Source organism: Ambystoma mexicanum, chromosome 1p, assembly GCF_040938575.1.
Source record: "Ambystoma mexicanum isolate Mex_15411 chromosome 1p, UKY_AmexF1_1, whole genome shotgun sequence".
Lineage (NCBI taxonomy): Eukaryota > Metazoa > Chordata > Amphibia > Caudata > Ambystomatidae > Ambystoma > Ambystoma mexicanum.
The window spans coordinates 166,344,785-166,416,873 of NC_090921.1; positions in this window are offsets into that span (position 1 = coordinate 166,344,785).

The window sequence follows — 72,089 nt, forward strand, 5'->3', positions numbered from 1 at the left end:
GTCAATTATTTCTTTGTGGTTGGCCTCGAGACTGCTTCTTGGTCTGGAAAAGTTAAGACATCTGTGGATGGCGCAAGTCCATGCGTAGGTGTGAAAGTTTCGTCCCTTCTCGCTAGTCTGGTCACGTGATTCCGACACCGTGAAATCGTCTTATTCTTCATAGAATTTGTGTATTTGATTTAATTCTGCCAGCCATCTGCCATCTGTGGCTTATCTTGACCCTTCTGAACAGGATACTCTGTTCTTCTTTTCATAAATTGTATCCACTGCTGGTCTATTTCAGCCGATACAACCTTGGTTTCTTGGCACGATTTGCCTTCGTCTGAGTTTCTCTCTGTCTTTAATTCTCGATTTGTTCGCTGCAAGGCTCTCCTCTTGAGACCGTTAGTAACCTTTGGTTGATTCTGCTCTTGTGCATAATAGAAGTATACTTATATAAAGTGCTCCTTTTGAGGTAGATATGTATAGGTGGCGCTTACCGCAATCTATCTTACTACTAAGCATAAGCAAGCCTCACAAATTCTTGCTTCTTGCGGTTCCTTGCATATGTACACCTTTAAACTAACAAAACATCTTCATCGCGCATGTGGCATAATTTCTGAAATATTTACATCGATTATTTCACCTTAGGCTCAGGATGTCATTTATCCATGGTGTTTTGTCTCTTTTCATCATTCTCAGGTCGTTATATCTTCTATATGTGAGTCAGTCCAGGTTCTTGTGACGTCACCATTCGTCTTTCTTCAGTATCTTTTTAGCTTCTTCAGGGATTGTATTCTGATCTTCATTCTGTCTCATTTGTCAATATGGTTTCCTCAATGGGTACCTTACTGTCCAGGTTTTCTTAGGTGTCAGTACTTTAACAGGTGCTGTTCTTCTGATAGGTACTGGACAGAGCCCAACTGCGGCTCTCTGCTGGTTTATTTGCTCGTCATACGTCACATATTTCAGCGTGAACATTCCTGGTACTTCAAAATGGGTGGTTGGAGTGTGAATCGAGCTTGGCACCTCCTCTACACTCCCCCCTCTGGGCGATTCATCGACCACTTTCACTTCTTCCTTGGTATCCACCTTTACTTCATCCTTTGGATCCATGTTTACTTCATCCTCTGGATCCACACATAGAGGTTTGAAGAACTATATCTTTGGGGTCCATATCTTTATGACTCCCTTCAAGCTTCCTGCTGTTCTCACTTGCTCATCTTTGTTCCAAGTCATTAGTTGACATTGTCCACTTGGACTACAATAGATCCATTTTCCCACATAATTCCTATGTCTCCTTGGATATCGAAACTTTGTTCCTTCTGGTGCATAAATGCAGGATTTTACAAAGTCTCTTATTTCTTCATCAGTAAGGTCCTTGGGTTTCCATCCTGGTTCGACATCAATCATGATCTTCATCCCTATGGCCTTTTTCGCAGTTTAACACAGAATCCAAGCAATATCATCACTAGCAGGGCTCCTAGGAATTTGAATGCATCTGCCATCCATTGTGGAACCCATGAAAATAGTGATCCAAACCAACTGTCGTCGTCCACTTCGTTAGTTTCATCAATCCTTTGATATACCCAAAATACCCTGCTCCATCATGGCAGAAATTGTCTTGAAAATCCCTCCATCTGCTTCCCTAGACATGGGATACTGTCGTGCTTTTGGCAAAATTGCTCCTAGTTTCAATTTAATCCTCACTTCTCCGACTCCTTTCAACAAGCCTACGTCATAAGGGCTTTTAGTCCACACTGAGACAGGCACCTTTGCCATGTCGTCATCAAAATGTTCACAACGGTTTTGTGCCAGCATCGTTCTCTGGAGCACCCCTCTTTTGATCATTTTCACTCAATAAGCGATATTAGCCTCAACTGTTGTTTCATCTATAACTGTTTGCTCTTCAAACAGATTGTCATCCGTGACATACATCAATCTGTATCCTTCCTCAATGGCTATCAATGCGCACCATTGTCTTCCTTCGTCATCACAACCGTTGATTAAAGCCACTTTTCCTCGTACTATAGCTGTGTTTATTGCCAAGGAAACACTTGTCCCTTTTCCTCATGCATAGGTATTCTTGGCCTGAATAGAAACTCATCGGGGGTCCTTATGGTTTTGTCTGCAAGGCCTGGTAGCCCTGCCATTAGTATACGCACTCCATATGCGAATATTTCTGGTTCCAATGGAACAGCTGTCATAGCCGTTTGTCCTGCATATGCTCTAATCATTTCGCATACGTTCAAATAATGCATTCCTGGAGTTGAACATACTATGCCCCTCTCCGTGAACGAGATTGTCATGTTTAACTTCGTCATTAGGTCTCGTCCCAATATATTTACTGGGGTCTGTCGTGAATACAGTAGTGGCACGTTCATGTCACATTCTCCTATAGAAACTGGAAGTTCGTTTGTAAAAGGAACACGACTTGTTGCTTCTGTGAAGCCCTGAGTATTTATGGCATCGCCAGACAAGGAAAACATGCCTTCACATATACACAAGCGTGTTGCACTTGTGTCAACTAAGAAGGAATTTTCTTTATCCCCTATAACGACACCTACCCTTGGTTCCTCGTGAGGGTTTGGTGTCACTAATAGGATAGAACACATCAGGTTTCCCAGTGAGCTGTCTTAATCCATATATAACTTTGTCCCATGCTGAGTGAATGGACTTTCTCCATCACCAGTGTTATTTCTCATTCCAGAATTCAGTACCTGTCCTGCACTTGTTATCTGTGACAGTTGCATCGGCAACTGTTGGGACTTTCCTTGCGGAACAATTGTCATATTTTGAGGTTGAAAGCTTTGCTGTATTCCTAGCACTTGCTGCTGCTGCACCGTGTGATTTTGTGCAACTCCACTTCCACCCTGCTGCAAAAATATAGGTGGATTCACCATCCCTACTCTTGTTCCTTGGTCGTTTTGCACCATGCCTTGACTTCTGCATGTGTGTGCTAGATTCCCTTTCATCCCACACGTCCAACATATTGGCAGTGGTCTGATTATTTGCCCATTTGACACATCCTGATTGCCGTTTTGCATGTTTTGAAAACCTCCCTGATTACTCTGCCATCCTCTTCCTCTAAAGGCTCTCCCCCTTGGGTAGAACCCGTTATTGCCTTGATCACCCTGCCCTTGATTATTGGCCTGCTGCATGTTTGATCCGTCTGTGCTAGTTATCATTGCCACTTCAATGGCATATTTTGACAAATTTTTCTGCACTAATTTTGCCTCTTCAGATTTTCGTGCAGCCTCTTTTTTGCGATTTTTCTCTTGCAACAGCCTGCAATAGTGTGCTATGGTCAACTGTATTTCAGACCACGGTTTGGCCTCAATTCCTACCAATTTCTTGAACTGCTTCTGTACCTGATCTGGCAGCCCTTGGCATAATATATGGTAAAACACGGGTATGGACTTCCCCCAAGATTCGTGAGTTTCCAGCACCCACGCGTAATGTAATGGTAATTCTGAATGTAAAGCAAAGGATCCTCTGACTCGTGTCATTATAGCTCCCATGTCAGAAGTATCCGGGTATAGCAATCGTAATGCTTTCCATACCGCGGCTCTGCAATTGTTAAATGGTGCTCCATCATGCGTAGTATTAACTGTAGTCACGCCAGGGTAACCTGTACGTGTCCACACATTGTCAGATCTATCACCAAGTATGGCGATTAAAAGACCCTTAATATCCCCTATAGCTAACGTGTTCCTTTCTAACTCATGTATCCATTTTCCAGCTCCCGATATTAACATTGGAAGCTTATTTTTCAGATTTTCTCGATCCATGTGTGGCCAAGGTATATACTGTGGCCTCGTTCCTCCTTTTTCGAGCAACGGGAATTGTAACACATGGCACTCCTTTTCTTCTCTCATCATTTTCCTATCCACTGCAGGTGTAATATTCCCTCATCGCCGTCTATCTGGCAATGTCCTTAATCTGCTCACATAGGGTGGTGGAGACACCCCCCTCTGACTGTAAGCTACTCCTCCGTGTCGGTCTGATTGTGTGGCTGACTCTGATGCCTTAGGTGCCGACCCACGAGAATCTGACCATCTTATTCCCTTTCCTCCAGAGAAGCGTTTTTCGCGTCTTCTCTCCGCTTCTTTTTCCTCATAGTCCTCTCTTTCCGCGTCTGATATCGTCTGTGCAACTCCCCTCATCTTCCTCTTTTCTATTTAGCGTCAACCTATCTAGGGACAGCTCTCTATCTCTGCTACTTCGGGAGACGCCCTCAGTGCCGTACAACTGAGTGCTCTCCAGACGTTCGTCATCTCTTTTCCCTTGGGGTACTTGTTCTAGCCCCATGTCATCATATATTCTATCGATCGTCTCTCTGATGCTTCTGGTGTCGAAGTCATCTTCCATATTTGCCCTAGACGGGCCTGGTACTGAATCGTACTCAGGAAATAACTCTTCTATGTCTTTCCAGTCTACTACTGGATCAGGTTTTTTAACCTCTCCAGATATTCAAGATCCTGTGCTCTCTGTCTTTGCTTACGTTCTATGTCATCATCAAGCTCTCTGCGCTTCCTCGCTTCCTCTCTGACTCTTATCTTTTTCCTGTTTCTTTGCATCTCTACGTTCATTTGCCCTTCGTATTTCCTCATCCCTTCGTCTCTTTATTCTCTTTTCCCATATTTTTTGTTCTTCTTCTATTCTCCTTTGTTCTTGCCTGTCCTGATCCTTAGCTTTTCTCTGCTTATGATCACGTTTCCTTTCTTGCTCTTCGCGATACAACTGCTCTCGTCTCTGTCTATCTTTTTTCCTTTTCTTTCTCTTTCTTTTTTGAATCGTCTGGCTCTCCCTTTTGCCTCATGTCCTCAATGCCTTTACCATCGAGTTTCAAAAGAAACTGACCTCCCATCCATCCGTTCTGTGTGAATGCCATCTCATCAGTTCTGTCCTCATCTCCTTGCTATCTCTTTCCCTCTCTATCCGTATCTAGAGATGCAATTGCTTGTGCCTGGTCTCCTTTTTGTTTCTCGCATCTCTCCTTGTCCCTCGGGACTTTGGAGGTGATACCTCTGTCTCTATCCTTCTATGGGCTTTTATCACTACTTTGCATAGGTGACTCATATGCCGGGTTGCTATATCCCGTGGCTGCTTTAAGTTCCCTCAGCAGGTATAATCCTTCGTCTTTACTGGCTTTGCTTTTTGTTTCAGATGGGGCGGGTGGCACAGAATGCGTTTCACCCCCCTCTGTGCATATGTTAAGTATCCAATCTACCAGTGGCTCCTCCTCCTTTTCCTCTTGGTACATCTTCCAAAGTTCTAAACTAGCTAGGCGTTTATCTAACTTTTTGCCAGTATACGTGTCATGCAAATATGTCGTCATGTGTTGCAGGATCGTTTTAGATTGCGATCCGCCCTGGGGCCATGGCATAAACCTGGGGTGCACAACATACGGCCCGCGGGCCAAATACGGCTCTCCGTCCCGCGAGATGCGGCCCGCCAAGAGTGTTTACTTTTGTAATGAGATACGGCCCACTTGAAGCAGTTGGCCGCATTTCATTACATAAGTAAACTGTTTGACAGGGACTGTCTGCACCTCTACTAAAGCGGCTATTAACTTAATCTTTATCTCCATTACAATGTATTCCCCCCTCCTTTGTTTAAAATGAAAAGCAGTCTGAGTGACCACTGCCGGGGGGGTGCATACATGATAATGGAGATAAAGATACGGTTAATAGTCACAAATTATCAAAAGACGGCGAGCCATCAGTTTCACTTGTATTAATTGTGCACATGATTCTTTTGAAATAAAGCACATGGGCCATTTCTGTTCTGTCATACAGGTGGCCACATTTTCAGCAATTCATTACACTATGCGTGGCCAGATAAAAAAGGACTCGAGTGTAAATAATTTTTGTAAGGCTAAATTGACACGGCTGCCATTTAGCTCGCTTCTCAAACACCATTGCAGTGCGTGCAGAGTATGTTTAGATAACAGCAATAACAGGGTTTTTGAGGCCCTGTCGCAATCCCGAGGTTACCAATTACAAAAAGCTTACAGTACTGTATCAAGAGAGAACTGCGACAGCCCAGGGAGGGCCGCATATCAGGTTCAAAGTTGCAATGCCCAATAGGCCCACACACCAGGCCAGCGTAAACTGGTTTCGGGGCCTATGTAGGCCACTTAACATATGCATTCCAGTTCGCTGATGGTGGTTTCAAAGAATATTGCTGGCTTAAACTTCAACATGTGTTGAAACTACACAATTTTTAACCTGTTTTTTTTTTTAAACGGCCTCACATGGGATCAAAACAAATTGTGGTTTCTGATTGTGTGCCAACCTTGTGTATGACTGCCTGGGCTTGAGAGTCAGCAATCAGCCACGTGCTTACAAAGAAGGATTCATTGCTACTCAGCAGGGAGCTGAAACACTGAATGCCCGCTGAGTAGCAATGAGTCCTTCTTTGTAAGGAAGTGGCTGGCATGGAGAAACCATTGTTGAATGGCAACGAGGTGGCACTTCTGTTTTTTCAGTCCAGGAGGGTGTACATGAACTGCTGCAGATCTGCCACATGTTGACGTACTCTCGCAGGAGAAAATGGGGAAAAATAAGGGGACTGATAGGGGGTGCAGGTGACACCCCTGCCATTCAAGCAGAATGCTCCCTGATCCCCTCGGCATAGCAATGTGTGTGTGAGAGGAGAGAGAAAGAGTAATCTTGTGAGAGTGGACAGAGTGAGGGCGTACGCGAGAGACAAAAAATTATGGAAAAGAGATGGGAAGAGTTAAGGGGAAGTGACAGAGAGGGAAGATTGAGATGAAGAAAGATGGACATAAGAGTGAGCGGGTGGTAGAGAGAAGAAAAAGGAGAGATAGAATGAGACAGGAATAGTAACATGGGGAGAGAGAAAGGGAGGCAGAGTGGAGCAAAAGAAAGTCAAAAAGAGAGAACTAGTAACATAGTAAGAGAGAAGGAGAGAGAAAGAAAGTGTGTCAGAAATAGTAACATTGGTAGAGAGGAAGAGGGGAGAGAAAGAAAGACAAAAAGAGAGAGTGCGACAGAAATAGTAACAAGGAGAAAGACAGAGAGAGGAAGAAATAGAAAGACAGACAAAGTAAAATATGGGCGAGAGAAAGACAGAAAGGGTCTGTATGGGTATGTATGCATGGTGCTTGCTTGGTAGTCTGTATGGTGGGGGGTCCGGGTCTGTATGGGTATGTATGCATGGTGTATGCTTCTTCGTCTGTATGCTGGGGTAGGGGTCGAGGGGGTTCGGGTGTCTATGGATATGTATGCATGGATGGTGTATGCTTGGTAGTCTGTATGGTGGGGGTTCGGGTCTGTATGGGTATGTATGCATGGGGCATGCTTGGTAGTCTGTATGCTGAGATGGGGGTGTGAGTGTTCGGGTCTGTATGGGTATGTATTCAAGGTGCATGCTTGGTAGTCTGTATAGTGGGGGGTTCGGGTCTGTATGGGTATTTATGCATGGTGCATATTTGGTAGTCTGTATGGTGGGGGTTTGGGTCTGTATGGGTATGTATGTATGGTGTATGCTTCTAAGTCTGTATGCTGGTGTGGGGGGTTCGGGTGTGTATGGATATGCATGCATGCATGGTGCATGCTTGGTAGTATGTATGGTGGGGGTTCAGATCTGTATAGGCATGTATTTTATTTATTTGTTTATTTTATTTATTTATTTAAATTAATAAAGCGCACAGCGGCCCTTAGGCATCGTGAAGCTGTTACAATATATTCTCTTAGGTACATATTACATACAAATCTGACTGATCTTCGGTACAAATTACATACAATCTGACTAATCAGATGGCTTTACAAGAAGTTGACAACAAATAATGTAGTATAAATGTTCCATGGTTACTGAGGAACACCTTCAGGTACAATCTAGTTGAAGAGCTTAGTTTTCAGCATCTTTCTGAACACATTGAATGAGGTTTCCTATCTGAGTTTGAGTGGTAGTGTGTTCCAGGAGTTTGGTGCTAACACTTCGAAACTAGCACCGCCAGCTTTGGCTCTTTTGAAGGCAGGGACTGAGAGTTGGTGTGAGTATTGGGCAATTATTGGTCTGTGGGATGGCGCCTGATGAATTTGTTCTGCGAGATAGGAGGGAGCAGACTGAGATAGACATCTGTGTGTGATGGTGAGGGCCTTGAACAGTATGGACTCTTTGACTGGGAGCCAGTGGGCGTCTCGTCTGGCGTGAGAGATATGCTCTCTCCTAGAGATACTTATAGCTGCTCTGAGAGCATTGTTTTGCGTGATTTGCAATTTGTTTAGGTTTTTAGATAAGGTACCTAGAAGTAGGACATTACAATAGTCCAACTTTGCACCAATGGCGGCTCTAGCAATGTTGACGCAGTTTTTGGTCGATAGGCGAGGTTTTACTGCCTTGATGATTTTTGTTGTGTGTGCTGCTGCTGATGAAATTGCACTGACTTGCCTTTTTATTGACAGTGTGGATGGTCTATGCATGGTGTATGTTTGTTAGTCTGTGTGCTGGGGTGGGGGGGGGTTCAGGCTGTAGGGGGGAAGAGGGCGAGATTGTGTGTTCAGAATCCAGAGGGGAAGGGGTCTAGGTGTGTGCCACCCAGTGGACTACAAAATCCTACCATGCTGGAGAGGTACCAGGAGGCAGCATAGACGGTGATCGTGGACTCAAACCCACATTCCTGGCCTCCTGATTAGTCAGTGCCTCTCTCCCCTTGGTACCAATACATCACTTACCCACGGCAGCAATTATGTAATCTGGTGCAAAACCTAGTGATGGAATGTTTTAACAATCATGTTTCTCAATAAAACTAACAACTCTATAAATGGCCCACACATCCTACCTGAGAAACCATTGAGGGGTTATCTCAGACGAAACAGCAGACAGAGGAGCCCTGATGGTTGCTCCCAGCTCCATGCCATGCAGCTATGGGAAAATGCCTCTTGAGATAGAGGCACACTCATTTCCTTTTCATTTCTTTCTCCACACTGTACCATCAGTGCAAAACCTATTGAATGCCTCGTGTCTATTTGACACTGCATGGCCCTTCTTTCCTTAATGTTCTGCTCAATGAAAAACCGTATTTGGTTGGGGTGTGGGGGTCATGGGGCATAGTGTTTGGTTGTGGGGTGGGGGCCATGGGGCATATTGTTTGGTTGGGGACTGGGGGCTATGGGGCATAGTGCTTGGTTGGGTCCATGGGGCATAGTGTTTGGTTGGGGGTGGGGGCCATGGGGCATAGTGTTTGGGTGAGGGCCATGGGTCATGGTGTTTGGTTGGGAGTCAGGGGCATGGGGCATAGTGTTTGGTTGAGGGGTGGGGGCAATGGGGCTCAGTGATTAGTTGGGGGCCATGAGGCATAGTGTTTGGTTGAGAGGTGGGTGCCATGGGGGATATTGTTTGGTTGGGGACTGGGGGCCAAGGGGCATAGTGTTTGTGTGGGGGTGGGGGCCATGGAGCATAGTGTTTGGTTGGGGGGTGGGGCCCATGGGGCATAGTGTCTGGGTGGGGAGTGGGGGCCTTGGGGCATAGTGTTTGGTTGAGAGGTGGGGGCCATGGGGCATAGTGTTTGGTTGGGGGTGGAGCCCATGGGGCATAGTGTCACACTCCAAGAGTGAACCCAATAATAAAGTTAAAACAGGCACAATTAGGAGATGTAGATCTTTTGCTTTTTGTGGAAACCTGACTCAACGAAGGTCAAACTCCTCTTTGCCAACCCAAACAGCAAAGTATAGCAGTCCAAAACAACGGAATGTCCAATCAAGGGTCAATGAAATATATATACATTAATTAAACAGACAATATGCAATAACTAAATAGAAATAAATGATAACAATGGAAAATGTGTAGTATAAAATGTAAGTTTCAAATACAAATAAACAGTTACACCTCAAAAACGTATTCTTTTAATGAAAAGGGGGGGTTGAAAAAGCCCCCTGCCACACCATGCCCCGCCCACCGCCCCACCCACATTTACTTTTCGGCCCACTATAGGCATCATGTAAGGTACTTTCTGCCCTCTGTCAAAATCAGTTGTGCACCCCTGGCATAAACATTTTGTGGGCGGTTCCTTCTGCACTGTACTTCTTCAGCTTAGGTGCCTGTTTTGGCAACTGTTTGCACACGTGTACTAACGGTGTAACGTCTTCTATGCATAAATCTGTTTATCTTTTCCTCATATAATACTTTATGTTTTATGTTTCTCAAACAAATCAACAATGTGAGCGAGCACCAGTCGCAAGCTCCAATCCTGTTTTTTCACAAATGTCTTTTTACTTTTTCAAACAACAATCATCAATTCATATCATGCAACATCCTGGCTATACAATCGCACAATTTTCATGCTAATTCCCCCAAAAATGTTCTTACCTCGTGATGTCAGAAAAAACAAAAAAAACACAAGACAGACGTGACAGACTAGACAGACTCTGGCCAGCTACATGAATCTCATGCCCCTATCACTATTCCGACATGGAATGTAAGCCCCTCCCTTTCAAAATGTCTTTTTAATCGTTTTGGTCTCCTATAGCGTCCTATTTTTTCAGGACTTTGAATGCAGGCTTCTTCTAGTGCTATATGAAAGCGTAGGTTTCTGGGCGTATCCTCTAGCTCAGGTATCTTCCCGGTATCTTTCTTTAGCTCGGGTACCCTCCCGTTATCCTCTATCTAGCTCGGTTATCCTCCCGGTATCCTCTCTCTATTGCTCAGCCACCCTCAAGTCAATATTTCTTTCCCCTTATATATACATTATACTCTTACTCTGACGTTATTTTTGTCCCACCTCCCTCCGTTATCTTCCCTTACTTGTTCTAAGGCATGCAACTTTTTGCCAAAGTATTTAATCTTTTTCACTCACCGTTCGCATTTTTTTCCTCTCTGGATGCTCGGGATCACCGCCTTCGTTACCGCCTCTCCTTGCTGTTTGCTCGATCAGCTGCTCGTAGAAGTGGGAAGGGGTTTGTGGGGGAAAGCACAGGTTCCTTCAGACCTCAACCTGCAGGGTTTTCTCTTAGACTATCCACTATCTACGGGAAGCCTCTCTGTCTACTTAGCCGGATGGCAAAGGACTTGTGATATTGCCGAGGACCTAGAGTTATTTATGTCAATGGCCAATGGGTGTCTTATCTAATCGATAACCATCTATCTCTGCTACCAAGTGTGCAGTAGGATCCCAACCAGCCCATAGAGCTCGGGGTTTCCCAACAGCACTTTAAGATGAGCAGCAGCACCCTTGAGATGGATGGGGATGCAGATTAATACTCTCGAATCAAATCAAAACTGACAACTCGATAGTTTGGCAAAGGGAGTCCGTTTAATGACAAGTACAAAAAATGGGGAGTTCATGAATATCAGCAATTGCTCGATCTTCCTTCTCGCTTCAACTCCAATTAATTTCAGAAAAACATAGTATTTATAGACAAAAATTCATCATCGCTGACATGTAACTCTCAAAAACTTTGGCATGCAGCTCTATTGGTTCTAGGAAGGTAACTTTAATATAGGTACTATATCTGTATATGGTAACACAGTAGGGATTGGATAAACACTGTCAGGTGGGGCATATAAGCCCTTCCTTCAAAATGGCTACTGTAAACGTCACTAAAAGTACGACGCCTCACTGGTTCTACTTACTATAGGACCCTAGATTACTTGGTCCACTATGATTGGGTTGGCATCAACCCCACTCATACTTTTCTACTTGCTTAGCAGCGTGCAGAATAGCCAGCCAGGTGTGCGGAGTTTGTCTGCACCCTCAGCTTCCATCCAATTATTGCTACAATCAATCATCACCTCAGTGGTCATGTGTCAATTATTTCTTTGTGGTTGGCCTTGAGACTTCTTCTTGGTCTGGAAAAGTTAAGACATCTGTGCATGGCAGAAGTCCATGCGTACATGTGAAAGTTTCATCCCTTCTCACTCATCTGGTCACGTGATTCCGATACTGTGAAATCGTCTTATTCTTCATACTATTTGTGTATTTGATTTAATTCTGCCAGCCATCTGCCATCAGTGGCTTATCTTGACTTTTCTGAACAGGATACTCTGTTCTTCTTTTCATAAATTGTATCCACTGTTGGTCTATTTCAGCCGATATGACCATGGCTTCTTGGCACGATTTGCCTTTGTCTGAGTTTCTCTCTGTCTTTAATTCTCGATTTGTTCGCTGAAAAACTCTCCTCTTGAGACCTTTAGTAACCTTTTGTTGATTCTGCTCTTGTGCATAATGGAAGTATACTTATATAAAGTGCTCCTTTTGAGGTAGATATGTATAGGTGGCGCTTACCGCAATCTATCTTACTACTAAGCATAAGCAAGCCTCTCGAATTCTTGTTTCTTGCGGTTTGTTGCATATGTACACATTTAAACTAACTGAATATCTATATCGCGCATGTGGCATCATTTCTAAAATCCTGACATCGATTATTTCACTTTAGGCTCAGGATGTCATTTATCCATGGTGTTTCGTCTCTTTTCATGATTCTCAGGTCGTTATATCTTCTGTATGCGAGTCAATCTAGGTTCTTGTGACGTCACCATTCATCTTCCTTCAGTATCTGTTTACCTTTTTCGGGGATTGTATTCTGACAATCTTCATTCTGTCTCATTTGTCGATATGGTTTTCTCAATGGGTATCTTACTGTCCAGGTTTTCTTAGGTGTCGGTACTTCAACAGGTGCTGTTCTTCTGATAGGTACTGGACGGAGCCCAACTGTGGCTTTCTGCTGGTTTATTTGCTCGTCATACGTCACATATTTCGGAGTGAACATTTCTGGTACTTCAAAATGGGCGGTTGGAGTGTGAATCGAGCTTGGCACCTCCTGTACATTGGCGAAGTCCACGCTGGTGAAAGCCGCCCCATTATCGGACTTGATTACTTGTGGGACGCCATATGCTGTGAGTGTACGCTGCAAAACCAGAATAACAGCTGCTGCTGCTGTGGCTGACGCAATCTGCACTTCTGGGTATCTTGTGTATTCATCATTCACAACTAGGGCATAGGTTTTGTCACATAGAGGCCCAAAGAAATTGACTGCCAGCTCTTCCCATACAGCACCTGGGCGTTGGGACATCAGTAGTGGGTTCGGTCACAGTCGTGGTGCTATCACGCAGCAGATGGCGCTTTGTTTTTAACGTGTCCTCACTTGCTTGTGCAGCCTGGGAAACCACATCTTCTGCCGCAGCAACTTTTTGTGGATATGACCGCTCAGTAGCCTTCGTGTGCCAGGTCAATAACCTGCTGACGCAGTGATCTGGGCAGCACAATTTTGCACCCTTTGTTAGGCAGAATCATATGCAGTGCCCTTTGGGAACACCACACACAATTAAGACTACAAGTGAGAGTACACATTCACCTTTGGTACAAGACTGTACTACACAGTGAAGTAGTTTCTGAGTAAAAGAATATACATTTATTTACACATCAGTTGTAAAACAATTCACTAAAGTAAAGCAGTAGAACAATCACTCTCTTAATATACTACACCCCCCCAATATATTCTGGACAAGTTAAGCTCAAAATTAAGTGTGAGCAAAATGGCACTCCAGCAATTTAAAAGGGAGGGAAAGACAAGGTTAGACAAAAGTTGAGCAGCACCAACAAGTAAGTAAGCAGGGCAATCTAGAAAAGGCAATTAGGGTGAGGAAATCAAATCAAGAGGCCTGGACCAAAGTCAATGGACCAAAGTCTTTGCAGAGGATCACACAGTTCAGAATAGTTCGCGGTTAAGTCTTTGCCCAGAGTTCAGAACGAAATTGGTTGGACGAAAAGTTACTTTAAAGAATAGAGAAGAACAAGCCCTCGGATTGGCAAAAGATTTCAAACACTTTCACCGCGGTCGGACGGAACGAACAACCGGGCTTGAACAGTACCTTAAATGGAGAAGAAGGCTATAGCTGAGGCAGACGTTCCTGGCAGTTCCTGCAGGCTTACGGTTCCTGAAGCGACTGTCGGACTGACACGAAGTAGGAAGACTGGATGTGTCATGATGCCTACCTTCAAGGAGCCAGGTCCGACCCAGCAACCCCAGAGGCAAGCATCATTTCCCCCAGGGAAGTGCCAGCGGGCCCAAGCTGGGGCCCTTTGGATGCAGTCCTGGCGCCTTAGGCGCCAGGCTCATGTTGGACCTCTGTCCTGATGCCTTAGGCGCCAGGCTCATAAAGCTAGACATGTGTTCAAGTGTTTTAATGTGCACTTACCTGATGCAGACAATGCTGCCACATCCAGGCCCTCTTGAGGCCTGAATGGAACTACTTTACCTGTGGGACTACTTTCCACCCGGGTGTGGTCGGGGAAGGATACATACCTGATGGGAGGAAGGATACACACTTGGAACTTCTTCCAAAGCTATTTAAACCACACCCGATCAGCAAATCACGCTTCGCGTTGTTCTGCTCCTCGCAGCTGGACGCTCACCGTGTCAGCTCCTGCATCTGGACTTCAGCCACGCCTGTCAGCATCCTGGGTCACCTGCAAAGGGAGACAAGAGACCTTACCAGCTAAATCTGCACCACGGAGACATCACACCGACGATCCTGAAAAGGAAGACATCATTTTTAAAAGCATTTCGTTACGATCGCTGCAGCGCTGCATTTCACTCACCTTTCCTGGGTGCCTCCATCTTCAGCAGCGATCATCCGGATACACAGCCACTTCCCAGAGCCTAGAGAAAAAGGCAAGAATAAGAGGTGAGAGAAGGAAGGGAATAAGACTTACCTGTTGGCTCATTCCCATTTCATTTCGGGTCTTGCCGCTTCCAGGCATTTTCCGGACCCCGGCCCCTATGGGGAAAAAAGACAAAGATATTGAATGAGCGTATGCAAAGACAGTTCCCGAGCGCTCATCCAGAACTAACCTGCCATTTACTGGAACAGGAACTGCACGTTTCACTTCGGGTCGGCGCCATATCTCCGGCATTCCGAACCCCGGCCCCTAAGGGGAAAAAAGACATAAGCATTAGCGCTTGCTGCAAAAAGACAATGAACATTATTATTAAGCTTGGACTTTTGAACTTGCAACAGAACTTTTACAGAGCCTTACCTGAATAGTCAAGCTTACCTGAACTCCCATCAATCCTCAAACCAGTGAAGTAACTGGGTTTCAACGCGCCCCTGCATCAGAAGCAGGATGGAGAGCTCATCCTTCCTGACCCTAAGGTGAGACTTCACAGGGAATCGTGGAAGGGTATCATGGAGGGTTGGAAGAGAGTGGGAGGCTTGAGCATAACTCAGTCAGTAGGTAATACTCCCTTTTCACGCACAGGGGAATATTCCTGCGAGCCGGAGAAACCAGAGTAGAGGGCCCTTCCTGTCCATCTTCAGAGTCCTGCGCTTCACCATTGAAGAAGCATCAGCACTCGAAGCCAGACCTGCGCCTCCGTGGGAATCAGGTGAGCGTTACAGGATGGTCCTGCACTGCCCAGGGAAGAAACCAGCAGCAGAGCAAAGCAACAAATAAAAGGTGTACTCCTTAAAACCCAAGCAGGGTCTGGTCCTCCTGGCTATCCGATTCACTGTAGCTGTGCACAGCAAATTCGACCAGAGGAGCGAGGCCTGGCTTGCAGTTTGGCAAACTGGTTGGTCCCACCAGCTCAAGAGGAGAAGATTCCTTGCAGATCTTCCCTGTCGTCAAAGTCTGGAGGTTCGGACCTGCAGCAGGGCTTCACCGGGAGGTTCAGTCGTGGTAGAGGTCCTCTTCTGTCAGCTTCTCTTCGGTTCTCTCAAACCAGTGGCGACTCTGCCTTCTCAGCCCCAGAGACCTGCTTTTTATGCAGTTCTCCCCATACACCCAGCCTGGCCGTCAATCACACAGCAGGGTGGCTGTCCAGGCGGGACAGTCACCACAGCCAATCATACAGAGTGTGACATGGGTCTCCAAGGAGACCCTGTGCAGGGAGTCTCAAACCCCTCCCTCACATCCTGTCCACCTTAGTCATTCAGGCACCTAAGGAGGGCTTCTGTGCAGAAGCCTGCCAAAAGATGGTGAACAAAGGAACCAAACCTGGTTTGGCACGCAGAGTAAAACACGAGAAAGACATTTACAAAAAGAAATGGCGAATAAACCCAGCTGGAACCAAATAAAAGTAAATGGGGTCCAGCGGATTTAAGTTTGAGGCTACTAACCTAGCCTAAAACAGTACCAAGGCTATTTAAATAGACTGCGGCAAGAAAAAATAGGGTAGATACCACTGTCATCAGCCAAATCTTAAACAAAGGGGAACGAAATAATGTTCCATGAGAAACAGACAAAAAGGGATGATGACCCTAATGTTGGGAAGGGAATGAACCTATCCCCTCCCCCTAGGCGCTTTAGTGTAAGGCAAATCCCATGAAAAACACCTGTGATATGCCAGAGGCGAGGGGGGTGTGCTAAGAGACCCTGCTGTTAAGTGAACTGTAACTGTGTAGACTTAGTGCACGCATATAAATAGGCGCCATTTTATTAGGTATGGTAGAAACATTGGGCCTGCATGGCAGCGCAGTAGACACAGGCCACAAACCTGATGAGGAAACCTGAATAGGCCCAACCGCTGACAAGAGAGATACCCGCAATGTTAATTTCCACAGAAACCCTCCATTGTTCTACAACTGTTGCCAAAATGTGTTATCCCAAGAAGGAATGTGCCCCACAAGACCATGACACAGTACCAGGCGCCACGGCATGCACGATAACAGCAGCCAGGCCAGCGCAAGGCCCGACCCACACACAGCCAACTATCAGTTATAGCCCCCACGACTGCCCCAGTCCCAATACCCCCGAATTCCAAGATAGCAGATGACCCCAGACCAGCAACCATAAACCCACTGGCCATAAAGATCTAAAGAACATGGCCATTCCACCTTATTTCATAACAACAAAGTTTGTAATGCGAGGTACAGGGAGGAATAAATTATAGCCCACAGCGAGGGTGGAAGCCTTGGGCGTGGATGGTGCGATACAGAATGAGTGAGGCATGTGTGAGCTAGCCTGACATCAAGACTCCCCCATGCCAGTCCCTGAGCCTCTAAGGTGCACGGCATAATGATAGAGTAGCATTGTCTCATATTGCAACTAATTGCCAACTCGACCTTAGTTCCCTGGAGATGAAGAGCCCAGCAGACTCCATTTGATGGAAGACGGAGGGACGGGGCTGGGGCCAGTGGCCTGGCATCTCTGATGGAGCAGACTGACCATGTATAAGGTCTCTCCAACCGGCCACGCAGGTTTCTACTGTATATGATTATGTCACTGATGATGATTTGTTTCCTTATAACATTCTGCTTGTACCATTTGTCAGCAGAACGTTCTTGAGCAGCAGAGGTCTTTGCTGGCATTCCTATATTTTGTGTGATTAAAACTTGTTATCCTTTCATGAATCTCTTGGCCTTTTTTCCCTAGCGGGTTGTATTTTTTCTGACGTGCGCGTTTGTAGGCGTGCCGTCACGCCTCCTGATCTCAACCCTTTACTGCCTGAGGATCACCTGGGAGGAGACAGGGCCCAGGATGGTGAGGAGATTCTGTGGGATGAGACACAGTATTTTTCCTCTGATAGGAAGATTCTTACTACTGTGCCTAAAGCTGTTATGGCTTATTGTCATTTGAATGTCTCTCAACCTAATATCAGACCAAAGGATGTACACCCCAAGCTTATATCAGAACAGACTATACCAAAGGAAAGATCCTTTTTGGTATCCCAGACCAAACACCTTTCTCTAACCCAAGGGTACAATGTAAAGAATTATGGAAATGTTGTCTTCACTAAAACATCTTCCCCTATAATAGCTAATTCTCATACCCCCTCTGTTAAAAACATTAAGGGAATACAATCTACCCTTACAAATAATGTAGAAGTTGAAAAACCTAACTTTTGTAGAAGAAACTACAAGTCCCAGAATCCTAGAAGTACTGAGACGAGGAAGAGGTATGCAGAGGTAGTAGTCAGGCAATTAAGTCTAGTAGCCATTGCAGTAGTCAGGCAATTGGGCTTAATGGCCCACGCCCAAAGCTTGTTGTTGAAGATGGGAGGCATAAAAGGCCCCGCCAGGAAAGGAGGAATAGAAGGAGCTGTAACAGGAGCTGGAAGGCTGGCTCTAGCAGTACCAGTAGAGGAGAAGCACGAGGCTGGCAAATCACAAGAAAGTGGAAGAACAGAAGGGACGCCGGAACGTGGAGACAGCAGATTTCACCTGCAAGTTCTGGGAGTGTCTTGTTCACCCAAAATCTTAAATGCAGAGGCTGCGCAAAGGAAGACTGGTGGAGGTGAAGTGTTCCCCATGTGAGCCTAATTGCTGTGATTACAGAGCCATGGAAGTGCCGGAGACTAAGGCCAGAAGCAAGTTGCAAGCTGAGGGTCTCGGGAGAATAAGGAACTCCCAAATTAAATGGCCGGACTGGAGATACGTATGTTGGAGAAGGGTGTGGATCTCCAGTGAGCCAGAAGCAGCAGAAGTAGTAGAGGAAGTCGGGAGAGCAGTGCAACCTACAAAACCAGTGGTACTGAAGCCAGTGAGTGAAGCACCACATTCATTTATACTGCAGAAGACTTGCAGTAACTGTAACCAGCTCCTAAATGACTTACGTATTATTCTATACAATTGAAAGATGTTTGCTGAATACCAAAGTCTGATGAACAATGGAATTGTAGCGCTCGCATATCCTGAGAAAGATCTAATACTACGTGAGAAGCCAAAGCCATTAAATACCATTGTTGACGTGCTTAAATACTGTTACTGTATAACACAGTGGTTACATGTCCCTAATTAAAAGAGGGAACGCTGATCTACACCATTACTGTATGCCTAACCTTAACAATAACTGAATTATAAGTTACAAGAGTGAAAAACCACATGAAAAGGATGTTGAGTGTGCCTAATTTCAATTCCCAAAGGAAGTCAGAACATCGTCCATGCTATTACATGGTCTTTATTCACTTTAAAACCCTGAAATTCACTTGAAAGAAAGGTCATGTGTGCCTAATTGTGTTTTCACTTAGAAGACGGAGCCTTATCCTGGATCTCAAAGTGACATTCTTTTCATCTCTAAGAAGTAAAGAATCAAAAGTCTTAAAGAGAAGAACAACCCTAACCCAAGCCAAGATGCATCCCCTTTTTATAGTGAAACCAGTCTTGCTGAGAGTTAAAGAGCCATCCAACTACCCTGTGAAGGTGTTAACACTCAAGTGGCCTAAAATACAAGTGTGCCATTGTTAACTGAAGCTGAGACAGTGGCACCAAGGCTTTCGGGTAATTACTGTGCTGAACTGGCGGAAAGGTGGAAGTAAAGCTGGGGAAGGGGCGCAAATTGCTTGTGAATAATATTCTGAAGTTGGAGAGAGTCTTATGGCAGAAGCAGGTTGTTCTTGTGGTAGTCAGACAAACGGAAGAGGGAAAGGGGCTGCCCCTTTTTGAGAAAGTCATCAAAAGGAAGAGTGCCTTGCCTTCATGAAGAGGTTAAAGTGTCTTGTCAAAACCTACCTAACAATAGAGTACTGAGAACTGGTAGTAGTACTTGAACTGTGGTGGTATATTAAGTTGTCAGCAGATGTCACATTGAAGTGGTTTGAAGCAGTAACGTACTGTGGGACAAAGGTGACTGTTCTCATAGTAACAACAGTAGAAGTGTGGTTGTTGATAAGAGAAGCAGCAGCCCAGAGGAAGCATTGTGACAAAAAAGCCAAATGTAGAGTTGTAAACTATGCATTCTTAAGAACTGTATATTATTGACTTTTGGGAATATTACACTGTCTTTTGAACTATGGCTGTTTATCTTGAATAAGAGACAGTTCATCATCATAACCAGGATTACCACTGGTGCTATTTCTCTTCTGGAAATTGGAAGGGGGTCTTTTCGTCCAGGAACAAAGAGTTGTTACCAGTGGATTTTTGTTCGATTAACTTTTGTTTTGAATTTGAACTTTCAAGAGGTGGTTCAGAACCTTTCTTTTCTTTTGCTGAACATTTGGCATTTACTTTGAAGCCTGGGGAAGGGATCTTACTGAGGACACGACAAGGCCATTCAGATATTGTATTAATAATGTTTATTATATTGTGTTGATCTATCATTTATTTTGTGTATGTGTTGTTTAGTGTGAGGGCCAGTTTTCCCATGCTAGAGAACGTCCCCTTAGCCTTTAGACTAGGTAGGGAATTCCTCTGTAGAGTAGGGCAACCAAGGTGTTTTCTTTATATAATTTCTTAAATAAAATGCCATATTTTGAGAAATCTGCAAGCAGTTGTTCGCCTACCATTACTGACCCCTCACAATGCCTTGATTTCCTTATTGATCACTGTGAGGTGGTCAAAGAGGCAACAGAGCCAAAGGAGAACCCTATTCTAGTAATGAGACCCAGCCAACAAAAGGTTAACCCAGCAAATCAAAATAAAACTACATGTCCCAGAAACCACCACAAGAAACGAAAACCAAGGAGGGGGCAGAGACAGAATTAATAAGGGAAAATGGCATAGGTACAACCCAATCATGCTGCATAGAGATAGGTATACCTGAGACTGGCACTGGTACAATACAGTCAGTCTGCATAGAGATAGGTACCTCCGGAGATGTACAGGGTGGGACGGTCAAACAGTGCATGAAACTGGGTGGAAGGAGGAAAGAAAATGCCTTGCAGGTGTGGGGAATGGGAAGGAAAACTGTGTGGAGGCGGAATGGAAGAGCAGAGCAGAAAAGGGGTTAAATGCGGCAACAGAGAGCTCACCAGGTGTTTCTGATTACAGCTGCAAGCCGGGCTAGAGACCAGAGAGGAATGGGACGAATCCTCAGGTGATTTGCACTGGGCATACTAGAAGGCTCACTGAGAGGCACCGAAGATATCCCTATCAGAGACGGACTCGCTGAGAAGAAGCGCCGGCCGTCAGCCATTAATCAAGGACTGTGCATTCCGTGTGGATTTTCCCTTTTTAATTCTTAACCCAGTGGAAAGAGGGTCGGACAGACTGAAAGATAATGTCCGTGGAGAAAACAATTAAGTTGACTTATTTTCCATTTAACGAGGCAAGAAGCCAAGTGGAGCTTCCTTTGAACTCTGGACTTATTTAACCCTTTCACGGAAACCAAGTCTTGTAAAAACTAATGCTGTTAGATGTGCACACTGAGGGCTGTTGGTAAGGTTAACACCGCAATAAATCTTGAATTGTTAACCCGGCATCTGACTACAGCCTACTATTTTACAATCACATTCACCTTTGTCACGGGCAAAGATGACCCCATGGGCTGCATTCACTTTGAAGCCTAGGAACTCCATTGATTAGGACGGAACAACCTCCGATTTCTCCCAGTTGATCAGGAACAACAATTCCTGTAGTAATGTGGTTGTACGTATTACCTGCTCCTGCAACACCTGCTTGTCTTAACAGATCAACCACACGTCATCCAGGTAAACTATGAGCCGAATACCTTGCCCCCTGAGCTTGCAGATCACTGGTTTCAAAGGCTAGGTGAAACACCATGGTGCTGAAGCCAGGTCAAAGATGAGGCAAGTAAACTCCCACCTCTGACCTTTTCTTAGGTACTGCTGGAAGAAGCGATAATCCTGAGCGATGGGCACAGTGAGGTAAATGTCTTTCATGTCTATTCGGGCTAGCCAATCTCCTTTCTGGAGAATGTCCGGCAGGAGGTGGATCCCTTCCATCTTCAAGTGATGGTATACCAGAAAAGCAAAAGCGCCCTGAGATGTATCACTGGCCACAGCTTGATCTCCCTTTTTTACCATGAACCTGTTGCTCACAAAGCTCTTTGGTTTGGCTGCTGCCGGCGCAATGGCCTACTTGCACCATAACTGTGCAAACCTGATAAAAATCTAAGCAGAAACCTTGAACTGTCTCCAGTACCCATACATCTCTGGTGATCTCTTGCCATTTCTCTACACACTGTGCCAGCCTTCCCCCGACTGGAGGGGCTCCTGCGCTTACTAGCTCGCTACACATGACTGGCAACCCTCTCACCTGTATTGGCGGGTCTAGCCTCTGCCTTTACCATGAGATGGAAAGAAGGGGTAAGCTTCCGATCGTCGTGCTCCTGCCAGTTGCTTCTGTTAGTGGCAGGCGTGTAGGAGGTGTAGTAGCTGGATGAGTGGCCCATGCATTTGCCAGCCTGACCAAAAACCTTACTGCCAAACACAAGTGAGGCATGAGCTTTACCCAATGCTGCATATGTGCTGGCAAATTTGCTTGTGTCCTTGAATTTGCCTTTGGCAACTGCACCTGCTTCTGAGGAGGCTAGCTCACCCAGCTTTGAATCAATCTTGACTAAGATTGATCTTCTACGCTCAGTGGCTAGGGCTCAGTTTGCATTGTTTATTTAGCAAGCATATTGCTCGTTGTGCCCAACCTGCTAAAATGGTCTATTCCCTTCTTCACATCTTTCCCGTAGCACCCCATGAAGGTGAGCATGCGCTCATCAATGTCCGAAGTGTCTGCTACCTTATCAGGCAGATGTGGCGTGGGACACTCTGCTCTGAGCTTATTCCTGGCCTCCTTGTCTAAGGGTGTGCACAGGCATCTTTTCAAATAGGCAGCTGTTTTGGCCAAAGGCTCCCATTCGGCTGACTCTGGGTGTACTAGGCTGACTGGGTCGAATTCATCCCCTTGATCCTCTTCCATAGACATTATCCTTCTCTTTGTCACTTTCTGCACTTTCTCCCATTCAGAAAATGATTCTTCCCTCTCTGCACTTTGCTCAGAGGAATCTGAACAGCTGTCTGCGTGCTCGTCTGAGCTGGAGGTCTCATCACGACGAACTCAGCCCATAGAGCCCCATGACCTCACACTCAGTATTGCTGAGCTTTCTGCGTGATGAGCCCAGATAGGTCTGGGCCCTACAGATTCTTGAACATTTTAAAAGTCTTATTTGGGGCATTCCAGTCGAATTGAGAACTGACTATAAGCCATTAATTCATTTGTTGAATTCTAAAAACTCGCATTTAACATCACCAAGAATAAGGAGATGGACCTTAGACATTGTGGAATATAATATGCATGTCAAATATATACCTGGGAAGTCCAATTCCATAGCAGACTGTTTTTCCAGACTTCCGTGGGATGACGAGAGTGGAAAAAATGGAGAGAATGAAACAACACTAGAACAAGACTCTGAATGCACAGTAGCACACGTGCATTCAAGTTTCTAGAAGGAAGAATGGATCCGGGCGACCAAGGATGATGTTGAACAAGAACAGTTAAGTACAGCTATCAGAAGTAACTGGAAAGAAGTTGATACGAGTATCAAGTCATGGGAGAAACTAAAGGATGAGATCTCCAGTGATGATATGTGCATTTATAAAGGTGACTGAATAATTCTGCCCACGTCTTTGAGAGAAAGAATGATGCTTATTGCCCATGAAGGTCATGTGGGACGATGTTCGACTAAGAGAAGAGTAAGAGAAGCGTACTGGTGGGCGAACATGTGGAATCAAATGGAGAATCTAGTCAAGGATTGCACTGCTTGTGCAGTGAGTGATAAAGGAAAAACTACACAAACTATACCCCTTCAACCAGTGGAAATTCCTAAATCTGTGTGGACCAAATTGGCCATTGACATAACAGGGCCGTTTGAGACATTGAGTATTCAAAAGGTGTATTTTATTGTCTTAGTAGATTACACTTCCAAATGGGTTGAATGCGGAGTAGCAGAGGGCACTGTCACTTTCATGAAGGTAGTAAGGTTCCTGGAGGAAATATTCAACAGGGAAGGAGACCCTCGAGAAATGATTTCAATTTAAGTTCAATTTATGTCGGTAGAGATTCAAAGTTTCCCTAAGGATAGGGCCATTGAGCACAAAACCACTGCACTGTACCACTCAATTGCAAATGGGTTAGTTGAAAGAATGAATGGTTTTATCAACGGAACCATTCAATTAGCGATAGCTAATAATTTACAGTGGAAAGAAACTTTGAAAGAAGCACTTAACACACACAGAGTCACTCCACATTCCAGCACTGCTGAAGAACCGTTTACCCTAATGAGAGGTAGGACGGCTACCAATAGACTGAGACCTGCTTGGCTTGCTTCTAGAAAGAATAAGGTGGTCAACATGGATGAAATTGTCAGGAGGGTGAAGAAGAGACAAGATGAGTACAAGAAATACTACGATAGTAGAAAGCATGTGACAGAAAGTGAAATGGTGAGAGGCAACTGGGTTAGGGTAAAAGAACCAATGAGAGTGTTAAAAGGCGAATATAGATATAGGGCTCCGCAAAGAGTGGTGGACTGTTCGAAGAAATCTGTGATTCTGGAGGATGGAAAGAAATGGTCATGTGATAATGTTATACTAGCAAAAGATGGTGAATCAACGAAAGACAGAGTGGCACATGAAGCTCCCAAGAATGAGTCTGAAGAGTTTTATAAGGACACTATTGGTGAAAATATAGTGTCATACAGAAACAGGAAAATCTCACAAAAGTTCAAGAAGGACTATGTATATTATTGAAACTGGTGGTCGCTTATGATAAGGAGTTTTGGAGTGTTCTATATTCCAGCTGTATCCTTTATTTGTATGGTGCTACTGTGACTTCCTTAGTGCGTACTGTTGAAGTTCATAGTATTTAGCATCCCTGGTTACTAAAGTTTTCTTTGGTTTCATTTGTTTTTTTCTTTGCATATTTATCCTTTGGTTTCTGTAAAAAGGGTAGAGGGGGAAATGTTATATTGTGTTGATTTCTATTTGTAATCTATGTCATTGGGATGACGCACTGTATGATTCTGGAATGCACACGAGTTCCAGAATCATACAGAGGCGTCGTTGGCTGTGGAGGATTGTTAGGACAGTTTTTCTGAAGTGCTACCCACTTCTTCAAAACCATTCAACTGAGGCAGTACAAGACTCCACTCTTAGTATAAGACTGTACCACCTGAGTACATGTCAGCGTAGGCAGAGCAGCCAGGCTTATTTTAGGAGGGAGAGAGGGCAGTAGATACAGTACAAGTGAAATTGTAATACAAATTATCCAAATAAACACTGAAACACTCTGTATTGTAAAAATAAAGGATTTATTTAAATACAGGTAGGCCCAGATAAATCTAGGGGTTAAGTAAGTACTAACACATTATATGAAAGCACAATATAAAACACAACACTATACTTGAAAGTACACAGACCCAATTATAGACCTTATTTGGAACACCTAACAGTAGTTCTAGGGAAGACAAAACCTTGTTATACACATTTAGTATAGGTCAAGCCTATTCTTTGGGAGTAAAAGACCATTGGTTGCTTTCAGATTACTTTGGTAATACAAGGGCAATAGGCCCTTCCAGTTGTACAGTGACTCTTGGAACGAATCACATAATCAGTCAACTGGACAATATACTTTTTGGTGAATAGTGAAACACTTATTCTAGGTGCAGTAGAAACCTATAACCACCTTTGTCATAACACATAGTTATACCAGGTGAGTAAAACATAAGGATAATATATAATTACAGATGCTTTGGAAATCAGGGAACCCCAGATTGAGGTAAGCAATAACTCGGGTAACTTGTTTTGGGTGGCACACAACTAATACAAGGTAAGTAAAACCCACTTACTTTAACTTCACAATGAAGGGGAAAGTAAAACCCAATGTCACACTTTACTGAATAGTTATTCTAGGTAGGAAACAACCTAATGTAGACGTATTAAGGACAGGCTAGCAGCAAGTCAGGGGAAGCAAGACCCAGTTGGGGGACACTCATACAATTACCCTACAGGAATAATCTGGTGAAACCAACATATTACTTTTGTAAAGAGGCACAACCTAATCACAGGAGAGTAAAATAGCTTTGCATGTACTTTCGTTTAGACCGGTAAAACAGTGGCTAAGGAAGAAAAGATGTTAACCATACTTTTAAGAATGGTGCATCACACATTCAAGATCAGTAAGAACGTTTGTAACTGTTCACTCTGAGAATTACAGTTACCCACCAACTCTTTACAAGTAAGTAAAACACTTGATTGCTTTGCTAGGCAGAATTCCCAATCCCTTCAAAGTCTTTCTCTTTCTCAGGCAGTGTTAGAATAAGTTCTTTAGTAGCAAAAGTCAGAGTTTCCTTAGGAAAACTGGCAAACAGGTGAGTATTTTACTTCTAGGGTTAGAAGAGGGTCCAGTGGCTTCACAGAAGACACCCCAGCACGATTCTAGCAGTGGGATTGGGTGCACCGGACGAGGGACCTCCCAATCACAGAAAACACCCCAGGACTACACAGAAATCCCAACAAGCTTAAGGTAAGTATATAACCAAACCAACACAGTACCTCAGCAATGAAGAAGAAATTGCAGCAGGAGGATTTCAGGGACTGCAGCCAAATACCCGGTCAGTGGATTCCTTGTCCTGGAGACTGAATACAAGACCTCAGAAGGCACTTTGCAGCTGGGATCGATGAAGAAGGCTCTAGGTCGATTGGAAGGAAGGGCTGCAGCAGGCTCTGGTTACACAGCAGGCTCTCCCGTCGCTGGAAATCCTTCCCGTCGCCTTTCCTTCGTCATCCTCTTCGGTTTTCTGTTCCAGTGGCCGACATGACTTCAGCTTCCAGGTTTCCAGTATTTATCAGGGACTACAGCACAACCTCTGCATTCTCTCCATGCATTTTACAAGAAAGGGGCGTCTGGTTGTCCAATCAGGACAGCCAGCCCCCCACTGGGATTTGTCCCAGTTGAAGGAAGGCGTAAGACAAAGGATGAGGGAGGTTTGGACTCCTCCCCCACTTCCTGTGCTTACAGACTGACTGGAGCCTGGGCGGGGTGTCCAGGGGACTCCCGCCAAAGACAAAATTCAAACAAAGTAATTTCCCACCCTGGATGTCAGGGGAAGGAACAAGAAACAACAAGAAACACTAAAATGGCAGAAAAAGAAGGCAGGGGCCATTTTGGTAAAATGAGCACCCATAGGTGCCTTTACTGCAGCTGTGATTACAACCCACGGTAAAGGTGCACCAAATTAATAAAAGGTATCACTGCCACCAGCCATTAAAGGTAAGCTTGTCACTGTAACAGGATTGTTACAGTTTTAATGTGAAAGGGGATACATTGTATCTCCCCAGCACTCCACATAAGTTGGGGTGTGCTGGTTTCACAGAATAAAATGTAAAAGGGATCCAAAGATCCTTTCTACCCTCGGGAACTGTAGTTCACGCAAGGTTAGCACAAGAAAGTTAAATGGGGAGCCCCTAGGGCAACCCAGCAACAACAGGCACTTATTGCCAATACGTTGTTAGACATGATAACTTTAAAAGACACTATGGAGAGTCTTAAAAATGACACCCATAAAATGAGTTAAAGATTTGGTGAGTGTGGAAAAAGGTTCCCACTCACTGAGGTATTAATGAAAAATATCCCACTAGAAAAGCAAAACGTTCTGGAGTTGAACCAGGAAAGGAAGATTTACCATCTCTGTGGAAATCTTACCTAACACTTGTCCCCCCCAGACTAAGGAACAGGAGAAGCTAATCCTCACCTGGATGGATCTCTAGTTTCAAGTCGGTTAAACTGTTTGCTGAGTCAACTAGCAATCTTTTTGTAACCCTTGCTGTGATATTTTTTCTTATTTTAGTTATCATTGTTAAGGTATAGGAAGTCAGCCTAGAACAAAATAAAGTATCATGAATAACTGCCCCAACCTGGATATGATGGAATAGAAAATGTCATGAATGCACACACTGACCTTGAGTCTAGGGCAGACGAATCCAGCAGAGTCTCTTGAGGAATCCAAGGTAGAACAAACGACAAGGAAGGGAAGATTAGTAAGGGAGACTTATCCCGAACGGAACGAGGCTCACGCTAGATACCGGGTTGATGCACCACAGGATAGCGTGCAAAGTACTGTTCACTGTCACCTTCCAATTATCCTTGAAAAGCTTCCTTCCCACGTAGAGTAAAGTATAGAGATGAATCAATCCCCCTGTTAATATCACAGGTGCAGGAGTTGGAAATAACGCTCCTTTTAAGGTATAAACAAAGTTCACGCGGTTCTGTACAGCCGCAAAGAAAAGAGCGTGTGCGTGTGGATTTACACGCGATTAGGATTCACGCAGTCCAGGCCAGCAGCGTTCGAAGACGAGATATGTGTGTGGATTTACACGCGAGCAGGATTCACGCAGTCCAGGCCAGCAGCGTTCGAAGACAAGATATGCGTGTGGATTTACACGCGAGCAGGATTCACGCAGTCCAGACCAGCAGCGCTTGAAGATAGCGTGCGCGTGTGGATTTACACGCGAGCAGGATTCACGCAGTCCAGGCCAGCAGCGCTTGAAGATAGCGTGCGCGTGTGGATTTACACGCGAGCAGGATTCACGCAGTCCAGGCCAGCAGCGCTTGAAGATAGCGTGCGCGTGTGGATTTACACGCGAACAGGATTCACGCAGTCCAGGCCAGCAGCGTTTGAAGATAGCGTGCGCGTGTGGATTTACACGCGAGCAGGATTCACGCAGTCCAGGCCAGCAGCGCTTGAAGATAGCGTGCGCGTGTGGATTTACACGCGAACAGGATTCATGCAGTCCAGGCCAGCAGCGTTTGAAGATAGCGTGCGCGTGTGGATTTACACGCGAGCAGGATTCACGCAGTCCAGACCAGCAGCGCTTGAAGATAGCGTGTGCGTGTGGATTTACACGCGAACAGGATTCACGCAGCCCAGGCCAGCAGCGCTTGAAGATAGCGTACGCGTGTGGATTACACGCGAACAGGATTCACGCAGACCAGGCCAGCAGCGTTTGAAGATAGCGTGCGCGTGTGGATTTACACGCAACCAAACAGCTCCAGGAATCAGCGTGTGACGGAAAACACGCTATAGAGGGCCCAAAAAGTAGCTGTAGTAACCTGCAAGGAAGCAGACCGGAGGTTCAGCTACACAACGCCAAATGATTCGATCAGAAGCAGCGAGTGAAGTTTCCACGCTGCTTAAATACGTAATGCCGTAGTTCACGTGACGAAGCAGAATACACGTGAAGTTAGCGACGTGAAAAGTGCAAACGTCGTTTTCCCGACAACGTATCGAACAACCGCCATTTGGAATAGAACGGTCTAGCTGTTCTACGAGCGTAGGAGGTAGGACCACGTCCAGCATGCATGACAGTGCCATCCCCCAAAGGGGCAACCTCTCCCCTTCTCGTGTGAAAACGTTTCAATAAAGCAGGAGCATGAATATTAGAAAGAGGTTCCTAGGACCTATCTTCGGGCCCATAACCCTTCCAGTCCACCAGATAAAACGGCCTACCAGAACGTAGTCTCATATCCAGTATGTCCTGTACCTCGTATTCATCTGAACCCCGCACAGAAATAGCAACAGGCCGTACAGGCAATCTTGTAGCTTCAGAACATGGCTTAATGAGTGACACGTGGAATACGGGATGCGCTCGCCATCGTTGTGGCAAAGCCAGACGGACAGCAGCCGGATTAATTACTTGGAGCACAACATACGGACCAATGTATTTAGGCAATAATTTCTTTTTGCCTGGAATTCTCAGGTTCTTAGTGGACAGCCATACTTTCATACCAGCCTTGTAGACGGGTGCGGGTGTTCTATGAGCATCAGCGTAGAACTTGTCGCGTCTTTTAGCCTGCTCTAATTGCTGCTTCACTTTCCTCTGTAATTTCTTCAGATCACGAAAGGTACGGCCTGCGGCAGGAGTATCCAAAGACAAGCTGGAATCCAAAGGTATAGACCGGGGGTGCTGTCCATAAAGCGCATAGAACGGTGAAGTGCCTATGGCACTATGATAGGAGTTGTTATAGGCGAATTCAGCTGCCGGCAAGACCGTGAGCCAATCCGATTGGTACTGCAGACACAGACACTGCAGATATTGTTCCATAGTGCAGTTGACTCTTTCGGTCTGTCCATCAGTTTGAGGGTGGTAAGCACTGGACATTCTATCATCAATCAGTAATGCAGAGGTTAGTGCTCTCCAAAAGCGTGACGCAAACTGTGAGCCCCCTGTCCGTAATGATTACTGACGGTAGACCAAAGAAACGAAATACATGGTGGATGAATAGGTCGGCCAGAACAGCAGCGGTTGGTAAACCAATACAGGGAATATAAAGAGCCAATTTAGTGAAATAATCCACTACAACCCATATGGTATCGTACTCCTGGTTTGGTGGGAGTTCTATCACAAAGTCCATAGATATCATGTCCCATGGTTTGTTAGGGACAGGTAGGGACTGGAGTAAGCCCACTGGTTTACCAGGGGTGTTTTTACACTGGATGCATACAGAACAAGTTGATACATGATCTATGACATCTTTTGACATGGACGGCCACCAGCACCATCTTTTGAGTAGTTCTAGTGTTTTCTTCCGTCCATGATGGGCTGCGATCAAGGAATCGTGATTCCACTTGAGGGCTTTATTCCGCGTTGAAGACGTCGGTAGGTAGAGCACTCCTTGTGTGAATGGTAAACCGTTATGTACGTCCAGATTCATATCCTGGATTGCTTGTGGATGATTTTTCACCCACTCTTGTACTTCGGTTTTTAAGGACGGTTGAACAGAACAACTACATATTACATGATCTGCCAACAACTGATTCTGTACTTGTGCTTCTTCCTTCGCCTCTTCGCTCATACGGGACAACGCGTCCGACTTAACGTGTTCTCGGGCAGGACGGTATGTGACCCGGAAATCGTATTGGGCAAAAAAGACATGCCATCTGGCCTGTCGGGCCGTAAGGCATTTCATGGATTTGAATGTTTGAAGATTTCTATGGTCAGAGTACACTAACACCTGATGTTTGGCCCCAAGGAGATGATGACGCCATTCTCGGAAGGCATCCTTGATAGCCAGCAGTTCCCGTTCAGTGACGGTGTAGTTACGTTCATATGGGGTAAGTTTGCGAGAGAAGAAAGCCACTGGGTGCTCCTCCTTGGTTTCTGTGCAAACTTGTGAGAGTACCGCTCCAGTAGCGACACTGGATGCATCCGCTTCAACGATAAACTGGCGATCTGGATCTGGATGTTGAAGCACGGGTGCAGTGGTAAATGCTTCTTTCAACTTTTCGAATGATGCTTGGGCATTTGGGTTCCAACAGAAAGGAACTTTAGAACTAGTTAAGGCTGTCAAAGGAGCTACTGTTTTGGAGAAGGAATGAATAAATCTGCGATAAAAATTCGCAAAGCCTAAGAAAGACTGTAATGACTTGACATTGTGCGGAATCGGCCAATTCAGTATGGCCTTCACCTTGGAACGGCTCATTCGAGCACCTAGATTGGTAATGTCATAGCCCAGGAATTCCACTTTTCTCGGCTTTCACATAAAGAAGGTTCTCCCTGAGTCTTTGTAGGACTGTAGAAACGTGTTTGACGTGTTCTGAAAAAGATGATGAATAGATCAGAATGTCATCCAGATAAATCACCACAAACTGGTCCACGCGACCAGGATTCACGCAGACCTGGCCAGCAGCATTTGAAGATAGCGTGCGCGTGTGGATTTACACGCAACCAAACAGCTCCAGGAATCAGCGTGTGACGGAAAACACGCTATAGAGGGCCCAAAAAGTAGCTGTAGTAACCTGCAAGGAAGCAGACCGGAGGTTCAGCTACACAACGCCAAATGATTCGATCAGAAGCAGCGAGTGAAGTTTCCACGCTGCTTAAATACGTAATGCCGTAGTTCACGTGACGAAGCAGAATACACGTGAAGTTAGCGACGTGAAAAGTGCAAACGTCGTTTTCCCGGCAACGTATCGAACAACCGCCATTTGGAATAGAACGGTCTAGCTGTTCTACGAGCATAGGAGGTAGGACCACGTCCAGCATGCATGACAATGACCTACAAGTACTGTTGGGCACTTTACTCTTGTCTAAGGTATAGGGGATCTGATTAAACAGTCCCTCAGAAGTTGTGACAACCTCTGAACCTACAATAGGCTTTTAAAAAGGGTTCTTATGAAGAAATCCCTTAGACCTAGAGGGGTCTCCATGATTCTGTCAGATGAGGACTAAGACAGCGAATATGGCAAGGGAAATGTGCACAAAATCACACAATGAATAGCTTTGAGTCAAACAACATGCACATAGGAACCAAGACTCGTGTATACTAAAACCCAGGAGTGCAAACAGAGTGTGACAACAATACAAATATATGAAAAGGGATGTGGGGTAAGCACTTAGACACTCCTTATGACTGCAAGGAAAGTCGGCAAGTTCCTTACCCTCTATGCTATTACAGATACTGACAGCGCTAAGCCCACGTAGAGGGCAAGCAAGGACAGGATCTGTGAGCTAACACTCTTGATGGTATTTTATAAGAGAAATTAAAAACAGTACACACGAGGATGAGAAATACCACTTGAATGTCAAAAAGCCCACGAACCCTGTTAATCAAACAGGGACCCAGAAAGGCTATAACAGCAATGGGAGGATAACTAAATACATAAGACTCACGACAAGGGGCAAGTAGGAATAGTGATTATAGAATAGTGAGGAAAATATAGGCATTCACACAGGAGCTAGATACAACAGCACACCACACCTAATAATCAATGGGAAATAAATGCAGAAGTGCAAGGGAAAACATGGAATGGATTCCAAGAGTAAGTAAAGGAGCAGGAGCCGGGAAAACGATATTACAAAGGCAAACTTCCCCCACCCATCCAAGGAAAAAGACAGGAAGCTAAACTTTTAAGAGGAAAGACTAAAGCATCAAGGTTTACAGCAGCAAAGGGCAAAGTCAAAGAAATAAAGAACACAGGCAAACTGGGCTGCACCAAAGGGAAAAGCACTGAGAAAGGCTGCCTGTAAATAGAGGAAGACAGAAAGGGAAATCTGGAAAGCAGAAATCAATTAAGCTCATAAATTCGAAATCCAGGGTAAGGAACAAAGAACAGAAACTAGGAACTAAGCACAAAGTTAAGAACCAGGAACAAGGGACCAGTCACAAACGGAAACACTGCCTCAATGACCAGCGCTGGACTGAAGCAAACTGCGGCTTTTAAAGCTGCCTCAGGTGTGCTGATTGCTGCACCTGCAGCCACAGGTGTTGCCTATTCCTCCACCCAACCTTGTCCAGCAAGGGTGGAGGTGAAGCAGTGGGCCAGGCATTCTGGGAAGCATAGTCATTTGATTAAAGAAGCATGCTGGCTGCCAAAAACCTGGAATGGATCCGGAAGGGAAGTAGCTTGGAAAATAGGGATTTAGCACTCCCAATTCATCACAGCACTGTAGCATAAGGTTCGGAGGAAAAGTCCAGTAGGGAATAAACCCCAAATGCATGCCCCCAAGTGGTGCGAAGGGAGCGAGTCGTGACAGATTCCTCACCACCTCTCTCACATGAGCAGGTTGGGTCTCAGGTATCCTAGTTGGAGGGGTTGTGGCAAAGCATTGTACATCCTTCCACTTCCTCTTAGATCTGTTTTCACCTTGGTTGGGGTTTTCCCTTCTAACATTAGGATTTACAAGGGGGCCTTCAGCAGAAGAGCCCACAATGCCAAGGGGTTTAGCCTTAGACATTTATTTTCTGGATTTCCACCAGCTTTGAGGTTTACTAGTCCTCAAAGGCCTAGTTAGGTTTCCAACTTGTCTATCCACTCCTTCCTCAGAAGCAGTGTGGGTCAAAGACATTTGAATTGGAACTGAAATGGTAGAGCATGGTTTGGGCTCCCATTTCCCTAATATTCTAGATTTTGATTTGCCTTTGTTAGAGGTTTCCCTTCTAACATTAGGACTTTCTGCAGGATTCGCTATAGAGGATCCCACAGGTTTAGAGTGTTCTCTTGGAACAGAGACCATAGCCTTGTCAGAACATCTATCCATCTCTCCTGTAAGAGTAGTTGGAGTCATAGGCTTTTTATTAGAAGGCCTAGTAAGAAAGCTATTCTTAGGTTTCTTATAACTCTTTTTGGTTTTCAGTTTTTCAGGCCTAGAAGTTACATTCTGGGCACTCTGAACTAAAGGAGAACACTCAATTCCTACCTTGGGGTCAAGGAAACTCCTTGCCCTCTTAGGGTTGTTAAAAACACCTAGCTTTGTACATCCATCTGGATCACCTCCACTGTAAGTGGGTTTTCAGGTGGATCCATGTTTAGAGTTTTAGGAACCACTTCCACTGTAAGTGGGTTTTCAAATGGTTCAGCCACTACAGGTTTAACTGAAGGGGCCTTTATTCTAAAGGACATACACCACACAGGGTGTGTGACATGAACACTAAGGTTCTTGTCAGGTTCAACAAAGTTTTTACACAGTGTTATAGATTGGACAGGAATATATAAGTTTCTATCCACAGGGTGAACCACTTCCACTCTAGGTGGGTTTTCAAGAGGTGCTTTTACCTCAGTGTTAACTGATGGTAGGGCCACAATGTGGTTAATGGTATTACACCATATTGGTACTAGGACAGACGTTTTTAAGTTTCTGGGAACTAGTTGATCCACTTCCACTACATGTGGTTTTTCAAGAGGCTCTATCACCTTAGCAGCAGCTAAAGGTGGGGTCACAGGAGTGACCTCTAGCTTTGTGGGCCTAGGGACTTTGCCCCTATTTGAGGTTATTGGTGCTACACCCAAGTGCCCTTCAGAGTGGCAGTTAATGCCTTTTATCTCTAAGGAGGGGTCTCCTAAGGGGACCTCTCTTACTTCAAGGTTAAGAGCCTCAGCCTTTTTACAAGGGGGCTCAGCTGAGTCTAAAACCACAGATTTTCTGCTATACTCAGTATTGACAGATTTCTTAAGGGACGAGGAGACAGCACATTTTGACCTACCTCTATTCTCAGAGTCCCTTAAGAGGTTTAGATATGGAGAACCTTTCTTCTTCTATCTATCTATGAGAGCAGTTCTTACCCTATCCCAGGTACCTCTTACTACTTCATGTAAGTCCGAGAGCACTTGGTAGACTCTCTTGGGAAGTCTAAAAAGAACCCAGGGTATTCTATCACTCTCACACAGACCAAACCTTTTACAAGTAAGGTCAAAGGTTTTCAGCCATACAACAATGTCATACTTCATCTCATACTGACTCACCAATTCTGGGAACCTGGAAGCTGTAGACACAGAAGACCTGGAAAAAGAAGAGGGTTGCAGAAAACTGTCTTCTACAGACCTGTTATACTTTTTCCCATATTCCCACATTATCATATTGTTTTTCCACAGGAATGTTCTTATATCCAGTTCCTTAAATAACTCAGAGCACATGGTAGGCAGTAAGGTAGAGGCAAGAGAAGGAGAGGGGGTGAACTAACATCCTCCTCATCAGAACCCTCATATTACTCCTCTGAGGAGTTTGGACAGCTGTCTGAACCCTCATCACCCTCACTCCCAGCAATACTGTTAGAAGTGGACATAGGTTTACTGAAACCATGCATATGGTCCCATAACCTTTGTAATAATTCAAACTTACTTCCTTCACAATTGAGGCCCTTCTCTATACACATTGTGACCACATTTTCCATTGCAGCATAAGAGTAGTCCTTAGGCCTAAACCACGCCATGGTGTTGGTTCTTGTGTTAAATACAATAAGTACACTTTACCTTGGCTAAACCAAACCTACTGGATGGTTTCCTTTGGACACAAAGTATATCAATAGTCAATGTAATTCAATCCACCTTTATCTCAGAGCATGCCAACAGTGTTAGGACAGTTTTTTTGAAGTGCTACCCACTTCTTCAAAACCATTCAACTGAGGCAGTACAAGACTCCACTCTTAGTATACGACTGTACCACCTGAGTACGTGGCAGCGTAGGCAGAGCAGCCAGGCTTATCTTAGGAGGGAGAGAGGGCAGTAGATACAGTACAAGTGAAATTGTAATACAAATGATCCAAAGAAACACTGTAACACTCTGTATTGTAAAAATAAAGGATTTATTTAAATACAGGTCAGCCCAGATAAATCTAGGGGTTAAGTAAGTACTAACACATTATATGAAATCACAATATAAAACACAACACTATACTTGAAAGTACACAGACCCAAGTATAGACCTTATTTGGAACACCTGACAGTAGTTCTAGGAAGTCAAAACCTTGTTATACACATTTAGTATAGGTCAAGCCTATTCTTTGGGAGTAAAAGACCAGTGGTTACTTTCAGATTACTTTTGGTAATACAAGGGCAGTAGGCCCTTCCAGTTGTACAGTGACTCTTGGAACAAATCACATAAACAGTCAACTGGACAATATACTTTTAGGTGAATAGTGAAACACTTATTCTAGGTGCAGTAGAAGCCTATAACCACTTTTTTCATAACACATAGTTATACCAGGTGAGTAAAACCTCAGGATGTAATATACAATTACAGATGCTTTGGAAATCAGCGAACCTCAGATTGAGGTAAACAATAACTCAGGTAACTTGTTTTGGATGGCACACAGCTAACACAGGGTAAGTAAAAACCACTTACTTTAACTTCACAATGAAGGGAAAAGTAAAACCCAATGTCACACTTTACTGAATAGTTATTCTAGGTAGGAAACAACCTCATGTAGACTTATTAAGGACAGGCTAGCAGCAAGTCAGGGGAAGCAAGACCCAGTTGGGGGACAATCATACAGTTATCCTAACAGGACTAACCTGGTGATACCAACAGTTGGAGGACACGCATACAATTACCCTACAGGAATAATCTGGTGAAACCAACACATTACTTTTGTAAAGAGGCAAAACCTAATCACAGGAGAGTAAAATACCTTTACATCTACTTTCTTTTAGACTGGTAAAACAGTGGCTAAGGAAGAAATGATGTTAACCATACTTTTAAGAATGGTGCATCACACATTCAAGATCAGAAGGAACTTTTGTAACTGTTCACTCTGAGAATTACAGTTACCCACCAACTCTTTACAAGTAAGTAAAACACTTGATTTCTTTTCTAGGCAGAAGTCCAATCCCTTCAAAGTCTTTCCCTTTCTCTTAGAGCATGAGTGTTCTCAGTGGCAGAAGGGGGGTCACTAGGACTAGTGACCAACAGGCAGTCTTAGAATAGGTTCTTTAGTAGCAAAAGTCAGAGTTGCCTTAGGAAAACTGGCAAACAGATGAGTACTTTACTTCTAGGGTCAGAAGAGGGTCCGGGGGCTTCACAGAAGACACCCCAGCAGGATTCTAGCAGTGGGATTGGGTGCACTGGATGAGGGACCTCCCAATCACAGAAAACACCCCAGGACTACACAGAAATTCCAACAAGCTTAAGGTAAGTATACACCCAAGCCAACACAGTACCTCAGCAATGAAGAAGAAATTGCAGCAAGAGAACTTCAGGGACTGCAGCCAAATACCCGGTCAGTGGATTCCTTGTCCTGGAGATTGAACACAAGACCTCAGAAGTGACTTTGCAGCAGGGATCGATGAAGAAGGCTCTAGGCAAGATTTCTCTCATGGCTGAATGCGGTTCTGCAGATTTGGCGCCTTTTCAAGGAGCACAGGTGAAGACAGAAAATCGCAGTTGAGTTCTCATCGTTTAAAACGTCCAGCACTCTTGTGAGGGGACTTTTTGCACTTGATTCTTGTCTCTGGAGATACACCAGGATGCCCACGAAGTTTCACTGAGATTCGGAATTTGGAAGACCGTGCACCGCACAGTGGTTGGAGGTCCCAGGGTATTGGGGTATTGCAAGAACGCAAGGTCGCAGCAACCCGTGGGATGGCTCAAAATGAAGGCCGTCTTGAGTCTAGTGGGTCTCACCAGGCTCTGGTCTTCGTTTTCGGAGACCCCAGGTCGATTGGAAGGAAGGGCTGCAGCAGGCTCCAGTTACACAACAGGCTCTCCGGTCGTTGGAAATCATTCCCGCCACTTTTTCATTGTCATCCTCTTCGGTTTTCTGTTCCAGTGGTCGATATGACTTTAGCTTCCAGGTTTCCAGTATTTATCAGGAACTACAGCACAACCTCTGCATTCTCTCCCTGTATTTTACAAGAAAGGGGCGTCTGGTTGTCCAATCAGGACAGCCAGCCCCCCACTGGGATTTGAAGGAAGGCGTAAGACAAAGGAGGAGGGAGTTCTGGACTCCTCCCCCACTTCCACTTCCTGTGCCTACAGACTGACTGGAGCCTGGGCAGGGTGTCCAGGGAACTCCCACCAAAGACAAAACTCAAACAAAGGCATTTCCCACCCTAGATGTCAGGGGAAGGAACAAGAAACAACAAGAAACACTAAAATGCCAGAAAAAGAAGACAGGGGCCATTTTGGTAAAATGAGCACCCAGATGTGCCTTTACTGCAGCTCTGATTACATCCCGCGGTAAAGGTGCACCAAATTAGTAAAAGGTATCACTGCCACCAGCCATTAAAGGTAAGCTAGGAGGGGAAGATTCCTGCAGAGTCAAATTACTGTTGCTTTTGTAAAAACATGGATCAAAAAGAGAATTTGGAACATATCATAGTTTCGTGTCCAGAACCAACTGTCCAAAGAAATATATTCTTTAAGAGACAGCTGTGTATATTGAAACCAGCCAGTCTGGACGAAATCTGGTACCAAATCTTTTCTAGTACAAAATTTGCTATGAGAAAAGCGATAGTGCACTTTTTAAATTGTGTCTTATCAGAAAAGGAAGTTGTGACTAACCAATGATTTAAAGGTATGAAAGTCTGGTAAAATGTGTTTAAAAATATCCGACAGAATGAAATTTGAATTATTCATATATGTATATATTTTTTAAAAGTTTTTATGTTTGTAAATATTTGATGAGAAGCTTAAGTTTTTTTAAAAATAATGGTGTAAACAATGTTGAATAGTAAATGTGAAAGGTTGATGAAATTAACCAAACAAATAAAAAATAAAAAAATTAAAGGTAAGCTTGTCACTGTAACAGGATTGTTACCGTTTTAATGTGAAAGGGGATACATTGTATCTCCCCAGCACTCCACATAAGTTGGGGTGTGCTGGTTTCACAGAATAAAATGTAAAAGGGATCCAAAGATCCTTTCTACCCTTGGGAACTGTAGTTCACTCAAGGTTAGCACAAGAAAGTTAAATGGGGAGCCCCTAGGGCAACCCAGCAATAACAGACACTTATTGCCAGTAAGTTGTTAGACATGATAACTTTAAAAAGACACTATGGAGAGTCTTAAAAATGACACCCATAAAAAGAGTTAAAGATTCGGTGAGTGTGGAAAAAGGTTCCCACTCACTGAGGTATTAATGAAAAATATCCCACTAGAAAAGCTAAACGTTCTGGAGTTGAACAAGGAAAGGAAGATTTACCAGCTCTGTGGAAATCTTACCTAACAAGGATGTACCCACCAGGGGACCTTCAAGATCAATAAACTACTAGCTATCACACAATAGGCCTCATTTCGAGTCCGGCGGTAACTGAGGCGGTAAAACCACCTGGTTACCGCCGGACTCGTATTACCATTCCGCCTCCGTGATTCCCGGAATTACTGGGGTATTACAACCCCGGTTTTACGGGAATCACGGAGGCGGAATAGTGTTAATCCCCATTCCCCTTGAGTCCTATAGGACTCAAGGGGAATGGGGATCATGGAAACACCGGCAGCATCTCGTAATGCTGCCGGTGATTCCTCGTCCACCTGTAGGCGGGCGGTGTTAAACCCGCCAGGTCAGACCTGGCGGGAACATCACCTCCCGCCTGCAGGAGTCGGGATTAGGCTGTCCGGAAACAACGGTGGCTGGTTTACGGCCACTGTTATTTCCGGACCGCCTGATTTGTAATGAGGCCCAATGTCTATGTGTGTTCATCACCAAACTATTATATAACAATACGTTCCACCTAGCGCGTGCTTTCTGCAGGTGGCTTGCCAATGCCAGTCAAAGAGGCGACTGAGGGTCTATAAAACAAATCACTGACAACAAGGCTGCACGTGCTCAACCCCACAAAAATGTTATTGCAGTCACAATCACACTACCACTTAAGCAAATCTTTTTTTACTTTTTTTTAAAATTTGGTTTATAACAAACCTTTCATAAAAATCATCACAAAATTCACCACATCAATTAATCATTACAACAGTCAAAAATAAAACAACAGCACAAATCTGGTAACCATCTATCCTCCACACGTCCTAGCCTTCCCAACTTCCAGATGTGTCGTTTGACAGTTTTGACCCAATCAAACTTTAACATTATTGAAACAGACTCCTATTCCAATTCCAAAGCTGCTTTCACAATTTCAATACGACCAGCATCATGGGATTTTTTTCTCGAATTATGAACATGTGCCACCAGTTCTCCAAAGACAGTGATTTCAAGCCCAGCATAACATCTTTCATTTTCATCATTCTTAATTCTGATAACCCAGACCATTCCAATATCAAATGTTTAACAGATTGAACAATCTCAGCATCACAACAAAATCTGCAGAACCCATCCTTTTTCTCTATTTGCCTTCCTGATGCCAAGACTTCCAGGGTAGGTAATACATTTAGCCTTAGCCTCATGAAGACATCCCTGTAATAAGACGAAGGAAATTTATTAAGATATGTCGGGAGTTGATTAATAGGTCTCTGTTCCCACATCATACTCAACAAGATTTTGAATATCAGCCTATGCTCCTGGGTGCTGACACAGTCTTGCTCTTGGATCCTCTTTTTAACCTTATCCTTATCAGGTGTTTCTAATAGGGTAGACTTTGTTTGATCAAGGTAATCCAATACTACCTCACAGTTAGTTTTCCATGAGTCTAATACTCTGTCAACCTCTTTTCTGCCTTCGTTGTTCATGACCTTGAAAGGGAGGGGGGCATCTGTTTCAATGCTTTTCCTATAAAGCGCTTAGGCTCTCCATCCAATCATCAAGGTGATGGATTGTACTCCCAGTTCATATCTGATGGCTACCAGTGGGAGGGATTTCAGGAGATTCAATACCCGTTTCCAAAATTGGCCCTCTAAAATCTCCCAGAAGTGCACAGGTAAGTGTATGGCAGTCTTGGCCCCGTATTTAAGAATTGGGACCACCTTCTGTTTGTTGAAGGTGAGAGTTGGAATCAATGAAATCTTCCCATATCTCCTGTGAAGCATCCTGGGTTGCCAATCTTTTGCATTTCATTCTTAAGGTTGTCATGCATTGCATTTCTACAGAGCTTAGATGAAGTGGAATTCCCAAGTAGGGCATTTCCTTGACACATTCTATGTATTCTTTCTCTATCATCTATCTGGATTTGAGCGCTACCTTTTTTTGTCTCAAGGCCTAATCATGATCTTAGTTTTTTGGTATTAATGTGCAGATAATTATTTTTAAGATACTCAATTAGCTGATTCAGAGTTCTCTGTAGTCCAATTGGAGTCTTGTCAATACTGACCAGATCATCCTTATACATGATCCACAGGACCTTTTGGCCATAGATTATAGGTGAAAATGACCTCACATTTAGTGGGCTCGTCATCATATCTGAGATATACAGATTAAATAGGATTGGGGCCAGCGGCCAGCCTTGTTGTAACCCTCTATGCATTGGAGTTTTCTCAGAAAGTGCCCCATCCATGGATACTCTCACCTGAATATCTTTGCCATTGTAAAGCTCTCTGATGGCCATTAGTCGGTCAAGGGGCAGTCCCAGGATCTATGAACACATTATACAGCTTAAGCAAATTAAGAATGGTACTTATCTGCTGTTCGAGCAGCAAAGAAAGAAGCATTTCAGTCAGGCAGATAAGCATATATGCTGCTTGGGAAGTAAAGAGTAGAGTTGAGCATACTCCAAAGCTCCAGTCTTGAAATAGAATCAGAACGTCCTCAAGAGTAAATATTAAAGGTGTTTATTTCTTTATGAATAGTAAGCAAGTAAGGGAGTGACAATTATGTTCTTCCTGTCGCCAATATGCAGGTCACATAATATAAATGCACATGAATAAATCTAGGTTATTCATTTCTTTTTTATTGGCGTTATTGTTTCATTAAACCTTTCACCTTTTTTATTTACATGTAAAACAATAGAAATAAACAGGAACAGAAAATACAGTCATATCAAACAAATATAGACACTATACATAAAAAAATGAAACATTTCACATTCTTAAAATCCCTAGAAAAAGCAAAACAGATTTGTATTTTGTATTTGTATTTTATTACATTTATATAGCACTTTAATCCAAGTGCTTTACAAGAGGAACAAGAATAATACAGCAAGCATTACATAACAATTGAATCAAACCAGAAAACAGTACAAGGAACAATTTACATTATAGATGTGAGTGGGGAGGGACACAAGTGACAGAGGGAGTGGGAGGTTTAGGGAGGTGAATGAAAGAGATAAGATTTTAGAGAAGTGCGAAAGGTAGGATAGGAGGGAGAAGAGCAGATGGAGAGAGGGAGGCGATTCCAGTGGAAATGAGCGAGTAATTGGAAGGAGCAGTAGCGGGAAGGGGCGCAGGGTGCAGGAGGAGAAGCGAGTAGGAAAAGGTCAGCAGAGCAGAGTGAACGAGAAAGAGTATAGAAAGAGAGAAGGGAGGATAGGTAGGGAGGTGCAAGGCCATAGAGAGATTTGTAGACTAGAAAGAAAGCCAGCCTAGTGAGGTAAGAGAAGAGGAGATGGAGTCGTGAGGTGAGAGAAGCTGAGTGAGCAGATGGCAGCGTGGTAGAAAGATTTGAGGGGGGAGAGGTGAGTGAAGGGGAGACCAAAGAAAAGAGTGGAGAAGTAGAAAAGTCTAGAGAAGATGAGGGATGTGATTAAGAGTTTAGTAGCGTGAAAAGTTAAGAAGGGTCTGATTTTACGGATGTTATAGAGATGAAAATGGCAAGATCTGGCAATAAGGGAAATGTGGTGAGATAGAGAGAGGTGGGGATCAATGTGAAAACCGAGGTTACAGGCATGAGGAGAAAAGGAGAGTTGGGAGTGGGAGAAGAGAATGACACGAGGAGGGGAGGGAGGAGGAAGAGTGTTGGCAGAGAAGAATAGGACTTTGGTTTTGTCAGCGTTAAGAGTAAGGAAGTGAGAGGACATCCAGGATTTAATAGTAGAGAGGCAAGAAGAACGCTTGTGATGGATGTCGGGAGAGAAGGAGGAGAAGGAGAGGAAGAGTTGGGTATCATCAGCATAGAAATGGTGTGAGACACCAAAGGAGGAGATAATGGGAGCTAAAAAGGAAGTGTAAAGTGAGAACAGAAAGGGGCCAAGGACAGAATCTTGGAGGACGCTGTGGTTGAGAGGATAAGTAACGGAGGTGCAGCCTCCCCAAGAGACTGCAAAGGTGCGGTTGGAGAGATAGGAGAACAGAGTCTTTAAGGCCAAACAAAGAGAGATATTTAAGGAGAAGAGCGTGGTCAACAGTATCAAAGGCAGCAGAGAGGTCAAGGAGGATGAGAACAGAGGAGTGCTTAGCGTAGCGTGCAGAAAGGAGAGAGTTGAGAACAGAGATGAGAGCAGTTTCCGTGGAGTTTTGGGGGCGGAAACCGGATTGAGTAGGGGGGAGGAGTGAATGATTGGAGATGTAGGTAGAGAGTTGAGAATAGACAATACGTTCACGAAGTTTAGATAGGAAGGGTAGGAGAGAAATGGGGTGAAAATTGGATGCAAAGTGGGGATTAGCAGAAGGTTTTTTGAGAATGGGGATGATTGTCACATGCTTAAAAGGAATAGGAAAGGTGGATGTAGATAGGCAGGTGTTGAAAAAGGAGGTGAGATAGGGTATGAGGAGGGGGCAGAATTTAGGAATGAGGGAGGTAGGAATGGGGTCAGAGGGAGAAGCAGTAGGATGAGTTTTAGATAGGAGGAGGGCAACTTCAGATTGAGTAATAGGAGTGAATGAGGACATGGAGGAGGGAGGGGGAGGAGTAGGGGGTGGGGGAGGAGAATAAGGAGGGGAGGAGAGGTTAGTTTGTCAAATATTGAGTACTTTGTTAGAGAAGAAGGTGGCAAGATTGGAAGCAGAAAGAGGGCAGGCAGTGGAATGATCAGGGATAGCTGGGGAGAGAAGTCGAGTTAAGGTTTGAAGGATACGGCGAGGGTGAGAGGCCTGAGAATGGGGAAAGGTCAGAGATAATACCTCCCAAACAAATTTGGCATTAGCATTTTACATCAGTAAAAAAGGAAGTCTCTCATTTAAATTAACACACAAGGGGGCCATGGGAGGTGGGAGTCGGTCCTCCTCCTTACGGTTAGATAACATTTTGTTTGAACTTTTAGGCAAATCTGCTTTTGTGACGGAAGGGGCAAACGGAGGGGGCACCTGGAGTCATTCAACATCGGACCGTCCAGTTCCGCTCGGCGCCCCTGTGGAGACCAGGTGAGCATGACGGAACACAAAGCCTTGACACAAAACTCTACCTGGGCGCCATGGAAACCTCAGAGACTGACCAATTAGCCCAGCTTTTGGGGTACTCAGAGCAGAGGTGCATTCAGCTTGACAAGAGACCAATGCTCTAAGAAGAGAACTGATTGTGGCAAAAGAGCATACCGATGATCAAGCCAGACAATTACTCCAAACCCAGGCTGGCCACACGCTGTTACCAGGAATGGGGGCATTGGTCCCAACTCAGTCAAGTAACCCAGTGCAGGTGGTCCTTCCGGGAGCCATACCTTTGGCTCCACCAGAACGCTTTGCGGGGGACTGTAATAAAGAGCGGATGGGAAACGACCACTTTGGACACAGGCTAATTTGAAATGAGTTTAATTTATTACGTTTTAACTCTAGTAACAAACTGTATTTCAACAAGTAAGGCCGACTCCGTGCTCTCTCCTTTGGGCGCCAGTCTTTTGGGTTATTAGGGAAACCTCCGGACTTCTGGGGTTAAGAGTCTTTTTGGGCATTAGCCATTAGATTAGAGCCTCCTCACAGCGACCACTCTGACTGATGATCTTATCAAATATATTCACCTTCATTATTTCAAGGAGGAGGGAAAAGTATGAGGAATACTGTCAAAAGCTTGCCCCTCACACTCTGGTGCCATAGTTTTCTACTTGTAGAATAGTGATTGACAGGGCTCTCTCTAAATCCCCATTAAAAGTTCAAATTCTCTTTAAAGTCAGTACTTATAGGTTTCTGTACCTTCACCCGATTGCTCTGTACAGGCTTTCCCCCTTCTCACCTCATTCCCGAGGGTTCTGTATCATCTCGGCACTTCTGAAGGCATCCGGCCATTCCTCCTCTTGGGCCGCCTTAGTTCAGCTGTCTGCGAGAGGGGCGGCGGCCTCCAAAGTCATCCTGCCCCTCCTCTCTTGTGTGAGCATGGATCAGCTGTCGGATGACAGACCGCGGCTTCACAAGCCTCACTGGAGCCACAGCGCAGAGATTCCTCAGCTGGGCTCAATGACTCTGGCTGCCTCGCTGCATAGGCTCCTCCCCCGCAACAGTGGGGGCTGGAGCAAAGAAGTGAGCTCTTTCCAGCTGCTTTGACACATGTTATTCGGCAACTTAAGCAGCTAAAGGTACGTCACTGATGCCTCAGCTTGAATATCTTTTTCCGTTCAAGCATTTGGCTTCCCTAACGCCGGCAAACACCTCGCTTCACTTGAATGTCTGTGAGTCTTCGTGACTTGCACAACTTTTTGTTAACGTCTTCAAACGCTGCTAAACAGGAGCGTTTTGGTTCATCCTGGGCTAGACCTTTCTTCTAGTAAGCCCATTCGTAAACGGCATCATCTTCGCGGGGAACCCTTTTCTCCTCGTCCTTTTCAAAAGCCTGCAAAACGAATAATAACATACGATGTCCAGTATTAAAGAAGAGAACCTTTTTAACCCATTCCTTTCATTTCCCATTGGCCCACAGAAATGTCTTTTTTACAGAGACCCTCCCTTCATGACACTTGCTTACATCACAATCACCTCAGCCTTCCTGGCTTGCTTTACAGTTATTTAATTGGCTCTGAATAAGACTCTGATCTGGCTCTTCTTTTCCTGCCTTGTCACATATCCTCTCCCTTAAGCCCTTACGCTCGGGAAGGGCATGTATTCTAGATAGGAAATCAGCTTGAGTCATTTTACTTCCGGGTTGGTGGATAGTCTGGAACGAATAAGGCTGTAACGACAGGAACCACCTCAGCACTCTGGGGTTCGTCTCCTTGTTCTGGGATAGCCACACTAGTGGCGCATGATCCGCAACTAGCGTGAACTTCCTGCCCAGTAAATAGTATCTCAGGGACTCCACTGCCCACTTTACTGCCAAGCACTCCTTCGCTATCGTTGCGTACTTCACTTTGTGAGGCATCAACTTCCTACTAATCAATAAAATGGGCCTTTCCTCCTTCCCCTTGTTCTAGAAGAGCACAGCCCTGAGGCCCGTTCCTGAAGCGTTCGTGTGTAGATAAAACGGCATCTTAAAGTCGGGGCAGTGAAGAACAGCTTTGTCTGAAAGGGCTGTCTTTAGCGCCTTAAATGCCTCTTCAGTTTTAGCATTTCTCCAATCACTTTTCGGTGGAGCATCAGATCTTAGCAGATTTGTTAGGGGAGTTGCAAGGGTCGAGAAGTATAAATTGACAGTAATATCCTACAAATCCAAGGAATGCCCTAACTTGCCTGGTATTTGCAGGAAACTGTAATTGCTGTATGGTCTCCACCTTCTCTTGTTGTGGTGTGATGGTTCCTTGGCCAAAACAATATCCCAGATATCTAGTATATGGGTTTGCCAAGTTTGTCTTTTCAAGGTTTGAAAAATTGCAGCTAGATGCTTCAAGTGATCGGGCCAATTTTGGCTATGCACCACAATATCATCCAAATATGCCCCCACGTAACCCTCATGCCCTTTTATTAGGTAGTTCATCAATCTTTGAAAAGTGGCCGGGGCACCATGAAGACCGAATGGAAGGACAGTAAATTGGAACAGCCCGCTAGGGGTAGCAAATCAGTTTTTTCCTTGTCCGCGGAAAATAAAGGAATCTGCCAGTAACCTTTGGTCAATTGTTGTTAGGTACTTTGCCTCACCAAGTTTCTCCAGTAGGTCATCGATCCTTGTCATGGGATACGTATCAAATTTGGACACCTCATTTAACTTTTGGAAATCCATGCAGAAGCGAATGCTCCCGTCTGGTTTCGGTACCATCACTAGAGGGGAACACCAGTCACTATGCGAGGGTTCAACCACCCCAAACAGAAGCATCTCTTGTACTTCTTTCTCTACAGCTTGTGATCTGGCTTCTGGAATTCGATATGGTCGCATTGTTACTTTTGCTCCTGGATTGGTCTGAATGTGATGGCAAGTCAGTGTCGTTCTCCCCGGTACTGAAGAAAATAGATCTGCATATAGATCCAACAACTTGGACCCTCTGAACAGGATCTAGCTTTGGGTTGATGTTTAAAGCTTCTCTCCCAAACGGTGCCTCAGAAGTCGGTAGGTACTCTGCCGATCCCTCCTTCAGGTTGATCATAGCGATCGTCGCCTCTGGCTCCGTCCATTTCTTTAGTAAGTTAACATGATAGGTTTGAAGAGGGATTTTACTTTCAGGTTGGCGAACTCTATAGGTCACTGGCCCCAACACTTTCTCAATGGTATACTGTCCTTTCCATGACGCCAGCATTTTATTTTCAGTTGTGGGTAGAAGCACAAGGACCTGATCTCCTACTTGAAAACTACGTAGTCGTGACTTCTGATTGTAATACTGCTCTTGTTTCCCTAAAGCTTGTTGTAGGTGTCTCTGTGCCACTGACTGAAGCTTTTCCACTCTTGCTTTTAGCTCTGAAGCATATTCCGTTAAAGTAATTTCGGGATTGGCCTGCTCTTCCCAACCATCTTTCAGGATATCTAGCTGGGTCCTCATTGGTCTCCCGAACAACAGTTCAAACGGGGCATATCCCGTTGAAGACTGAGGGGTATTCCTCAATGTCATTAAAATCCAGGGTAGGACCCTGTCCCAATTTCGTTCTCCTGGCTGTATAGTCTTCCTCAGCATCTGTTTAATCGTCTGGTTGTATCTCTCAACCAGACCGTCTGTTTGAGGATGGTAAACCGCTGTTCTGAGTTGCTGGATGTGTAGGGTTTTGCAGGCTTGTTTTAACACAGCTGACATGAAGTTACTACCTCTATCTGTAACTATCTCCTTAGGAATACCCACTCTTGATATGAACGGGACTAGGACATCACATATTTGCTGGGCAGTCATGGTGCTTAAGGGAAAAGCTTCGGGGTATCTGGTCGCATAGTCCACAATCACCAGCAAAAACTTGTGCCCTCTAATTGTGGGGTCCAAGGGTCCTACGATATGCATTCCATTTCGCTGGAAGGGTTCTAACATCAATGGCATGGATTGGAGTGGAGCCTTGGGTATATTCGGTCGATTCTTTTTTTGGCACTCGGGACATTGTTGACACGAACATGCCACTTGTCCATATACACCAGGCCAATAAAACCTTGCTAGAATCTTCTGCGTGGTCTTCTCAACTCCAAGATGACCCTCCCCTATTTGAAGATGGGCAACTTCAAGAACAGGTCGATAAAACTTGCTGGGTACCAACAACTGCCGGACTGTTTCTTTGTCAGGAGCACTAGTCACCCGATAATGCAAACCATTCTCTTTAATAAAATGGGGCGGTTTCTGTAACGCTCACCTGATTCCCGTAGAGGCGCCGGTCTTGACTGGGCGTATACCGTATCTTCAAAGGTGATGTGTAACACACGGCTGGCTCTTTGGGCTGGACCTCTGTGCACTGTATGTCTGCCTCGAAGGGTAAGATGTCTGCAGATAGAAAATATGGGATTAAGGAACTGGGTTATTGAATGTCTCTCTCTTCTTCCCTTTCTCTTCTCCTGTAGAACCCCAAAGGTTAACGCTCTCACCTTAGGTAAGTGAACGCCGTGCTCTCCATCTGCCTCGGGGCAGGGTGCTGTAACCAGTTTCTTCACTGGATAAGGGGAGCAGGCCTCTTGACTTCAGAGGACTGCTGTCCGTCGTTTACTGCACGAACAGTAAGTTTCGAGTAATTCTAATGTCTTTAAAGTCTTTAGTAATGATGTTTCTTGTTTTGCAGGGTTCCGGCGATGGCGGATGACGGGCTGAAGTGAGTTGAAGATGGAGCCCGTGTGATGAATAGAAGCGCCTGGAAGCACGTAAGTAAGCGCTTGTTGCCTGCTTCACGTTGCGCTCTAACTGTCTTTTTATTTTGCAGGTACAAGTTCGGAGCGGCTGCAGGGTGCCGGAATACCCACTGGGTTAGATGTGGAAAGGAGTAATGGCACGTGAGTATTAAAGTTCCCCAATGTCTTTAAACGCACCTTGTTTTGTCTTTCAGATGCGGGATGCAGCGCCGAAGGCCTCCGGAGCGTGCGAAGAGTTGGTAAGCTTTTGTCTTTCAGATGCCGGAATGCAGTGTGAAGACCTCCGGAGCGCACGAAGAGTAGGTAAGCCTTTGTCTTTCAGATGCCGGAATGCAGCGCGAGGCATTGGTGACAGCCGATGGACCAGGTAAGTGAAGAGCTGTCACTGAAGACCGTAATGCTAACCTGTTCTTTCTTGTCTTTATAGGTGTTGCTGAAGACTGGATTCAGGATGGTAAGCCTTTTTCCTTAGGCCCAGGATCAGATGCAGAAGACACGATGAGCGTTCTGCTGCAGAGGATGCAGAATAACGCAAAGCAAGATTCATCCATCGGGTGTGGTTTAAATAGCCTCCTGTAGTGCTTAGGTGTCTCCTTCCACAGCCACGCCTAGGTAAGAAAAGAGTTCCTGCTTTCCAGAAGAGTTCCAGTGTTCTGAATCTAGGGAGTGGCTCCTGCCCCACCCAACAGGAAAAGTAGTTCCAAACAGAAGAGGATCAGAGGCTCAACTGGCAGGCAAGTAAGCAGCATGGTCTGCTGCAGGTAAGTCCACCCAAGCATTATGAGCCCGGCGCTTCCAGCGCTGGGACAGGGCATATTTATGAGCCTAGTGCCACTGGCGCCAGGACTGGGTCCAAAAGGTCCCAATTGGGACTGGTTGGCACTCGGAACCTGGGTTATGGATCTGCTTCCAAGGGAGTTGGGAAAACCCTGACCTTTTGGAAGCAGAGATCATGACAGTACCCCCCCTCAAGGCCCCTCCCAAACTGGGCTTCTCCGGGGGTTTTGGCTTGTCAGGAAATGTTCGGTGAAATCTTTTGATTAGGCGAGGAGCGTGGACATATTCAGCAGGTTCCCAGGATCTCTCTTGGGGGCCGTAGCCTTTCCAGTCAATTAGGTAAAATAGTTTAGATTTGGAGATCTTGGAGTCCAGAATGCTTTTGACTTCAAACTCGAGTTCTCCATCAACTAAGATAGGTTTTGGAGATTTAGTTAGTCGGGTTTGAGGTTGCACGGGTTTTAATAGAGAGACGTGGAAGACCGGATGTATCTTCATGTGCGGGGGCAAGTCCAATTTGACCGCTACTGGGTTTACTATGGTAGTGATGGAATAGGGACCAAGGTATCTTGGGTTGAATGTGCGTGGCCCTTTTAGAGGTAGATATTTGGTGGATAACCAGACTTGATCCCCTACTTGATATTGAGGGGCTTCCTTCCGATGTTGATCTGCTCCTTTCTTGTATTGTTCTTTAGCCCTTTGAAGGTGAGAAACAGCTTCCTTAAAGGCTTGGGTGATTGTAGAATGCAGGTAGTCTGCTGCTGGTGTTTCAAGATCTTGGAGGGGATCCAACTCCGAGGTTCGAGGGTGACTGCCTTACAAAAGAAAAAATGGGGTTTTCCCAGTTCCCGAATGGACAGAGTTATTGTAGGCATATTCGGCTATCCAAAGGATGTCCTTCCAAGTTTTTTCAGTTTGTTGCAGCATGCAGCGTAAATACTGTTCCAGAGTTTGATTGGTCCTCTCGGTTTGTCCGTCGGTCTGAGGGTGGTGACTGGTCGATAGTCTCACATCAATTTGAGCCGACCGACAGCAACTTCGCCAAAAATGAGAAATAAATTGACTACCTCGATCCGAAATTAGAACCGAAGGAAAACCGTGCAGTCGGACAATGTTTTCGAGAAATTCTCGGGCCAGAGTTGCTGCTGTTGGCAAGCCTTTGAGCGGAATGAAATGCGCCATCTTGGAGAATAAGTCCACGATTACTAGAATCGTATTGTATCCGGAGCATGGAGGTAGATCGGTGATGAAGTCCATAGAAAGCGTATGCCAAGGGCGAGGTGGGATGTCAATAGGGCGTAAGAGGCCTGCTTGTCTTTCCTTTTGACTCTTGTTTTGGGCGCATACTCCACAGGACATTATAAAGTCTCTGATATCTTTTTTCCAAGACGGCCACCAGAAGGAGCGCTTGATTTTTTCTGAGGTCTTGGCCATACCGGGATGTCCTTCCATTAAAGAATCGTGATAACAAGAGATTACTTTTTTCTGTAAATCTGTGCTGGGTAGGTATAATCGTTCTTGGAAATACAATAAGTTGTCCTTTACTGCAAAGTCCTTTCCCTGCAGATGCCAATTCTGTATGTCTGCTGGAGTTACAAGTTGCCTGGCTTTATCCTTAACTTCCTCTATGGATTCTGTGGCGATTACACCCAGAATTCTTTGTTCGGGAATGATTGGTACAGGTTTAGGGTTGATCAAGTGTTCTTCCACTCCCATCCGAGAAAGGGCATCAGCTTTACCGTTCTTTGTACCAGGTCGATAGGTAATTATGAAGTCAAACTCGGCAAAGAATAATGCCCAACGGAGTTGTCTAGAGGATTGGGCTTTTGCGGTTTTCAAATATTGCAGGTTTCGGTGATCCGTAATCACAGTAACGGTGTGTCGGGCCCCCAGCAGATAATGCCGCCAAGCCTTAAAGGCAGACTTGATAGCCAGAAGTTCCTTGTCAGTAATCGTGTAATTGATTTCAGGAGGCGAGAATTTGCGGGACCAAAATGCCACGGGATGCAACTGATTGGTTACCGGGTCCTTTTGTGATAGAACTGCCCCCATGGCAAGGCTTGAAGCATCAGTTTCCACGATGTAGGGGAGTTCGGGGCGAGGGTGTTTTAAGATTGGTGCAGAGATAAATTTAGTCTTCAAATCCTGGAAAGCTTGTTCCGCCTCGGTAGACCATTCAAAACGTTTGTTTTTCTTTAACAAGGCAGTGATGGGCTGGACTATTCGAGAGAATTCGGGGATAAACCTGCGGTAAAAGTTAGCGAAGCCTAACATGCTTTGCACACCTTTTACGGAGGATGGTGATGGCCATTTGAGAACTGCATCGACCTTCTTTGAATCCATACGCACTCCGCCAGGTGATAATATGAATCCCAAGAATTCAACTTCACTCACGTTGAAAACACATTTTTCCAACTTAGCGAAAAGTTTGTGTTGACGCAATCTTTCGAGGACCATTTTCACGTGTTTCCGATGTTCAGATTCCGATGAAGAATAAACGAGGATGTCGTCAATGTAAACAACAACACACACATCTATGAGCTCTCTGAGGACATCGTTCATAAAATATTGAAAGGCGGCCGGGGCATTGCAAAGTCCGAAGGGCATGACCTGATATTCAAATAGCCCATACTTGGTGCGGAAGGCCGTCTTCCATTCATCGCCCTCTTTTACTCGTACCAAGTGGTAAGCTCCTCTAAGATCCAGCTTTGTATATATGCATGCTTTTCTGACTTGGTCCAGGAGTTCAGGGATCAAAGGTAACGGATATCTATTCTTAACGGTGATCTGGTTCAGGGAGCGATAATCTATACAAGTTCTAAGGTCTCCTTCCTTTTTTGGAATGAAGAACAAAGCTGAAGAAGCAGGGGACTTGGAAGGACGAATAAACCCATTTGCCAGGTATTGATCCAGGTATTGTCGAAGGTGAAGGTTCTCAGGCTCGGTGAGGGCATAAATTCTACTACAAGGAGGAGTAGATCCAGGTATCAGGTCTATCTGGCAGTCATAAGACCTATGAGGAGGTAGAGAGTTAGCCTGATCCTTCCGGAAAACATCTTGGTATTCTAGGTATTCGGGAGGTAACTGGGGAGTCTCTGAAGAATTGCTGCCAGTGCAACACCAGGTGGAGGGTGACAAGTAGAGACACATTCTGGAAACTGGACCGTTCTTGCTCGCCAATCGATCAGAGGATTGTGTTTCTCTAACCAAGGTATTCCTAGAATAATCTGAAACTGAGGGGCCTTGATCACATCGAACACGATCTTCTCATGGTGTCCATCTTGACTTACTAGCGTCACCTCTTGAGTGGTATGCGTTACTGGCCCGGAGGCTATCTCCGTACCATCCACCGTAGTAATGACGTCCTTTACAGCCTTGGGACAAAGAGTTAGATTCATCCTCAAAACCATTTCATGATCCACATAATTGCCGATGGCACCGCTGTCGACGTAAGCTTTAATTGCATGTAATCGATCCGGATTATCAGGGCTAATGAGGACCATAGGTATCACGAAATGCGAGGTCACGGAACTGGTTTTCACGCTCGGCAAGAGGACCTCTCTTCTTGTCGGGCGAGGTCGTTTCCCTGCTCAGAGTTTGTAACTTTGGTAACTGCAGCTCCTACTGCCTTCTTGGCAGGTTTCACCGGACAGTCTCGAAGAAAGTGCCCTGAGTTTCCGCAATAGAGGCATAATTGCAACTGTTTTCTCCTTTCCCGCTCCTTTTGTGTTAGAGGACCTTTCAGACACCCTATTTGCATGGGTTCCCCGGAGTCTACTCCTTTGGAAGGAGTTGGCGGTTTGGAAAATACTCGAGCACCAAACTTGGAACGATCAGCCTTCCTGTTCTGCAGTCTGTGATCTATTTGAACGACTAAGTCTATATTGTCCGAACAATCTTGTGGGGGATTCACTACTTGGGCTAACACATCTTTGAGCTCTCCACGTAGACCTCTATAAAACAGCGTAATCCTTTTGTCCTCAGGCCATTGAGTTTCCACTATCAGTCTGTTGAAAGACGCAATATAAGCCAAAAGGTCTTAATTACCTTGTCGCAACGAAAGAAGCTCATTGTCCAAGGCCTGCCCCTGTGAATGTCTTGCGAACAGTTTTTCCATACTGAGCTGAAAAGCTTGAAAATCATGGAGGACCGGATCATCTTGATTTACTAGAGGGATCGACCAGTCTGCCGCATTGCCACTAAGGTACGAAAGCACGAAAGCTACTTTAGCTTGATCAGTTGGAAAGGCTGCTGGCCGGCATAAGAAATGCAACCGGCACTGATTGATAAATACTGCAAACCTCTTTGGGTCACCAGAAAATCGTTCGGGCGGAGCCAGAGGTACATTCCCAGTTAGGTTGATCTGCACTGGATTCATAGAGGATGTAGAAGGAAGATTTCCCCCAGATGCGGGTAACGGGGTCTGTCCGGCTTGTGACTGTAGCAATTGTCTAGCGAGATCATCTGTTCGCTCCTTGGAAATAATCAGTTCCCTTCTTAGAGCGTTCGTTTCCTGACGGGCTGCATGCACTTCTGCCCTTAGTTCCCCAAGTAACTGAGCTAGCTGGTCGGTATCCGAGGTTTCCATAGCTCCTGGACGGGAGTTTTGTGGGAGGAGGAAGAGTGTTGGCAGAGAAGAGTAGGACTTTGGTTTTGTCAGCGTTAAGAGTAAGGAAGTGAGAGGACATCCAGGATTTAATAGTAGAACGGCAAGAAGAACGCTTGTGATGGATGTCGGGAGAGAAGGAGGAGAAGGAGAGGAAGAGTTGGGTATCATCAGCATAGAAATGGTGTGAGACACCAAAGGAGGAGATAATGGGAGCTAAAAAGGAAGTGTAAAGTGAGAACAGAAAGGGGCCAAGGACAGAACCTTGGAGGACGCTGTGGTTGAGAGGATAAGTAACGGAGGTGCAGCCTCCCCAAGAGACTGCAAAGGTGCGGTTGGAGAGATAGGAGAACAGAGTCTTTAAGGCCAAACAAAGAGAGATATTTAAGGAGAAGAGCGTGGTCAACAGTATCAAAGGCAGCAGAGAGGTCAAGGAGGATGAGAACAGAGGAGTGCTTAGCGTAGCGTGCAGAAAGGAGAGAGTTGAGAACAGAGATGAGAGCAGTTTCCGTGGAGTTTTGGGGGCGGAAACCGGATTGAGTAGGGGGGAGGAGTGAATGATTGGAGATGTAGGTAGAGAGTTGAGAATAGACAATACGTTCACGAAGTTTAGATAGGAAGGGTAGGAGAGAAATGGGGTGAAAATTGGATGCAAAGTGGGGATTAGCAGAAGGTTTTTTGAGAATGGGGATGATTGTCACATGCTTAAAAGGAATAGGAAAGGTGGATGTAGATAGGCAGGTGTTGAAAAAGGAGGTGAGATAGGGTATGAGGAGGGGGCAGAATTTAGGAATGAGGGAGGTAGGAATGGGGTCAGAGGGAGAAGCAGTAGGATGAGTTTTAGATAGGAGGAGGGCAACTTCAGATTGAGTAATAGGAGTGAATGAGGACATGGAGGAGGGAGGGGGAGGAGTAGGGGGTGGGGGAGGAGAATAAGGAGGGGAGGAGAGGTTAGTTTGTCAAATATTGAGTACTTTGTTAGAGAAGAAGGTGGCAAGATTGGAAGCAGAAAGAGGGGAGGCAGTGGAATGATCAGGGATAGCTGGGGAGAGAAGTCGAGTTAAGGTTTGAAGGATACGGCGAGGGTGAGAGGCCTGAGAATGGGGAAAGGTCAGAGATAATACCTCCCAAACAAATTTGGCATTAGCATTTTACATCAGTAAAAAAGGAAGTCTCTCATTTAAATTAACACACAAGGGGGCCATGGGAGGTGGGAGTCGGTCCTCCTCCTTACGGTTAGATAACATTTTGTTTGAACTTTTAGGCAAATCTGCTTTTGTGACGGAAGGGGCAAACGGAGGGGGCACGTGGAGTCATTCAACATCGGACCGTCCAGTTCCGCTCGGCGCCCCTGTGGAGACCAGGTGAGCATGACGGAACACAAAGCCTTGACACAAAACTCTACCTGGGCGCCATGGAAACCTCAGAGACTGACCAATTAGCCCAGCTTTTGGGGTACTCAGAGCAGAGGTGCATTCAGCTTGACAAGAGATCAATGCTCTAAGAAGAGAACTGATTGTGGCAAAAGAGCATACCGATGATCAAGCCAGACAATTACTCCAAACCCAGGCTGGCCACACGCTGTTACCAGGAATGGGGGCATTGGTCCCAACTCAGTCAAGTAACCCAGTGCAGGTGGTCCTTCCGGGAGCCATACCTTTGGCTCCACCAGAACGCTTTGCGGGGGACTGTAATAAAGAGCGGATGGGAAACGACCACTTTGGACACAGGCTAATTTGAAATGAGTTTAATTTATTACGTTTTAACTCTAGTAACAAACTGTATTTCAACAAGTAAGGCCGACTCCGTGCTCTCTCTCCTTTGGGCGCCAGTCTTTTGGGTTATTAGGGAAACCTCCAGACTTCTGGGGTTAAGAGTCTTTTTGGGCATTAGCCATTAGATTAGAGCCTCCTCACAGCGACCACTCTGACTGATGATCTTATCAAATATATTCACCTTCAGTATTTCAAGGAGGAGGGAAAAGTATGAGGAATACTGTCAAAAGCTTGCCCCTCACACTCTGGTGCCATAGTTTTCTACTTGTAGAATAGTGATTGACAGGGCTCTCTCTAAATCCCCATTAAAAGTTCAAATTCTCTTTAAAGTCAGTACTTATAGGTTTCTGTACCTTCACCCAATTGCTCTGTACAGGCTTTCCCCCTTCTCACCTCATTCCCGAGGGTTCTGTATCATCTCGGCACTTCTGAAGGCATCCGGCCATTCCTCCTCTTGGGCCGCCTTAGTTCAGCTGTCTGCGAGAGGGGCGGCGGCCTCCAAAGTCATCCTGCCCCTCCTCTCTTGTGTGAGCATGGATCAGCTGTCGGATGACAGACCGCGGCTTCACAAGCCTCACTGGAGCCACAGCGCAGAGATTCCTCAGCTGGGCTCAATGACTCTGGCTGCCTCGCTGCATAGGCTCCTCCCCCGCAACAGTGGGGGCTGGAGCAAAGAAGTGAGCTCTTTCCAGCTGCTTTGACACATGTTATTCGGCAACTTAAGCAGCTGAAGGTACGTCACTGATGCCTCAGCTTGAATATCTTTTTCCGTTCAAGCATTTGGCTTCCCTAACGCCGGCAAACACCTCGCTTCACTTGAATGTCTGTTAGTCTTCGTGACTTGCACAACTTTTTGTTAACGTCTTCAAACGTTGCTCAACAGGAGCGTTTTGGTTCATCCTGGGCTAGACCTTTCTTCTAGTAAGCCCATTCGTAAACGGCATCATCTTCGCGGGGAACCCTTTTCTCCTCGTCCTTTTCAAAAGCCTGCAAAACGAATAATAACATACGATGTCCAGTATTAAAGAAGAGAACCTTTTTAACCCATTCCTTTCATTTCCCATTGGCCCAGAGAAATGTCTTTTTTACAGAGACCCTCCCTTCATGACACTTGCTTACATCACAATCACCTCAGCCTTCCTGGCTTGCTTTACAGTTATTTAATTGGCTCTGAATAAGACTCTGATCTGGCTCTTCTTTTCCTGCCTTGTCACATATCCTCTCCCTTAAGCCCTTACGCTCGGGAAGGGCATGTATTATAGATAGGAAATCAGCTTGAGTCATTTTACTTCCGGGTTGGTGGATAGTCTGGAACGAATAAGGCTGTAACGACAGGAACCACCTCAGCACTCTGGGGTTCGTCTCCTTGCTCTGGGATAGCCACACTAGTGGCGCATGATCCGCAACTAGCGTGAACTTGCTGCCCAGTAAATAGTATCTCAGGGACTCCACTGCCCACTTTACTGCCAAGCACTCCTTCGCTATCGTTGCGTACTTCACTTTGTGAGGCATCAACTTCCTACTAATCAATAAAATGGGCCTTTCCTCCTTCCCCTTGTTCTAGAAGAGCACAGCCCTGAGGCCCGTTCCTGAAGCGTTCGTGTGTAGATAAAACGGCATCTTAAAGTCGGGGCAGTGAAGAACAGCTTTGTCTGAAAGGGCTGTCTTTAGCGCCTTAAATGCCTCTTCAGTTTTAGCATTTCTCCAATCACTTTTCGGTGGAGCATCAGATCTTAGCAGATTTGTTAGGGGAGTTGCAAGGGTCGAGAAGTATAAATTGACAGTAATATCCTACAAATCCAAGGAATGCCCTAACTTGCCTGGTATTTGCAGGAAACTGTAATTGCTGTATGGTCTCCACCTTCTCTTGTTGTGGTGTGATGGTTCCTTGGCCAAAACAATATCCCAGATATCTAGTATATGGGTTTGCCAAGTTTGTCTTTTCAAGGTTTGAAAAATTGCAGCTAGATGCTTCAAGTGATCGGGCCAATTTTGGCTATGCACCACAATATCATCCAAATATGACCCCACGTAACCCTCATGCCCTTTTATTAGGTAGTTCATCAATCTTTGAAAAGTGGCCGGGGCACCATGAAGACCGAATGGAAGGACAGTAAATTGGAACAGCCCGCTAGGGGTAGCAAATCAGTTTTTTCCTTGTCCGCGGAAAATAAAGGAATCTGCCAGTAACCTTTGGTCAATTGTTGTTAGGTACTTTGCCTCACCAAGTTTCTCCAGTAGGTCATCGATCCTCGTCATGGGATACGTATCAAATTTGGACACCTCATTTAACTTTTGGAAATCCATGCAGAAGCGAATGCTCCCGTCTGGTTTCGGTACCATCACTAGAGGGGAACACCAGTCACTATGCGAGGGTTCAACCACCCCAAACAGAAGCATCTCTTGTACTTCTTTCTCTACAGCTTGTGATCTGGCTTCTGGAATTCGATATGGTCGCATTGTTACTTTTGCTCCTGGATTGGTCTGAATGTGATGGCAAGTCAGTGTCGTTCTCCCCGGTACTGAAGAAAATAGATCTGCATATAGATCCAACAACTTGGACCCTCTGAACAGGATCTAGCTTTGGGTTGATGTTTAAAGCTTCTCTCCCAAACGGTGCCTCAGAAGTCGGTAGGTACTCTGCCGATCCCTCCTCCAGGTTGATCATAGCGATCGTCGCCTCTGGCTCCGTCCATTTCTTTAGTAAGTTAACATGATAGGTTTGAAGAGGGATTTTACTTTCAGGTTGGCGAAGTCTATAGGTCACTGGCCCCAACACTTTCTCAATGGTATACTGTCCTTTCCATGACGCCAGCATTTTATTTTCAGTTGTGGGTAGAAGCACAAGGACCTGATCTCCTACTTGAAAACTACGTAGTCGTGACTTCTGATTGTAATACTGCTCTTGTTTCCCTAAAGCTTGTTGTAGGTGTCTCTGTGCCACTGACTGAAGCTTTTCCACTCTTGCTTTTAGCTCTGAAGCATATTCCGTTAAAGTAATTTCGGGATTGGCCTGCTCTTCCCAACCATCTTTCAGGATATCTAGCTGGGTCCTCATTGGTCTCCCGAACAACAGTTCAAACGGGGCATATCCCGTTGAAGACTGAGGGGTATTCCTCAATGTCATTAAAATCCAGGGTAGGACCCTGTCCCAATTTCGTTCTCCTGGCTGTATAGTCTTCCTCAGCATCTGTTTAATCGTCTGGTTGTATCTCTCAACCAGACCGTCTGTTTGAGGATGGTAAACCGCTGTTCTGAGTTGCTGGATGTGTAGGGTTTTGCAGACTTGTTCTAACACAGCTGACATGAAGTTACTACCTCTATCTGTAACTATCTCCTTAGGAATACCCACTCTTGATATGAACGGGACTAGGACATCACATATTTGCTGGGCAGTCATGGTGCTTAAGGGAAAAGCTTCGGGGTATCTGGTCGCATAGTCCACAATCACCAGCAAAAACTTGTGCCCTCTAATTGTGGGGTCCAAGGGTCCTACGATATGCATTCCATTTCGCTGGAAGGGTTCTAACATCAATGGCATGGATTGGAGTGGAGCCTTGGGTATATTCGGTCGATTCTTTTTTTGGCACTCGGGACATTGTTGACACGAACGTGCCACTTGTCCATATACACCAGGCCAATAAAACCTTGCTAGAATCTTCTGCGTGGTCTTCTCAACTCCAAGATGACCCTCCCCTATTTGAAGATGGGCAACTTCAAGAACAGGTCGATAAAACTTGCTGGGTACCAACAACTGCCGGACTGTTTCTTTGTCAGGAGCACTAGTCACCCGATAATGCAAACCATTCTCTTTAATAAAATGGGGCGGTTTCTGTAACGCTCACCTGATTCCCGTAGAGGCGCCGGTCTTGACTGGGCGTATACTGTATCTTCAAAGGTGATGTGTAACACACGGCTGGCTCTTTGGGCTGGACCTCTGTGCCCTGTATGTCTGCCTCGAAGGGTAAGATGTCTGCAGATAGAAAATATGGGATTAAGGAACTGGGTTATTGAATGTCTCTCTCTTCTTCCCTTTCTCTTCTCCTGTAGAACCCCAAAGGTTAACGCTCTCACCTTAGGTAAGTGAACGCCGTGCTCTCCATCTGCCTCGGGGCAGGGTGCTGTAACCAGTTTCTTCACTGGATAAGGGGAGCAGGCCTCTTGACTTCAGAGGACTGCTGTTCGTCGTTTACTGCACGAACAGTAAGTTTCGAGTAATTCTAATGTCTTTAAAGTCTTTAGTAATGATGTTTCTTGTTTTGCAGGGTTCCGGCGATGGCGGATGACGGGCTGAAGTGAGTTGAAGATGGAGCCCGTGTGATGAATAGAAGCGCCTGGAAGCACGTAAGTAAGCGCTTGTTGCCTGCTTCACGATGCGCTCTAACTGTCTTTTTATTTTGCAGGTACAAGTTCGGAGCGGCTGCAGGGTGCCGGAATACCCACTGGGTTAGATGTGGAAAGGAGTAATGGCACGTGAGTATTAAAGTTCCCCAATGTCTTTAAACGCACCTTGTTTTGTCTTTCAGATGCAGGATGCAGCGCCGAAGGCCTCCGGAGCGTGCGAAGAGTTGGTAAGCTTTTGTCTTTCAGATGCCGGAATGCAGTGTGAAGACCTCCAGAGCGCACGAAGAGTAGGTAAGCCTTTGTCTTTCAGATGCCGGAATGCAGCGCGAGGCGTTGGTGACAGCCGATGGACCAGGTAAGTGAACAGCTGTCACTGAAGACCGTAATGCTAACCTGTTCTTTCTTGTCTTTATAGGTGTTGCTGAAGACTGGATTCAGGATGGTAAGCCTTTTTCCTTAGGCCCAGGATCAGATGCAGAAGACACGATGAGCGTTCTGCTGCAGAGGATGCAGAATAACGCAAAGCAAGTTTCATCCATCGGGTGTGGTTTAAATAGCCTCCTGTAGTGCTTAGGTGTCTCCTTCCACAGCCACGCCTAGGTAAGAAAAGAGTTCCTGCTTTCCAGAAGAGTTCCAGTGTTCTGAATCTAGGGAGTGGCTCCTGCCCCACCCAACAGGAAAAGTAGTTCCAAACAGAAGAGGATCAGAGGCTCAACTGGCAGGCAAGTAAGCAGCATGGTCTGCTGCAGGTAAGTCCACCCAAGCATTATGAGCCCGGCGCTTCCAGCGCTGGGACAGGGCATATTTATGAGCCTGGTGCCACTGGCGCCAGGACTGGGTCCAAAAGGTCCCAATTGGGACTGGTTGGCACTCGGAACCTGGGTTATGGATCTGCTTCCAAGGGAGTTGGGAAAACCCTGACCTTTTGGAAGCAGAGATCATGACAGTACCCCCCCTCAAGGCCCCTCCCAAACTGGGCTTCTCCGGGGGTTTTGGCTTGTCAGGAAATGTTCGGTGAAATCTTTTGATTAGGCGAGGAGCGTGGACATATTCAGCAGGTTCCCAGGATCTCTCTTGGGGGCCGTAGCCTTTCCAGTCAATTAGGTAAAATAGTTTAGATTTGGAGATCTTGGAGTCCAGAATGCTTTTGACTTCAAACTCGAGTTCTCCATCAACTAAGATAGGTTTTGGAGATTTAGTTAGTCGGGTTTGAGGTTGCACGGGTTTTAATAGAGAGTCTTGGAAGACCGGATGTATCTTCATGTGCGGAGGCAAGTCCAATTTGACCGCTACTGGGTTTACTATGGTAGTGATGGAATAGGGACCAAGGTATCTTGGGTTGAATGTGCGTGGCCCTTTTAGAGGTAGATATTTGGTGGATAACCAGACTTGATCCCCTACTTGATATTGAGGGGCTACCTTCCGATGTTGATCTGCTCCTTTCTTGTATTGTTCTTTAGCCCTTTGAAGGTGAGAAACAGCTTCCTTAAAGGCTTGGGTGATTGTAGAATGCAGGTAGTCTGCTGCTGGTGTTTCAAGATCTTGGAGGGGATCCAACTCCGAGGTTCGAGGGTGACTGCCGTACAAAAGAAAAAATGGGGTTTTCCCAGTTCCCGAATGGACAGAGTTATTGTAGGCATATTCGGCTATCCAAAGGATGTCCTTCCAAGTTTTTTCAGTTTGTTGCAGCATGCAGCGTAAATACTGTTCCAGAGTTTGATTGGTCCTCTCGGTTTGTCCGTCGGTCTGAGGGTGGTGACTGGTCGATAGTCTCACATCAATTTGAGCCGACCGACAGCAACTTCGCCAAAAATGAGAAATAAATTGACTACCTCGATCCGAAATTAGAACCGAAGGAAAACCGTGCAGTCGGACAATGTTTTCGAGAAATTCTCGGGCCAGAGTTGCTGCTGTTGGCAAGCCTTTGAGCGGAATGAAATGGGCCCTCTTGGAGAATAAGTCCACGATTACTAGAATCGTATTGTATCCGGAGCATGGAGGTAGATCGGTGATGAAGTCCATAGAAAGCGTATGCCAAGGGCGAGGTGGGATGTCAATAGGGCGTAAGAGGCCTGCTTGTCTTTCCTTTTGACTCTTGTTTTGGGCGCATACTCCACAGGACATTATAAAGTCTCTGATATCTTTTTTCCAAGACGGCCACCAGAAGGAGCGCTTGATCTTTTCTGAGGTCTTGGCCATACCGGGATGTCCTTCCATTAAAGAATCGTGATAACAAGAGATTACTTTTTTCTGTAAATCTGTGCTGGGTAGGTATAATCGTTCTTGGAAATGCAATAAGTTGTCCTTTACTGCAAAGTCCTTTCCCTGCAGATGCCAATTCTGTATGTCTGCTGGAGTTACAAGTTGCCTGGCTTTATCCTTAACTTCCTCTATGGATTCTGTGGCGATTACACCCAGAATTCTTTGTTCGGGAATGATTGGTACAGGTTTAGGGTTGATCAAGTGTTCTTCCACTCCCATCCGAGAAAGGGCATCAGCTTTACCGTTCTTTGTACCAGGTCGATAGGTAATTATGAAGTCAAACTCGGCAAAGAATAATGCCCAACGGAGTTGTCTAGAGGATTGGGCTTTTGCGGATTTCAAATATTGCAGGTTTCGGTGATCTGTAATCACAGTAACGGTGTGTCGGGCCCCCAGCAGATAATGCCGCCAAGCCTTAAAGGCAGACTTGATAGCCAGAAGTTCCTTGTCAGTAATCGTGTAATTGATTTCAGGAGGCGAGAATTTGCGGGACCAAAATGCCACGGGATGCAACTGATTGGTTACCGGTTCCTTTTGTGTTAGAACTGCCCCCATGGCAAGGCTTGAAGCATCAGTTTCCACGATGTAGGGGAGTTCGGGGCGAGGGTGTTTTAAGATTGGTGCAGAGATAAATTTAGTCTTCAAATCCTGGAAAGCTTGTTCCGCCTCGGTAGACCATTCAAAACGTTTGTTTTTCTTTAACAAGGCAGTGATGGGCTGGACTATTCGAGAGAATTCGGGGATAAACCTGCGGTAAAAGTTAGCGAAGCCTAACATGCTTTGCACACCTTTTACGGAGGATGGTGATGGCCATTTGAGAACTGCATCGACCTTCTTTGAATCCATACGCACTCCGCCAGGTGATAATATGAATCCCAAGAATTCAACTTCACTCACGTTGAAAACACATTTTTCCAACTTAGCGAAAAGTTTGTGTTGACGCAATCTTTCGAGGACCATTTTCACGTGTTTCCGATGTTCAGATTCCGATGAAGAATAAACGAGGATGTCGTCAATGTAAACAACAACACACACATCTATGAGCTCTCTGAGGACATCGTTCATAAAATATTGAAAGGCGGCCGGGGCATTGCAAAGTCCGAAGGGCATGACCTGATATTCAAATAGCCCATACTTGGTGCGGAAGGCCGTCTTCCATTCATCGCCCTCTTTTACTCGTACCAAGTGGTAAGCTCCTCTAAGATCCAGCTTTGTATATATGCATGCTTTTCTGACTTGGTCCAGGAGTTCAGGGATCAAAGGTAACGGATATCTATTCTTAACGGTGATCTGGTTCAGGGAGCAATAATCTATACAAGTTCTAAGGTCTCCTTCCTTTTTTGGAATGAAGAACAAAGCTGAAGAAGCAGGGGACTTGGAAGGACGAATAAACCCATTTGCCAGGTATTGATCCAGGTATTGTCGAAGGTGAAGGTTCTCAGGCTCGGTGAGGGCATAAATTCTACTACAAGGAGGAGTAGATCCAGGTATCAGGTCTATCTGGCAGTCATAAGACCTATGAGGAGGTAGAGAGTTAGCCTGATCCTTCCGGAAAACATCTTGGTATTCTAGGTATTCGGGAGGTAACTGGGGAGTCTCTGAAGAATTGCTGCCAGTGCAACACCAGGTGGAGGGTGACAAGTAGAGACACATTCTGGAAACTGGACCGTTCTTGCTCGCCAATCGATCAGAGGATTGTGTTTCTCTAACCAAGGTATTCCTAGAATAATCTGAAACTGAGGGGCCTTGATCACATCGAACACGATCTTCTCATGGTGTCCATCTTGACTTACTAGCGTCACCTCTTGAGTGGTATGCGTTACTGGCCCGGAGGCTATCTCCGTACCATCCACCGTAGTAATGACGTCCTTTACAGCCTTGGGACAAAGAGTTAGATTCATCCTCAAAACCATTTCATGATCCACATAATTGCCGATGGCACCGCTGTCGACGTAAGCTTCAATTGCATGTAATCGATCCGGATTATCAGGGCTAATGAGGACCATAGGTATCACGAAATGCGAGGTCACGGAACTGGTTTTCACGCTCGGCAAGAGGACCTCTCTTCTTGTCGGGCGAGGTCGTTTCCCTGCTCAGAGTTTGTAACTTTGGTAACTGCAGCTCCTACTGCCTTCTTGGCAGGTTTCACCGGACAGTCTCGAAGAAAGTGCCCTGAGTTTCCGCAATAGAGGCATAATTGCAACTGTTTTCTCCTTTCCCGCTCCTTTTGTGTTAGAGGACCTTTCAGACCCCATATTTGCATGGGTTCCCCGGAGTCTACTCCTTTGGAAGGAGTTGGCGGTTTGGAAAATACTCGAGCACCAAACTTGGAACGATCAGCCTTCCTGTTCTGCAGTCTGTGATCTATTTGAACGACTAAGTCTATATTGTCCGAACAATCTTGTGGGGGATTCACTACTTGGGCTAACACATCTTTGAGCTCTCCACGTAGACCTCTATAAAACAGCGTAATCCTTTTGTCCTCAGGCCATTGAGTTTCCACTATCAGTCTGTTGAAAGACGCAATAAAAGCCAAAAGGTCTTGATTACCTCGTCGCAACGAAAGAAGCTCATTGTCCAAGGCCTGCCCCTGTGAATGTCTTGCGAACAGTTTTTCCATACTGAGCTGAAAAGCTTGAAAATCATGGAGGACCGGATCATCTTGATTTACTAGAGGGATCGACCAGTCTGCCGCATTGCCACTAAGGTACGAAAGCACGAAAGCTACTTTAGCTTGATCAGTTGGAAAGGCTGCTGGCCGGCATAAGAAATGCAACCGGCACTGATTGATAAATACTGCAAACCTCTTTGGGTCACCAGAAAATCGTTCGGGCGGAGCCAGAGGTACATTCCCAGGTAGGTTGATCTGCACTGGATTCATAGAGGATGTAGAAGGAAGATTTCCCCCAGATGCGGGTAACGGGGTCTGTCCGGCTTCTGACTGTAGCAATTGTCTAGCGAGATCATCTGTTCGCTCCTTGGAAATAATCAGTTCCCTTCTTAGAGCGTTCGTTTCCTGACGGGCTGCATGCACTTCTGCCCTTAGTTCCCCAAGTAACTGAGCTAGCTGGTCGGTATCCGAGGTTTCCATAGCTCCTGGACGGGAGTTTTGTGGGAGGAGGAAGAGTGTTGGCAGAGAAGAATAGGACTTTGGTTTTGTCAGCGTTAAGAGTAAGGAAGTGAGAGGACATCCAGGATTTAATAGTAGAGAGGCAAGAAGAACGCTTGTGATGGATGTCGGGAGAGAAGGAGGAGAAGGAGAGGAAGAGTTGGGTATCATCAGCATAGAAATGGTGTGAGACACCAAAGGAGGAGATAATGGGAGCTAAAAAGGAAGTGTAAAGTGAGAACAGAAAGGGGCCAAGGACAGAACCTTGGAGGACGCTGTGGTTGAGAGGATAAGTAACGGAGGTGCAGCCTCCCCAAGAGACTGCAAAGGTGCGGTTGGAGAGATAGGAGAACAGAGTCTTTAAGGCCAAACAAAGAGAGATATTTAAGGAGAAGAGCGTGGTCAACAGTATCAAAGGCAGCAGAGAGGTCAAGGAGGATGAGAACAGAGGATGCTTAGCGTAGCGTGCAGAAAGGAGAGAGTTGAGAACAGAGATGAGAGCAATTTCCGTGGAGTTTTGGGGGCGGAAACCGGATTGAGTAGGGGGGAGGAGTGAATGATTGGAGATGTAGGTAGAGAGTTGAGAATAGACAATACGTTCACGAAGTTTAGATAGGAAGGGTAGGAGAGAAATGGGGTGAAAATTGGATGCAAAGTGGGGATTAGCAGAAGGTTTTTTGAGAATGGGGATGATTGTCACATGCTTAAAAGGAATAGGAAAGGTGGATGTAGATAGGCAGGTGTTGAAAAAGGAGGTGAGATAGGGTATGAGGAGGGGGCAGAATTTAGGAATGAGGGAGGTAGGAATGGGGTCAGAGGGAGAAGCAGTAGGATGAGTTTTAGATAGGAGGAGGGCAACTTCAGATTGAGTAATAGGAGTGAATGAGGACATGGAGGAGGGAGGGGGAGGAGTAGGGGGTGGGGGAGGAGAATAAGGAGGGGAGGAGAGGTTAGTTTGTCAAATATTGAGTACTTTGTTAGAGAAGAAGGTGGCAAGATTGGAAGCAGAAAGAGGGGAGGCAGTGGAATGATCAGCGATAGCTGGGGAGAGAAGTCGAGTTAAGGTTTGAAGGATACGGCGAGGGTGAGAGGCCTGAGAATGGGGAAAGGTCAGAGATAATACCTCCCAAACAAATTTGGCATTAGCATTTTACATCAGTAAAAAAGGAAGTCTCTCATTTAAATTAACACACAAGGGGGCCATGGGAGGTGGGAGTCGGTCCTCCTCCTTACGGTTAGATAACATTTTGTTTGAACTTTTAGGCAAATCTGCTTTTGTGACGGAAGGGGCAAACGGAGGGGGCACGTGGAGTCATTCAACATCGGACCGTCCAGTTCCGCTCGGCGCCCCTGTGGAGACCAGGTGAGCATGACGGAACACAAAGCCTTGACACAAAACTCTACCTGGGCGCCATGGAAACCTCAGAGACTGACCAATTAGCCCAGCTTTTGGGGTACTCAGAGCAGAGGTGCATTCAGCTTGACAAGAGACCAATGCTCTAAGAAGAGAACTGATTGTGGCAAAAGAGCATACCGATGATCAAGCCAGACAATTACTCCAAACCCAGGCTGGCCACACGCTGTTACCAGGAATGGGGGCATTGGTCCCAACTCAGTCAAGTAACCCAGTGCAGGTGGTCCTTCCGGGAGCCATACCTTTGGCTCCACCAGAACGCTTTGCGGGGGACTGTAATAAAGAGCGGATGGGAAACGACCACTTTGGACACAGGCTAATTTGAAATGAGTTTAATTTATTACGTTTTAACTCTAGTAACAAACTGTATTTCAACAAGTAAGGCCGACTCCGTGCTCTCTCCTTTGGGCGCCAGTCTTTTGGGTTATTAGGGAAATCTCCGGACTTCTGGGGTTAAGAGTCTTTTTGGGCATTAGCCATTAGATTAGAGCCTCCTCACAGCGACCACTCTGACTGATGATCTTATCAAATATATTCACCTTCAGTATTTCAAGGAGGAGGGAAAAGTATGAGGAATACTGTCAAAAGCTTGCCCCTCACACTCTGGTGCCATAGTTTTCTACTTGTAGAATAGTGATTGACAGGGCTCTCTCTAAATCCCCATTAAAAGTTCAAATTCTCTTTAAAGTCAGTACTTATAGGTTTCTGTACCTTCACCCAATTGCTCTGTACAGGCTTTCCTTCTTCTCACCTCATTCCCGAGGGTTCTGTATCATCTCGGCACTTCTGAAGGCATCCGGCCATTCCTCCTCTTGGGCCGCCTTAGTTCAGCTGTCTGCGAGAGGGGCGGCGGCCTCCAAAGTCATCCTGCCCCTCCTCTCTTGTGTGAGCATGGATCAGCTGTCGGATGACAGACCGCGGCTTCACAAGCCTCACTGGAGCCACAGCGCAGAGATTCCTCAGCTGGGCTCAATGACTCTGGCTGCCTCGCTGCATAGGCTCCTCCCCCGCAACAGTGGGGGCTGGAGCAAAGAAGTGAGCTCTTTCCAGCTGCTTTGACACATGTTATTCGGCAACTTAAGCAGCTGAAGGTACGTCACTGATGCCTCAGCTTGAATATCTTTTTCCGTTCAAGCATTTGGCTTCCCTAACGCCGGCAAACACCTCGCTTCACTTGAATGTCTGTGAGTCTTCGTGACTTGCACAACTTTTTGTTAACGTCTTCAAACGTTGCTCAACAGGAGCGTTTTGGTTCATCCTGGGCTAGACCTTTCTTCTAGTAAGCCCATTCGTAAACGGCATCATCTTCGCGGGGAACCCTTTTCTCCTCGTCCTTTTCAAAAGCCTGCAAAACGAATAATAACATACGATGTCCAGTATTAAAGAAGAGAACCTTTTTAACCCATTCCTTTCATTTCCCATTGGCCCAGAGAAATGTCTTTTTTACAGAGACCCTCCCTTCATGACACTTGCTTACATCACAATCACCTCAGCCTTCCTGGCTTGCTTTACAGTTATTTAATTGGCTCTGAATAAGACTCTGATCTGGCTCTTCTTTTCCTGCCTTGTCACATATCCTCTCCCTTAAGCCCTTACGCTCGGGAAGGGCATGTATTCTAGATAGGAAATCAGCTTGAGTCATTTTACTTCCGGGTTGGTGGATAGTCTGGAACGAATAAGGCTGTAACGACAGGAACCACCTCAGCACTCTGGGGTTCGTCTCCTTGCTCTGGGATAGCCACACTAGTGGCGCATGATCCGCAACTAGCGTGAACTTCCTGCCCAGTAAATAGTATCTCAGGGACTCCACTGCCCACTTTACTGCCAAGCACTCCTTCGCTATCGTTGCGTACTTCACTTTGTGAGGCATCAACTTCCTACTAATCAATAAAATGGGCCTTTCCTCCTTCCCCTTGTTCTAGAAGAGCACAGCCCTGAGGCCCGTTCCTGAAGCGTTCGTGTGTAGATAAAACGGCATCTTAAAGTCGGGGCAGTGAAGAACAGCTTTGTCTGAAAGGGCTGTCTTTAGCGCCTTAAATGCCTCTTCAGTTTTAGCATTTCTCCAATCACTTTTCGGTGGAGCATCAGATCTTAGCAGATTTGTTAGGGGAGTTGCAAGGGTCGAGAAGTATAAATTGACAGTAATATCCTACAAATACAAGGAATGCCCTAACTTGCCTGGTATTTGCAGGAAACTGTAATTGCTGTATGGTCTCCACCTTCTCTTGTTGTGGTGTGATGGTTCCTTGGCCAAAACAATATCCCAGATATCTAGTATATGGGTTTGCCAAGTTTGTCTTTTTTGGGTTTATGTGTAATCCAGCACCTTTCAAGGTTTGAAAAATTGCAGCTAGATGCTTCAAGTGATCGGGCCAATTTTGGCTATGCACCACAATATCATCCAAATATGCCCCCACGTAACCCTCATGCCCTTTTATTAGGTAGTTCATCAATCTTTGAAAAGTGGCCGGGGCACCATGAAGACCGAATGGAAGGACAGTAAATTGGAACAGCCCGCTAGGGGTAGCAAATCAGTTTTTTCCTTGTCCGCGGAAAATAAAGGAATCTGCCAGTAACCTTTGGTCAATTGTTGTTAGGTACTTTGCCTCACCAAGTTTCTCCAGTAGGTCATCGATCCTCGTCATGGGATACGTATCAAATTTGGACACCTCATTTAACTTTTGGAAATCCATGCAGAAGCGAATGCTCCCGTCTGGTTTCGGTACCATCACTAGAGGGGAAAACCAGTCACTATGCGAGGGTTCAACCACCCCAAACAGAAGCATCTCTTGTACTTCTTTCTCTACAGCTTGTGATCTGGCTTCTGGAATTCGATATGGTCGCATTGTTACTTTTGCTCCTGGATTGGTCTGAATGTGATGGCAAGTCAGTGTCGTTCTCCCCGGTACTGAAGAAAATAGATCTGCATATAGATCCAACAACTTGGACCCTCTGAACAGGATCTAGCTTTGGGTTGATGTTTAAAGCTTCTCTCCCAAACGGTGCCTCAGAAGTCGGTAGGTACTCTGCCGATCCCTCCTCCAGGTTGATCATAGCGATCGTCGCCTCTGGCTCCGTCCATTTCTTTAGTAAGTTAACATGATAGGTTTGAAGAGGAATTTTACTTTCAGGTTGGCGAACTCTATAGGTCACTGGCCCCAACACTTCCTCAATGGTATACTGTCCTTTCCATGACGCCAGCATTTTATTTTCAGTTGTGGGTAGGAGCACAAGGACCTGATCTCCTACTTGAAAACTACGTAGTCGTGACTTCTGATTGTAATACTGCTCTTGTTTCCCTAAAGCTTGTTGTAGGTGTCTCTGTGCCACTGACTGAAGCTTTTCCACTCTTGCTTTTAGCTCTGAAGCATATTCCGTTAAAGTAATTTCGGGATTGGCCTGCTCTTCCCAACCATCTTTCAGGATATCTAGCTGGGTCCTCATTGGTCTCCCGAACAACAGTTCAAACGGGGCATATCCCGTTGAAGACTGAGGGGTATTCCTCAATGTCATTAAAATCCAGGGTAGGACCCTGTCCCAATTTCGTTCTCCTGGCTGTATAGTCTTCCTCAGCATCTGTTTAATCGTCTAGTTGTATCTCTCAACCAGACCGTCTGTTTGAGGATGGTAAACCGCTGTTCTGAGTTGCTGGATGTGTAGGGTTTTGCAGACTTGTTTTAACACAGCTGACATGAAGTTACTACCTCTATCTGTAACTATCTCCTTAGGAATACCCACTCTTGATATGAACGGGACTAGGACATCACATATTTGCTGGGCAGTCATGGTGCTTAAGGGAAAAGCTTCGGGGTATCTGGTCGCATAGTCCACAATCACCAGCAAAAACTTGTGCCCTCTAATTGTGGGGTCCAAGGGTCCTACGATATGCATTCCATTTCGCTGGAAGGGTTCTAACATCAATGGCATGGATTGGAGTGGAGCCTTGGGTATATTCGGTCGATTCTTTTTTTGGCACTCGGGACATTGTTGACACGAACATGCCACTTGTCCATATACACCAGGCCAATAAAACCTTGCTAGAATCTTCTGCGTGGTCTTCTCAACTCCAAGATGACCCTCCCCTATTTGAAGATGGGCAACTTCAAGAACAGGTCGATAAAACTTGCTGGGTACCAACAACTGCCGGACTGTTTCTTTGTCAGGAGCACTAGTCACCCGATAATGCAAACCATTCTCTTTAATAAAATGGGGCGGTTTCTGTAACGCTCACCTGATTCCCGTAGAGGCGCCGGTCTTGACTGGGCGTATACCGTATCTTCAAAGGTGATGTGTAACACACGGCTGGCTCTTTGGGCTGGACCTCTGTGCACTGTATGTCTGCCTCGAAGGGTAAGATGTCTGCAGATAGAAAATATGGGATTAAGGAACTGGGTTATTGAATGTCTCTCTCTTCTTCCCTTTCTCTTCTCCTGTAGAACCCCAAAGGTTAACGCTCTCACCTTAGGTAAGTGAACGCCGTGCTCTCCATCTGCCTCGGGGCAGGGTGCTGTAACCAGTTTCTTCACTGGATAACGGGAGCAGGCCTCTTGACTTCAGAGGACTGCTGTCCGTCGTTTACTGCACGAACAGTAAGTTTCGAGTAATTCTAATGTCTTTAAAGTCTTTAGTAATGATGTTTCTTGTTTTGCAGGGTTCCGGCGATGGCGGATGACGGGCTGAAGTGAGTTGAAGATGGAGCCCGTGTGATGAATAGAAGCGCCTGGAAGCACGTAAGTAAGCGCTTGTTGCCTGCTTCACGATGCGCTCTAACTGTCTTTTTATTTTGCAGGTACAAGTTCGGAGCGGCTGCAGGGTGCCGGAATACCCACTGGGTTAGATGTGGAAAGGAGTAATGGCACGTGAGTATTAAAGTTCCCCAATGTCTTTAAACGCACCTTGTTTTGTCTTCCAGATGCGGGATGCAGCGCCGAAGGCCTCCGGAGCGTGCGAAGAGTTGGTAAGCTTTTGTCTTTCAGATGCCGGAATGCAGTGTGAAGACCTCTGGAGCGCACGAAGAGTAGGTAAGCCTTTGTCTTTCAGATGCCGGAATGCA